This window comes from Osmerus mordax, chromosome 2 (assembly GCF_038355195.1).
Source record: "Osmerus mordax isolate fOsmMor3 chromosome 2, fOsmMor3.pri, whole genome shotgun sequence".
NCBI classification, from domain to species: Eukaryota; Metazoa; Chordata; class Actinopteri; order Osmeriformes; family Osmeridae; genus Osmerus; species Osmerus mordax.
In genome coordinates this window covers 2006772-2078560 of record NC_090051.1, presented here as the reverse complement: position 1 = coordinate 2078560, position 71789 = coordinate 2006772, and the positions used below count along the sequence as shown (strand labels likewise).

Here is a 71789-nt window from a genome sequence, read left to right as displayed (position 1 = left end):
TAGTACAGTGGCTGTATGCAAATGAGGGCGAGCAACACAATGGCTGTGTAGAGCGCGTGTGAAGGGGGGAGAGAGAGAGAGAGAGGGGTAGAGAGGGACAGGTAGGCCTTTGGGGTAACAATGGACGAGCAAGGGTAACTGACTTAGCAAGGGTTAAGTTAGCTAAATTGTAAAATACAAACAAACATCAACAATTTAATCACAACATGCCAATATATCACAAGTCAGAAATATTGCAAATCGTAGTTACTTTTGTCGGTTTGAAGAAAGAGTCAAAGGTTCGTTATGTCCAACGAATAGAAAGCGGAATCTCTCGTCAAAGTTCCGGGCGCTCAGTGAATGTGCCGATTGAGAGGAATAGGTTAGAGAGTGACCGGTTCACCTCAGTTTTAATCCTACGAACAAGCGAGGGTGATTGTACGTTTGGGGGTTTTATAATCCAAAGAACAAGGGGGGGGTCTCCGTGAAGGTGACCTCTTCCATTGGTCAGTTCCCCCCCACCTAGGCGTCGTCCTGATATCTGCCTAGGTGTGAAGTATCTGTACCTTTTGAGTTCTGTTATTTCAAACTGTCCATGGAATGCTTAAACTTCAGAATATAACAATACAACATTCATAAATGGTTTTGTTAGTATGGTACAATCATTTTGATATCAAGATTGGCTGACTTAACTATCCTTGAAGGGAAGTTATAATCAAACCTCAATTAAACAATGTTCTAAGTAAATGAGAAAAACACACATTATAACACATCAACTACTGTCATTGAAATAGTGTCCATGAGCCATGTAGTCCTTGAGAATATGTTTGTAAATCCACATAAGAAAGTTCTTCCTTATAAATCCTTTGTCTGATACTGTGGGCCGTGTGGCCTCTGTTTCTGACCCCATGCTGGGCCAGAAGCTTTGAAGCTTCTGCTCTGGGAAAAGGACAAAGGGGGAAGACCCTCTCCTTGTCGGGGGTAGGAGAAGGTGTGATGGTACTGTGCTTTGTCTGTGGACTGTGCTACAGTATCTCTCATCACATCCCTACTAAAACACAGGGTTAGAGATGCTGACTGTAGATACTAAAGTATCCCTCATCACATCCCTACTAAAACACAGGGTTAGAGATGCTGACTGTAGATACTAAAGTATCCCTCATCACATCCCTACTAAAACACAGGGTTAGAGCTGCTGACTGTAGATACTAAAGTATCCCTCATCACATCCCTACTAAAACACAGGGTTAGAGCTGCTGACTGTAGATACTAAAGTATCCCTCATCACATCCCTACTAAAACACAGGGTTAGAGATGCTGACTGCAGATACTAAAGTATCCCTCATCACATCCCTACTAAAACACAGGGTTAGAGATGCTGACTGTAGATACTAAAGTATCCCTCATGACATCACATATATATAGAATATAATTGTAAATGGAGGCTGTGACTGCGTCCCTGTTGTTATGGTTACTTATTTCATTCACTTTGTACAGGCTCATATATTATGTAGCCAGCGCAGTAATTTAGAACGGTGAACAGACAGTTTTGCTGCAACTACGTAAGTAGGTGTCCGTATATCACCGGATAATGGACACCCCTGCAGCCAATCAGAATCAAGTATTCACCCAGACCATGGTATAATTAATATTATTTCATTAACGTGGTGTTGTTCTTCTCTGTATGTATCTATAGTTTAACCACTAGACCACCATCAGACACATCAACACCTTTGACCTCCTTGTTGTGTTTGATCAGTGAGAGACAGGACCACAACCTACCAGTCCACTGTGCTGCTTTAATGTTGAACTTTACCTGATATTAACACAGAGACACAACCACAACACAACCACAACAAACTACCCTGAAACTAATGCAATTATGCAAGCCATACCATACTACCGTTCAGATCAGTGTAGCTCTAGTGAACATTTGACAACAATAACCTACCTACACACACACACACACTCACACACACACACACACACACACACACACACACACACACACACACACACACACAGACAGCATGAGAGTCAGTGTCCAGCCCTGCAGGTACCAGGCCTGGTATGAGCACAGACCGGGCGGGGCTCAGCCCTCTTAGACTGGTTGAGACCAGAAGGTCTTAAACTCCTGGGTTGAGGAGTGCTGCAGTGTCTAAAGCAGGCTGCTAGCAAACATGCAGCCCTGTGTGAGGTGGACCCTGATGTCATTCTTCAGTGTCTGGTTGAAACACAACACACTTGTTTACCTGGGGGTAACAGTGCTCCTATCTTTGATGAATGTATTAAAGGAATAGTGCCTTGTAGTGGTATAGAAGATGGTTTACTTGGTAGTGATGGTATCACTCTTATACAGTGTGTCTGTGTGTATGCATGAGTGGATACAGTTAAGTTTACCACTCATGCCTATGTATGATAATACTCCTTAGTAGATTATCAGCCCTTATACATGTGGTTCATGTGGTTAAGTAATGTCATCTCTTGTCCTCAGAGATCAACAGGAGAAGTCTGAGTCAGACCAGAGTCACCATGAGGACTTGTCCTCCATATTCACAGTGAGTTTTGTGTTAATACAAAGTACAAACAAGACAGAATCATTTGTATCATATTGTTCTACTGTGTAGATAGTTCCTGGTTTGTCTAATATCTTCCCTCTCTGCTTCAGGTGCTTGAGGAGACCGTCATCAGGTTTGTGAAGAAAGAGCTGAAGAGGATGAAGAGGATTCTGAGTTCAGATTTCCCAGAAGGCTTAGAGAGTCAGAGGGAGGACCAGGAAGTGGTGGACCATGGAGGGACGCACAGGCCTCTACAGGCTAGAGAACGGCAGTCTGACTGCCATTAGGTATCGGGATGAAATCCTGGAACCCATGGTCAGACCCTACGCTGGTGCAGGTCCTGGGTTCCTCCGGATGCACGACAATTCCCGGCCTCATGTGGCAAGAGTGTGCAGGCAGTACCTGGAGGATGAAGGAATCGATACAATTGAATGTCTCTCACGATCACCTGACCTAAACCCGATAGAACACCTCTGGGACATTATGTTTCGGTCCATCAGACGCCGCCAGGTTGCTCCTCAGACTTTACAGGAGCTCACTGATGCCCTTCGACAGATCTGGGAGGACATCCCACAAGACACCATCCGTCGTCTCATTAGGAGCATGCCGCGACGTTGTCAAGCATGCATACAAGCACGTGGGGGCCACACAAGATATTGAGAAGCATTTTGAGTTGAAGAAATTTAATTTTGGCAAAATGAACTAGCCTGTCACATCATTTTTTCACTTTGATTTTTGGGGTGTCTATAAAATTAAGCCCTCTTAAAGTATGAAAACGTATTTCCATCAAAAGATGTGTCATCCTTTCGTTCCTAAGACATTAAACTGTCCATATCAGTATAGATATCCAACATAATTTTTTTTCACATTGAGATCTGATGTGTTTTCAAAAGTGTTCCATAATTTTTTTGAGCAGTGTAAAATATATATATATATATATATATATATATATATATATATATATATCTGTCTGTATGTCTTTCTATGTCTTTCTGTATTTCAACATTTTATATATAAAATGTTGAAATGTTGAAATACAGAAAGACAGGCATGATGGTGTTGATGATTAACCGTTTGTTCCAACACCGTTATCCACGAACAGCATCCGAATATAGCAGTTCCTGTTCTCTCAGGGTGGAAGGCAGAGCCAACAGGCAGTTATGTTGCTCTTTTGTAGCAGAATATGGTTATCTAATGACCTAACAGAATTAAATAAATACTGATAAGCATTCTGTTATTTTAAAATATATACATTTATTGGGTAGCTAAGTTTTTTTTGCATACATTTGGTTAATTTCACTTCCATTTAATTCCCCTTTCATTTTTCAGAAGAACTTGCTGTTATTTCACTATGATAATATTGTCCAATAGCATGTCGTGTTTGCATGTTCTGTCATGTGATCTCCATCTCTGGATCAGTTAGCCGTGTTTCTAAAAAGAACGACGTTAACTAATGGCGTCGGAACCAGCGATGTATATCTGCTCAGAAAATTCAAAGATAAGAAAAATGTAGCTAACATCTGAAAGTTTAAGTCAACAAAACATGACTTTCCAGTCCAGAACAAAAGTATTTCAGAGTTTTTTTACTGTAATTTAGAAGAAGTTTACCTCAGGATAACCACAGGATATTCGCGGTGTATAAACCAGGACATTTTTGTAGCTAATAAAGAGCGACTGAGGTGGGATATTCTTCAATTGGAATCCAACTCAGTGGAACAAGTTCGCCAGGTAGGCTGATATTTCACCGTTTTATATGTAAAATTACATTTTAGTTGACTGAGGCAGGGTAGGGGGAACGGGAGGTAGTTACAAATATCTAGGAAGAGGCAGCAGGAGAGGGCTTTGCCGTTTAGTTGTTTATTAAGCATAAGACCTCATTGGCGTAATGCAGGAACGTTTGTATGCCGACTGCACGACTTTCAAACAGACGATATTGTTGTAAGATTTTAGCATTCAGTCGAACAACACCATTATATTATCCGTTTCCCAATATGGCTTTTATAGCATTCAATAAAGCGTGCCTGATGCTGCCAGTACACACTCTCCCTGTGCGTTGAACTTCAGAGTTTCCAATCTGTCAGACCAGCGCAGGTGACGACAATGTCCCTTGATTAGGGATAGCGGCCAGATTTTGTGGAATACAAAACACCTTTTTCAGTTTGAAGCTCAAGTTCCAATAAAAGGGCGAGTTCTCGCTTAATGTTTCTAGTTTTCCAATACGTCTATATCGTTGCCATTATACACAGGTAGTTTAGGAGTGATCTTATGCTGACACAATGTATCAGATTTTCCAGTCCTTATTTGCCGTTTAGTTGTTATTTATTATGCATAGTTGTAAAATGTAGATTGACATACCAGGTTTCCCAATGTCATTGGTGGTCTGTGCACTGTGGTCTGTTCTCTGGTCTGGTGAGAACTGTGTCCCTTCCCTCTACCTGTGCCCCTTCCTGTCACCTGTGTCCCTAAATATAGAACCCTGTGCCTCCAATGACTGCCACCCAGTGTCCAAAATATTCTGACAGTTCTATCTAACCAAAATAATATGACATGTCAATAAGAAACACAAATGGCTCCTACAGTTAGGAAAGTGGAAGATAGATGCTGTCTATTCTGCCGGAAAGCTAAAGGAGAACTACAGCTTAACTACAGTTTAAACAAGAACTCACACAGGGAGACTTATTAGTTGATTTGGTCACTACCTCCGTATACAGAGGAATGGCCATTTTTGTTTATTTTGTGTACGTCTATTAATTGTAAAGTGGTATGTTCACATCAACCAAGAGGCCAGTCGTGATGTGTCGTTTGTGAACGATTCCTTCATTTTGAACGAATCTTTAGAATGACTGGGGAGTAACGAGTCGTCTCAGTGAGTGATTCGTTCATCTTCTCGTGGCAGCGCATAGGGACTGTTGCATTGGCTCAGTAGAGGAAACAGAAAGGATTCGTTCACCTCATTCACGTTCACGTGACTGCTAGGTTTAGCATAGAAGACGTGAATGGTTCGAGTGATAATTACAGGTTTTGTTATTTTTGCTTTACTTACAGTTCAGTGCAGTAATTGTTTGCTGTGATAATTAAATACCAGTGTGATAATAAGTGACCATTTCAAATCATGCAAACTGTCATGATGTATTGTATTTAATGGGGGAATTTTTGTGGAAATATTATCTGGCACACAAATGTGCAATTCCTTTCCCTATAGCCTACTCTAATTTATCTTGGCTGGTTTGGATGCACTAATATTTCTTCCTTTGGAATATGAAAACTGTTTAAAATAGTGGAAATATTGAACAAGCAAACTTGCTTGTTCTTTATCCTCGATTCTCTATTATCATCCCAACATTCCCAATACAAAAACCATGTTGTACAAATATATAGAATTGTCTGTCACATGGCTCTTCTTTCATTGGCTCCCTTGCATAGATCCTGCACGCGTGCGTGCGTGTGTGCGTGCATATGTCTTAAAGTGGCCCTGCTTAGGCTAACTAAATGAAATGCTCAGATAAGATAAGGATCTTCCTGTTTACCTAAGCCTGGACCTTGCCTATAGTTCACCTGGGGGGTTGGCCTCTCTCTACACAAATGGAATGCTGAACACAGTGTAGCACAGTCCACAGACAAAGCACAGTACCATCACACCTTCTCCTACCCCCGACAAGGAGAGGGTCTTCCCCCTTTGTCCTTCTCCCAGAGGAGAAGCTTCAAAGCTTCTGGCCCAGCATGGGGTCAGAAACAGAGGCCACACGGCCTACAGTATCAGACAAAGGATTTATAAGGAAGAACTTTCTTATGTGGATTTACAAACATATTCTCAAGGACTACATGGCTCATGGACACTATTTCAATGACAGTAGTTGATGTGTTATAATGTGTGTTTTTCTCATTTACTTAGAACGTTGTTTAATTGAGGTTTGATTATAACTTCCCTTCAAGGATAGTTAAGTCAGCCAATCTTGATATCAAAACGATTGTACCATACTAACAAAACCATTTATGAATGTTGTATTGTTATATTCTGAAGTTTAAGCATTCCATGGACAGTTGAAATAACGGAACTCAAAAGGTACAGCTACTTCACACCTAGGCAGATCTCAGGACGACGCCCAGGTGGGGAGTAACTGACCAATGAAAGAGGTCACCTTCACAGGGACCCCCCCTTGTTCTTTGGAGTATAAAACCCCCAAACGTACAATCACCCCCGCTTGTTCGTAGGATTAAACTGAGGTGAACGCGTCACTCTCTAACCTATTCCTCTCAATCGGCACATTCACTGAGCGCCCGGAACTTTGACGAGAGATTCCGCTTTCTATTCGTTGGACATAACGAACCTTTGACTCTTTCTTCAAACCGACAAAAGTAACTACGATTTGCAATATTTCTTACTTGTGATATATTGGCATGTTGTGATTAAATTGTTGATGTTTGATTGTACTTTACAATTTAGCTAACTTAACCCTTGCTAAGTCAGTTACCCTTGCTCGTCCATTGTTACCCCAAAGGCCTACCTGTCCCTCTCTACCCCTCTCTCTCTCTCTCTCCCCCCTTCACACGCGCTCTACACAGCCATTGTGTTGCTCGCCCTCATTTGCATACAGCCACTGTACTACTCTGACTAACCCATAACTTACCTGGTATTTGTTCATTATAATTACATTCTCCTAAATAAATCATTGTGTATAATCCTCACGTATCACTCCCGTTATCTGATCTGCTCTACTTTCATAGAATTCACTACTTAAGATTAGATTGATTATTACGAAGGCTATTATTTCAATATTATTCAATAAGGTTTCCTCTATCCCTTTAACAATAAGAGGTGGTGCCCCCAAGAACTACATGCTTTATTATTAAATTAAGTATTGCTAATCTTAAACGAGCAAACCCCGCTACAACAGTATCATTCTTATACAGGATAAAGAGTTACATCTTCAACTTTTCTGATATTGGATTACGTGGGTCACTCTGTCTAATGAGGGGAGGTGCAGCTATGACAGTACCTGCCAAATGAACCCCTCTGTGCTGACTCACTCTGGAGGCCCAGATGGATTCTGTCACAATATTGATCCTCTTTCTACAGGCTGTCAGGCTGTCTGGTCACAGAGGAAGGCTGTGCTTCTCTGGCCTCAGCTCTGAGGTCCAACCCCTTCCACCTGAGGGAACTGGACCTGAGCTACAATCATCCAGGAGAAAAAGGATTGAAGCTGCTCTCTGCTAGACTGGAGGATCCACACTGCAGACTGGAGAAACTCAAGTAAGGAGATGTTTGTTTTTTATATACCTCTTAATGTAATGTCGCTTAACACTGAATATATCTAATTACGTTAATAGGCCTTGCATTTCTTGATGTTACAATCAAAACTGCATGTTTACTCTACAATCTACAATATGGTTGTAGCCACAATCATAATTGTATTTCCAGAAAGCGGGTTTAGTGAAAACTGAGTTTTTAAACCCTGAGATGAGGGAAACTCTGGGTTTTTAGCTCCAGAAAGAGAGGTCACTAAAACCAGACGTTGTAAAATGTAGCTCAGCTCAAACCTAGGTCTTAGTGTCGGTTTGAAGTGAATGTAGCTAGGGACTTCAACAAGAAAAGAAAATGGAATCAATTTGAGCGCAAAATAGTTTTTGAGCTTCATATAATATAAACATTATGTTGGACTCATATTGTTATATTTGCCGAATGTTTTTAACTACAAATATTATTATATTTACTCAGTTTTGGACACCTTTGTGCAGAGAATGATGATACTAAGGCCCAATCCCAATGTCCCCCCTAAACCCTAAGCCCTGAACCCTCAATCACTTACTTGACGTCACCTAGTAAGTGATTGAGTGCAAGAGGCTACAAGAGCTCAAAATGCTATAAATTGGAATGGTTCAGCACTTTGCGGCATTATAGGTAAAATAGTAATGTTGTTGGATCAAATCTGATGAAAGCATATTTGGAATTTATCATCAAAGGACAACCTACACACTAGGGCTGCACGATTATGGGCAAAATGATAAGCACGATTATTTTGATCAACATTGAGATCATGATTAATTATCATGATTATTTGTTGATTTTAACCAAAACAACTTTTTTTGTCACGTAGGCTAATTATACCATGCAGTTCGTCAGTGATGAAGTAAGCAAACAGCGCTTGATCGGCCATGACTGACGTCAACGCAGCAAACCAGGAAGCAGGAATGTCCGACTTTACGCAGCCGGCTCAGAGTTTGTAAAACCTGCTTTCTGGAATACACCTCTGATGATGAGAGAAACAACATGTTTACTTAGAAAGTCAGTTGCTAAGTCACTTATCAACAGGTGAAGTGTATTTTCATCATTCCTCTGCTTATCCCTGCAGTGTGGATCATGGTGGAGAGTGCTGGATCAAACCTGGCCTTAGGAAATGTGAGTATTGACTGCTACTTGGTTCTAGTACACAAGGTCATACAAGGGACAATACCATTAGTGACTTGGACACTGTCAAAAATGGACACACACACACTGTAAACACACACTTTTAGAAGCAGTAATTTAACACAATTACCCACATCAATACTGTGTGTACGTCTGTGTGTGCTATGTCCCCTTCCTTCTCCCCTCCTCCCTCTCCTCCCCTCTTCCTCTCCTCCCCTCTTCCCCTCCTCTGCTCTCCTCCCCTCTTCCCCTCCTCCCTCTTCCTCTCCTCCCCTCTTCCCCTCCTCTGCTCTCCTCTCCTCTTCCCCTCCTCCCTCTTCCTCCCCTCGTCCCCTCCTCTCCTCTTCCCCTCATCCCCCTCTTCCCCTCTTCCCTCTGCTCTCCTCCCCTCTTCCCCTTCTCCCTCTCCTCTCCTCTTCCCCTCCTCCCCTCTTCCTCTCCTCCCCTCTTCCCTTCTTCCCCTCCTCCCTCTCCTCCCCTCCTCCCTCTTCTCTCCTCTTCCTCTCCTCTCCTCTTCCCCTCTTCCTCTCCTCCCCTCTTCCCTTCTCCCCCTCCTCCCTCTCCTCCCCTCTTCCCCTCCTCCCTCTTCCCCTCTTCCTCTCCTCCCCTCTTCCCCTCCTCCCTCTTCTCTCCTCTTCCTCTCCTCCCCTTCTCCCTCTCCTCTCCTCCCCTTCTCCCTCTCCTCCCCTTCTCCCTCTCCTCTCCTCTTCCCCTCCTCCCTCTTCCCCTCCTCCCTCTTCCTCTCCTCCCCTCCTCCCCTCTTCCCTTCTTCCCCTCCTCCCTCCCCTCCCCTCTTCCCCTCCTCCCTCTTCTCTCCTCTTCCTCTCCTCTCCTCTTCCCCTCTTCCTCTCCTCCCCTCTTCCCTTCTCCCCCTCCTCCCTCTCCTCCCCTCCTCCCTCTTCCCTTCTTCCTCTCCTTCCCTCTGCTCTCCTTCCCTCTGCTCTCCTCCCCTCTTCCCCTCTTCCCTCTGCTCTCCCCTTCCCTTCTTCCCTCTCCTCCCCTGTTCCCCTCCCTCTCCTCCCTCTTCCTCTCCTCCCTCTTCCCCTCCTCCCCTCTTCCCTTCTTCCCCTCCTCCCTCTCTCTCCTCTTCCCCTCCTCCCTCTCTCTCCTCTTCCCCTCCTCCCTCCCCTCCCCTGTTCCCCTCCCTCTGCTCTCTTCTTCCCCTCCTCCCTCTTCCTCTCCTCCCTCTTCCCCTCCTCCCCTCTTCCCTTCTTCCCCTCCTCCCTCTCTCTCCTCTTCCCCTCCCCTGTTCCCCTCCCCTCCCTCTGCTCTCCTCTTCCCCTCCTCTCTCTCCGCCCCTCTTCCCCATCTCCCTCTCCCCTCCTCCCCTCTTCCCTTCTTTTCCTCCCTCTCTTCCCCTCCTCCCTCTGCTCTCCTCCCTCTCTTCCCCTCCTCTCCTCTTCCCTTCCTCCCTCTTCCCCCCCTCCCTCTTCCTCTCCTCTTCCTCTCCTCTTCCCCTCCTCCCTCTTCCTCTCCTCCCTTCCTCCCCTCTTCCCTTCTTCCCCTCCCTCTTCTTTCCTCTTCCCCTCTTCCTCTCCTCCCTTCCCTCTTCCCTTCTTCCCCTCCCTCTTCTCTCCTCTTCCCCTCCTCCCTCTCCTCCCCTCTTCCCCTCCTCCTTCCCCTCCTCTCCTCCCCTCTTCCCCTCCTCCCCTCTTCCCTTCTTCCCTCTGCTCTCCTCCCCTCTTCCCCTCCTCTCCTCCCCTCTTCCCTTCTTCCCTCTGCTCTCCTCCCCTCTTCCCCTCCTCTCCTCCCCTCTTCCCCTCCTCTGCTCTCCTCTCCTCTTCCCCTCTCCCTCTCCTCTTCCCCTCCTCCCTCTTCCCTCCTCCCCTCCTCTCCTCCCCTCTTCCCCTCCTCTGCTCTCCTCCCTCTCCTCCCCTCTTCCCCTCTTCCTCTCCTCCCCTCTTCCCCTCTCCTCTGCTCTCCTCTTCCCCTTCTTCCCCTCTTCCCTCTCCTCTGCTCTCCTCTTCCCCTCCTCCCTCTCCTCCCCTCTTCCTCTCCTCCCCTCTTCCCTTCTTCCTCTCCTCCCTCTCCTCCCCTCTTCCCCTCTCCTCTGCTCCCCTCCTCCCCTTCTCCCTCTCCTCTCTTCCCCTCCTCCCCTCTTCCACTCTTCCCTCTGCTCTCCTCCCCTCCTCTGCTCTCCTCTCCTCTTCCCCTCTCATCTGCTCTCCTCTTCCCCTCCTCCCTCTCCTCCCCTTTTCCCCTCTTCCCTCTGCTCTCCTCTTCCTCTCCTCCCTTCTTCCCCTTCTTCCTCTCCTCCCTTTTTCCCCTCCTCCCCTCTTCCCCTCCTCCCCTCTTCTCCTTCTTCCTCTCCTCCCCTCTTCCCCTTCTTCCTCTTCTCCCTTCTTCCTCTCCTCCCTCTTCCCTCTGCTCTCCTCCCCTCTTCCCCTTCTTCCCCTCCTCCCTCTCCTCTCTTCACTTCTCCCTCTCCTCCCCTGTTCCCCTCCTCCCTAGAAAGATGGAGTGATGGGGGCATATCAGGGGTAAGGAGATGAGGGATGATGGAAAGAGGGATTTGGAGGGAGAGAGTTAGCATGTGAGGGAGGGAGAACAGAATGAGAGAATGAAAGGAAGAGAGGGAGAGTGGAAGAGAGAGAGAGGGGGAGGGACAGAGAGCAGGGTAGAGAGAGAGAGAGTGAAGAGAGAGAGAGAGAATGAAAGGGGGAGTGAGGATGGGTAGAGAGAGAGAGAGAGTGAAGAGAGAGAGAGTGAGGATGGGTAGAGAGAGAGAGAGAATGAAAGGGGGAGTGAGGATGGGTAGAGAGAGAGAGAGAGAGAGAGGGAGGGCAGGAAGAGGGAGACATTCTAATGTGAAGGATGATGATCAGTAATATATTGTGTCTTGGTCTCCCCCATCAGATGCCTGTGAGCTCACACTGGACCCAAACACAGCACACAGAGAACTCTCTCTGTCTGAGGAGAACAGAAAGGTGACAAGGAGGAGAGAGGAGCAGCCGTATCCTGATCACCCAGAGAGATTTGAGAACTGGTCACAGGTGCTGTGTAGAGAGGGTCTGTCTGGGCGCTGTTACTGGGAGGTAGAGTGGAGTGGAAGAAGAGGGGTTTATATAGCAGTGACATATAAAGGAATCAGCAGGAGAGGAATGGGTGACTGTGTGCTTGGATACAATAACAAGTCCTGGAGTCTGGAGTGTGATGATAACAGTTACTCTGCCAGGCACAATAATAAGAGCACTGACATACCTGCCCCCCCCTCCAGCTCCCACAGAGTAGGAGTGTATCTGGACTGGCCGGCCGGCACTCTGTCCTTCTACACAGTCTCCTCTGACACACTGACCCACCTGCACACATTCCACAGCACATTCACTGAGCCCCTCTATCCTGGGTTCAGGGTTTGGCCTGACTCCTCAGTGTCCCTGTGTCAGGTAGAATAGCCCACACACACTCTCACACACTGTGCTCACATAGATGTCATTGAAGATTGAACTGTATACAGTTGTGATTGATATCCCAGAGTGTTTGTAAATATTGCTGTGTGTAGAATGTTTGTTTTGTTTTAACCTTTAGATGTAAATATTACTGATATGAAATATGATTAATATCTCTAAATATTACCGACGCTTCCACCAGAGTGAGTTATTTTTCCAAAACGGAAGCTAGCTAGCTTTAGTTAGCTTCCGTTACCTAGCAACCTAGCATAATACTCGTAGCAATGCTACTACCTGCTAGCGTTACTTGTTAGCCTCCTAACTGTACATTTTGAAGCCATACTACAGCGTTTGTCATGTCGTTTTTGTCTATCGGAAAATAGCGGGTTGGAATGTTCAGAATCACACGTGCGACGTTACTCTGTGGGGCTTTCGAACTATCGCACACGTGTGATGCTACTCCTTAACGGGTTCATTGTTGACAAACAACAATCCAAGTTTATGTACCCTTAGTATAGATAGTCCACATATTTTAATTTTAGGTATATGTTTATTGTATGCACCTTCCTGCCAAAGCAAATTCCTTGTCTGTGCAAACTCTCATGGCGAATAAATCCCATTCTGATTCTGATTCTGATCCTGTCTTTGATCTCAGTTCCACTGAATGTGATGAACTAAATAGTGTCTTAGTGACTAAATAAGGAGAAATAAAGATGTTTTATACAGGATGATAGAAGACATGCTGTGTGTTTGTTGGTGACCCAGTGGCCCTATAGACACACACACACACACAGACACACAGACACACACACATTTACACACACACACACACACACGTACACACACACACATGTACACACACACACACACACTGGAAACACTACATTTAGGACCAGTAATATGACAGTATTACCCACTTGAATATACACTGTGTGTGTGTCTAGTGTGATCCCCTCCCTCCCTACTCTCTCCCCCACCCTCCCTCCCTACTCTATCCCCCACCCTCCCTCCCTACTTTCTCCCCCCCACCCTCTCTCCCTACTCTCTCCCCCCACCCTCCCTCCCCACACTCCCTCCCTACTCTCTCCCCCCACCCTCCCTCCCTACTCTCTCCCCTCACCCTCCCTCCCTACTCTCTCCCCTCACCCTCCCTCCCTAACCTCCCTCCCTACACTCTCCCCCCTCCCTCCCTACTCTCTCCCCCTACCCTCCCTCCGTATTCTCTCTCTCCCTACTCTCTCCCCCCACCCTCCCTCTCTACTCTCTCCCCCACCCTCCCTCCCTACTTTCTTCCCCACCCTCCCACTCTCCCCACCCTCCCTCCCCACACTCCCTCCCTACTCTCTCCCTCCACCCTCCCTCCCCACTCTCTCTCCCTACTCTCTCCCCCCACCTTCCCTCTCTACTCTCTCCCCCCCACCCTCCCTCCCTACTCTCTGCCCCCCACCCTCCCTCCCTACTCTCTCTCTCCGTACTCTCTCCCCCCACCCTCCCTCCCTACTCTCTCCCCCCCACCCCCCCTCCCTACTCTCTCCCCCCACCCTCCCTCCCTACTCTCCCTCCCTACTCTCTCCCCTCACCTCCCTCCCTACTCTCCCACCCTCCCTCCCTACTCTCTCCCCCCACTCCTCATCTCCCTCCACTGGCTTCCCATCACGGCCCGTATCAGATTCAAGACTCTGGTACTGACCTTCCGAGCGGTGAACGGGACTGCTCCCGACTACATCAAGTCTCTCCTCCAGCCTTACACCCCCCCCCCCCGCCACCTACAGTCTTCTTCTGACAACCGTCTGGTGGTCCCACCGCTCAAGAGCACCCGCTTTGGAGAAAAGCGTCTGCTAAATGAATAAATGTAAATGTATTCTCTCACCCTCCCTCCCTACTCTCTCCCCCCCACCCTCCCTCCCTACTCTCCCCCCCCACCCTCCCTCCCTACTCTCTCCCCCCACCCTCCCTCCCTACTCTCCCCCCCCCACCCTCCCTCTCTACTCTCTCCCCCCAACCCTCCCTCTCTACTCTCTCTCTCCCCTCACCCTCCCTCCCTACTCTCTCCCCCCACCCACCCTCCCTCCCTACTCTCTCCCCCCACCCTCCCTCCCTACTCTCTCCCCCCCACCCTCCTCCCTACTCACCTCCCCCCCACCCTCCCTCCCTACTCTCTCCCCCCACCCTCCCTCCCTACTCTCCCTCCCTACTCTCTCCCCTCACCTCCCTCCCTACTCTCCCACCCTCCCTCCCTACTCTCTCCCCCCACCCTCCCTCCCTACTCTCTCCCCCCCACCCTCCCTCTCTACTCTCTCCCCCCCACCCTCCCTCCCTACTCTCTCCCCCCCACCCTCCCTCTCTACTCTCTCCCCCCCACCCTCCCTCCCTACTCTCTCTCTCCCCTCACCCTCCCTCCCCACTTTCTCCCCCCACCCACCCTCCCCCCACCCTCCCTCCCTACTCTCTCCCCCCACCCTCCCTCCCTACTCTCTCCCCCCCACCCTCCCTCCCTACTCTCTCCCCCCCACCCTCCCTCCCTACTTTCTCTCTCCCCCACACTCCCTCCCTACTCTCTCCCCCCCCACCCTCCCTCCCTACTCTCTCCCCCCCACCCTCCCTCCCTACTCTCTCCCCCCACCCTCCCTCCCTACCCTCCCTCCCCACCCTCCCTCCCTACTCTCTCCCCCCACCCTCCCTCCCTACTCTCCCTCCCTACTCTCTCCCCCCACCCTCCCTCCCTACTCTCCCCCCTCCCTCCCTACCCTCCCTCCCTACTCTCTCCCCCCACCCTCCCTCCCTACCCTCCCTCGCTACTCTCTCCCCCCACCCTCCCTCCCTACTCTCTCCCCCCACCCTCCCTCCCTACTCTCCCTCCCTACTCTCTCCCCCCACCCTCCCTCCCCACCCTCCCTCCCTACTCTCTCCCCCCACCCTCCCTCCCTACTCTCTCCCCCCCACCCTCCCTCCCTATTCTCACCCCACCCTCCCTCCCTACCCTCCCTCCCTACTCTCTCCCCCCCACCCTCCCTCCCTACTTTCTCTCTCCCCCACCCTCCCTCCCTACTCTCTCCCCCCCACCCTCCCTCCCTACTTTCTCTCTCCCCCACCCTCCCTCCCTACTGTCTCCCCCCCCACCCTCCCTCCCTACTCTCTCCCCCCCACCCTCCCTCCCTACTCTCTCCCCCCACCCTCCCTCCCTACCCTCCCTCCCCACCCTCCCTCCCTACTCTCTCCCCCCACCCTCCCTCCCTACTCTCCCTCCCTACTCTCTCCCCCCACCCTCCCTCCCTACTCTCCCCCCTCCCTCCCTACCCTCCCTCCCTACTCTCTCCCCCCACCCTCCCTCCCTACCCTCCCTCGCTACTCTCTCCCCCTACCCTCCCTCCCCACCCTCCCTCCCTATTCTCACCCCACCCTCCCTCCCTAATCTCCCTCCCTACTCTCTCCCCCCACCCACCCTCCCTCCCTACTCTCTCCCCCCACCCTCCCTCCCTACCCTCCCTCGCTATTCTCTCCCCCCCACCCTCAATCCCTACTCTCTCCCCCCACCCTCCCTCCCTACCCTCCCTCCCTACTCTCTCCCCCCACCCTCCCTCCCTACCCTCCCTCCCTACTCTCTCCCCCCACCCTCCCTCCCTACCCTCCCTCCCTACTCTCTCCCCCCACCCTCCCTCCCCACCCTCCCTCCCTACTCTCTCCCCCCACCCTCCCTCCCTACTCTCTCCCCCCACCCTCCCTCCCTACTCTCTCTCTCCCCCACCCTCCCTCCCTACTCTCTCCCCCCCACCCTCCCTCCCTACTCTCTCCCCCCCACCCTCCCTCCCTACTCTCTCCCCCACCCTCCCCCCCCCCCCGCCACCTACGGTATTCTTCTGACAACCGTCTGCTCTTATGGTTCTTCCTTCTGGCACTTATTTAGGTTTTTCACAATGTGTGCTTCTTGTTTGGCTCCCCGCAATGTTTGGGGCGTCTCAGTGTTATGATCAGTGACCTGTGCTCTTTTGTAAAGCTCTCTCTTGGAAGTCGCTTTGGAGAAAAGCGTCTGCTAAATGAATAAATGTAAATGTATTCTCTCACCCTCCCTCCCTACTCTCTCCCCCCCACCCTCCCTCCCTACTCTCTCCCCCCCACCCTCCCTCCCTACTCTCTCCCCCCACCCTCCCTCCCTACTCTCTCCCCCCCACTCTCCCTCTCTACTCTCTCCCCCCCACCCTCCCTCCTTACTCTCTCTCTCCCCTCACCCTCCCTCCCCACTCTCTCCCCCCACCCACCCACCCTCCCCCCACCCTCCCTCCCTACTCTCTCCCCCCCACCCTCCCTCCCTACTCTCTCCCCCCCCCCCCCCCCCGCCACCTACGGTCTTCGTCTGACAACCGTCTGCTCTTATGGTTCTTCCTTCTGGCACTTATTTAGGTTTTTCACAATGTGTGCTTCTTGTTTGGCTCCCCGCAATGTTTGGGGCGTCTCAGTGTTATGATCAGTGACCTGTGCTCTTTTGTAAAGCTCTCTCTTGGAAGTCGCTTTGGAGAAAAGCGTCTGCTAAATGAATAAATGTAAATGTATTCTCTCACCCTCCCTCCCTACTCTCTCCCCCCCCACCCTCCCTCCCTACTCTCCCCCCCCCACCCTCCCTCCCTACTCTCTCCCCCCACCCTCCCTCCCTACTCTCCCCCCCCCCACCCTCCCTCTCTACTCTCTCCCCCCAACCCTCCCTCTCTACTCTCTCTCTCCCCTCACCCTCCCTCCCCTACTCTCTCCCCCCACCCACCCTCCCTCCCCTACTCTCTCCCCCCCACCCTCCCTCCCTACTCTCTCCCCCCCACCCTCCCTCCCTACTCTCTCCCCCCCCACCCTCCCTCCCTACTCTCTCCCCCCACCCTCCTCCCTACTCTCCCTCCCTACTCTCTCCTCCCTCCCTCCCTACCCTCCCTCGCTACTCTCTCTCCCCACCCTCCCTCCCTACTCCTCCCTCCCTACTCTCTCCTCCCTCCCTTCCTAGCCTCCCTCGCTACTCTCTCACCCCACCCTCCTCCCTACTCTCCCCTCCCTACTCTCTCCCCCCACCCTCCCTCCCTACCCTCCCTCCCTACTCTCTCCCCCCACCCTCCTCCCTACCCTCCCTCTCGCTATTCTCTCCCCCCCCACCCTCAATCCCTACTCTCTCCCCCCCACCCTCCCTCCCTACCCTCCCTCCCTACTCTCTCCCCCCCACCCTCCCTACCCTCCCTCCCTACTCTCTCCCCCCACCCTCCCTCCCCTACCCTCCCTCCCTACTCTCTCCCCCCACCCTCCCTCCCTACTCTCTCCCCCCCACCCTCCCTCCCTACTCTCTCCCCCCACCCTCCCTCCCTACTCCTCTCTCTCCCCCACCCTCCCTCCCTACTCTCTCCCCCCCCACCCTCCCTCCCTACTCTCTCCCCCCTCCCTCCCTACTCTCTCCCCCCCACCCTCCCTCCCTACCCTCCCTCGCTACTCTCTCCCCCCCCACCCTCCCTCCCTACTCTCTCCCCCCACCCTCCCTCCCCACCCTCCCTCGCTACTCTCTCCCCCCCACCCTCCCTCCCTACTCTCTCCCCCCACCCTCCCTCCCTACTCTCCCTCCCTACTCTCTCCCCCCACCCTCCCTCCCCACCCTCCCTCCCTACTCTCTCCCCCCACCCTCCCTCCCTACTCTCTCCCACCCTCCCTCCCTACTCTCACCCCACCCTCCCTCCCTACTCTCTCCCCCCACCCTCCCTCCCTACCCTCCCTCCCTACTCTCTCCCCCCACCCTCCCTCCCTACCCTCCCTCCCTACTCTCTCCCCCCACCCTCCCTCCCCACCCTCCCTCGCTACTCTCTCCCCCCCACCCTCCCTCGCTACTCTCTCCCCCCCACCCTCCCTCGCTACTCTCTCCCCCCACCCTCCCTCCCTACTCTCCCTCCCTACTCTCTCCCCCCACCCTCCCTCCCTACCCTCCCTCCCTACTCTCTCCCCCCACCCTCCCTCCCTACTCTCACCCCACCCTCCCTCCCTACTCTCCCTCCCTACTCTCTCCCCCCACCCTCCCTCCCTACCCTCCCTCCCTACTCTCTCCCCCCACCCACCCTCCCTCCCTACCCTCCCTCCCTACTCTCTCCCCCCACCCTCCCTCCCCACCCTCCCTCTCTACTCTCTCCCCCCCACCCTCCCTCCCTACTCTCTCCCCCCCACCCTCCCTCCCTACTCTCCCTCCCTACTCTCTCCCCCCCACCCTCCCTCCCTACCCTCCCTCCCTACTCTCTCCCCCCCACCCTCCCCACCCTCCCTCCCTACTCTCTCCCCCCACCCTCCCTCCCTACCCTCCCTCCCTACTCTCTCCCCCCCACCCTCCCTCCCTACTCTCTACCCCACCCTCCCTCCCTACTCTCTCCCCCCACCCTCCCTACCCTCCCTCCCTACCCTCCCTCCCTACTCTGGGCGGGGTCACACACACACACATGAACCAGGGAGCTGGTTTAGTAACTTAACTAGGAGGTAGTTCGGTGACAATCATTGTTTTGCTGAAACCCATCTGTTTGTATCTGTCCATTTGTAGCATGAGAAGGCTCAAAGGACAAATTTAGGTGCCTGCATGAGTACCTGTCTTGTCTCCCCTCCCTGAGAGCCCTGCATATCCCAGACCTGCTCAACAAAGGAGCAGACCTGATGTCACGGGGACGAACCACCGTTGGGGGTGGATGGACGAGGCCTCTCCCTCAGTGGAAGGATGCTCTCCCAAGCCGGAGGCACGGTGAAGAGCCCACCTGGGATCGGAGGTCCTCTCATGGCTTGGCTACTGAGAGGGACCTGTTAGAACACAGAGGTCTGTCTGAGGCTGTCATCCAGACTGTACAGAGCACACGCATGTGATCCACTGTGAGGGGTCATGTGATCCACTGTGAGGGGTCATGTGATCCACTGTGAGGGGTCATGTGACACGCTGGCAAACTTTCTCTCGGTGGTGTGAAGGACAAAACGTTGACCCAGTCTCGTACCGGATCAAAACGTTCTTGTGCTTTTTACGATCACTGTTTGACAGGAGACTGCGGGTAGTGTCAGGGTATATGCAACAGCCGTCTCAGCTTGTCATGACGGTGTTGCCAGGACGACTGTTCAGCCTCCTGTTGGTTAAACGTTTCCTGTCTGGTACGTACAGGCTCAGACCCCCTCAGAGAGCGTCAGGGCCCCGGTGGGACCACGTGAATTCCAGCACATAACCATGACAACATGGATCTCATTCCAGTGCTGCTGAATCAGCAGAGAGCAGCTGTCTGGGGAATGTCAGAAGGTTAATAAAGTGAAATGGATTAAAGCGTCAGAGACAAGGGTCTAGTTATGGAAGCCTTTGTTTGAACCGATCACCAGCCTGCGCTTCGTTTATCTCACCAGCTTCCTCCTCGCTCTGACTCCGGCTAAGCCAGTGAGTGACTTGTGTGCCTTGTCCACACACGCAGACTGTCTGATCATCTCAGGTGACCAGACAAGCCCAGTGGTGTGACCTAACCCAGGCTGTGTGCCCAAGGTCACCAGTGGGATGTTCAGGGTACAGAGCTGCCAGCTGAGATCATTCTTCCCCCCTCCACACAGCGGGGAGAAAGAAAAACGTAGCTGTGTTTATGTCCAGTAGGCGCTCTCTCATGCTACTGTAAGGCTGGGTGTCCCCCTGCCCCCTCCTCTCTCATGCTACTGTAAGGCTGGGTGTCCCCCTGCCCCCTCCTCTCTCATGCCACTGTAAGGCTGGGTGTCCCCCTGCCCCCTCCTCTCTCATGCTACTGTAAGGCTGGGTGTCCCCCTGCCCCCTCCTCTCTCATGCTACTGTAAGGCTGGGTGTCCCCCTGCCCCCTCCTCTCTCATGCCACTGTAAGGCTGGGTGTCACCCTGCCCCCTCCTCTCTCATGCTACTGTAAGGCTGGGTGTCCCCCTGCCCCCTCCTCTCTCATGCCACTGTAAGGCTGGGTGTCCCCCTGCCCCCTCCTCTCTCATGCTACTGTAAGGCTGGGTGTCCCCCTGCCCCCTCCTCTCTCATGCCACTGTAAGGCTGGGTGTCCCCCTGCCCCCTCCTCTCTCATGCCACTGTAAGGCTGGGTGTCCCCCTGCCCCCTCCTCTCTCATGCTAACATCTGGAGTTGCTGGACAGAGTCTCTGCTTGATGGGTCTCACACCTCATTGTGTAACTTACTGTCGCATTGCTAAGTCATGTGTTGATAAGGGTCAAGATGTGGTCTGATTGGTTGTTCATGTGTATAAAGGGAATTGTGAAGCATTGTTCCATGGATTCTTCATCTCCTGAGACCTTCTCCTCAGCTCTGGCTTGTCCTACTCCTTCTCCTTCCTCACCTCTTGCTTTCTCTCTCTGATTTACAATAATCATGGTAGAGTAGGTAAGATTTAAAGCCTTCATTTTGTAACATGTTTGCCTTGTAATTGATTTCATTCATTTGCAATGTTATCAAATATCTATTTAATGTTAACCTTACTTCATTCTTGCTCTGATTTAACCCACAGTCAAATACCTAATTATATTGATATTGGCATTGTGGTATTGGCATGGACATTGGTTAATGTTAAAACACCGTTTAGTTTCCCATCTTCCATCAAACAGGGGAATTTGTTTTCGTTGTTTGGCCAATATTGTCCTGTGTTACTGATGTGATGTGGTGGATCAAGAGTTGGGATACTTTGTCTCCACAAAGCCTCTCTCACTGGCTCCACAATGCTCTCAGTATCATGGATGAGGGTGTGGGATGTCCTGTGTCTCCTGGCATTCAGGCTCATTCCACCAGAGGAGTGGAGGAGATCGGTAGCCATCCTCCGTGGTGAGGGAGTGGAGGAGATCTGTAAGACACTACGGCCCTCCCTTTCTAACCCTAACCCTGTCTGAGACTGCTGTTATTGTCCCCATATACATGTGACCTCCAGCACACAGCCATGACAACACTGCTCTCATTCCAGTGCTGCTGAATCAGCACACAGCAGTTATCTGGGGAGACAGGTGAGGGTCAGTCCAGGTACAGCAGGTCTATAGGAGCGTGGTGGTCAGTGACAGGTGAGGGTCAGTCCAGGTACAACAGAAGGTTAATAAAGTGAAATAGATTCAGCCCAAGAGAAAAGGGTGTAGATATTCCTGGTCATGAAGACTCTTGGTTGTAGCAGGACAGAGAGACCAGGAGAAACACAAGTGCAGAACTTTGATTCAGAACACAGGTTCAGATGTACCAAGGGCTAATCCAGAATCATGGTCAGGAACAGGTGAGGGTCAGTCCAGGTACAGCAGGTCTATAGGAGCGTGGTGGTCAGACAGGTGAGGGTCAGTCCAGGTACAGCAGGTCTATAGGAGCGTGGTGGTCAGTGACAGGTGAGGGTCAGTCCAGGTACAGCAGGTCTATAGGGGACAGGGGAGATAGGGGAGGGTTTATTCAGGAGAGCAGAACTTCTGGTTAAGTCAGGCAGCCAGTCCAGCCTCGGCCCTCCCCCTCTCTGACCCCCCCAGCCTGTGTCCCAGCCCACCGTCTGCTCCCCCTCTCTCTCCTGGTCCCCATCCCTCCCCCCCTCCGGCCAGAGCCAAGCTCCAGTACCACAGACTGCGCTCCCTGCCCCCCCCCCCCCCCCCCCATTACCTAGAGAGAGAGAGACAGAAAGATCCTTTCCTCCTCCCTGCCTTCTCACATGCACAACCTCCCCCCCTCCCCCTCTTTATCTGCTCCCCCCACCTCCTCTCCTTGTCTCTGTCCTCCTTACCTTCACTGAGCTCTCTCAGTGTGTCTATTGAAACGTTTTCATCCTCATCTCTCTCCCCATGTGTGCTCTCCCCCTGAAGAGAGCACATTCTCCCCCCCCCCTCTCCCTCCTCCACGTCTTTGCCTGCAGCAGTTTCTCTCTCTCTCTCTCTGTTTCTCCCTCTTTCTGGATCTCTCTCTCTCTTTATAGTATCCTAATAATAATATTTATAATGCACTTCACATTAGCTAAAATCTCAAAGTGCTACAGGTTAAAAACAAGAAAGGGCGAAAAAAATAAAGATAAAATCATGTCGACCAAAAAAGAAAATGGGACAGAATAGTGAGTCAATCAACCAACGGCTCTGTTAAAAAGGTGAGTTTTGAGGCCACGTTTAAAAGCATTCCACAGTCTGTGGTGTCCTCAGGTGATCAGGGAGAGCATTCCACAGACTGTGGAACACATACACACACACTCACACATACACACACATCTAACTCACTGTGAGTGATAAAGAGGGGTGTTGGTAGGGGGGTGTCTAACTCATGTAATATAAAATTACTTTTCTTCAAGATGTTTATTATATTCTTTGGCCTAGAACAGTTATTGTTTGCTGACCAAACATGTAACAAATGTGACTGTTTGACCCTGGTTGTTCTGCCCACACAGCAGGAATTCTTCAACTTCCTCTTTCTTGTCTTGAGCTCTGTCTCTAGTGTTGAACATCTGTATTAAGTTCTGCAGCCTGTTTCCTTTTTGCTTCCTTACATATTGTGGAGTTCCTCCTTTGATAGACATGAACTATTGAACTGATTATGTAAATGTTTTAGAACTACTGTTCAAAGGAGTGCTCATATAATGTCATGTCAGAGAGCCTTTCTATTCCAGACATCATTTTGGTACTGTTTTAGAACTGCTCCTCCTTCCTGTAAGAATAAACAGATAAAAACATTCTTCTGACCTCAGACTTTTAATGATAAGATTCCACCACACCAGTCTGATATCAGGGGGTCCAGGGCCTCCCCTCTGACTCCACGACTGCTGCCCACTGAGTACAAAAACAAGCTCAACTAAACAAAGCGCAGGCAGTCTTATTCTTCATGATGACACAAACTCAAATACATTCAACAAACAGTTCAGACGAGGGTGTTCGCTCCAAGGCTGTCGTAAGTCTCACCTGTAATGAGGCATGACAAACACTGACAACCCGAAAATATAGTATTTATCTTGTGAAGAAAAGATTACAAGTATATCATATTCTACTATAATATAAAACCTGTTTTTGTCCTTCTTACCCTGTGATCCTGGCAGCGTCATGTATTGGATCTGTGTTTTTTGGAGTTCTGACACACCAGTTGTGTCCAGTTGGTCTAATGCTAGGGCCCCTGAAGAGGTGACTAATACCAGAAGAAACACTTTGAGGACCTAAACACTTGCAAAGTCTTGACATTGTTTCAATGCGACAAGTGTCCTGTAGCACCACTAGGGGGCAGCACTAGGACATGGCTGCATTGTGAACCACTGATTAGTGCTTCCACACACAGTAATGGAAAACTCTCTCTATCCTCCCGCTCCTTTCTCTCTCCCTCTCTCTCCCTCTCTCTCCCTCTCTATCTCTCTCTCCCTCTCTCTCTCTCTCTCTCTCTCTCTCTCTCCCTCTCTATCTCTCTCCCTCTCTCTCGCCCTCTCTCTCTCTCACCCTCTCTCTCTCTCCCTCTCTCTCTCTCTCTCTCTCTCTCTCTCTCTCACTTCTCCTCTATCTCTTTCACTTTTTATCAACATTTTAAGTGCTTTATTGGCAAGTTAAGATATTATAGGTCAAATATTGATAACACAAGCATACTGTACAGTATACATACAGCAAACCTACATATATCATATTATTATTATATGAACCTATATACATACAAACACATACATACACACACCACAAAGGGGTGTACTGCATTCTCCTCCACTCACACTTACAAACATATATTTACACATACAGTACACTGATACAAATGAATTCACACATATACACAGTGTACATTCTCTATCTTTTTCTGTATCTCTCTCTCCTTCCCGTCAAGATTCAGGTTAAGAAAAAGGATCTCAAGTGCGAGTCACAACATGCCAGGATCAAATCCTCCCCCTCATCCCCTGTGTCCTTTACCTCCTCTCTCCTCCTCTACACCTCCCCCTCTCTCCTCCTCACCCCCTCTCCTTTACCTCCTCTCTCCTCCTCTACTCCTCCCCCTCTCTCCTCCTCACCCCCTGTCTCCTTTACTTCCTCTCTCCTCCACTACTCCTCCCCCTCTCTCCTCCTCACCCCCTGTCTCCTTTACCTCCTCTCTCCTCCTCTACACCTCCCCCTCTCTCCTCCTCACCCCCTCTCCTTTACCTCCTCTCTCCTCCTCTACTCCTCCCCCTCTCTCCTCCTCACCCCCTGTCTCCTTTACTTCCTCTCTCCTCCACTACTCCTCCCCCTCTCTCCTCCTCACCCCCTGTCTCCTTTACCTCCTCTCTCCTCCTCTACACCTCCCCCTCTCTCCTCCTCACCCCCTCTCCTTTACCTCCTCCTCTACTCCTCCCCCTCTCTCCTCCTCACCCCCTCTCCTTTACCTCCTCCTCTACTCCTCCCCCTCTCTCCTCCTCACCCCCTGTCTCCTTTACCTCCTCTCTCCTCCTCTACACCTCCCCCTCTCTCCTCCTCACCCCGTCTCCTTTACCTCCTTACTCCTCCTCTCCATCTCTCCTTCAAACCTCTGCTTTTCTCCCATCCAGTTTTGGCATGCATGCACCCTTACATAAGAAAGTTCCAGTAATAAGACTCCAAACTGGATCAACTGGTCCAAGCATAAGTGTGTGTGTGTGTGTGTGTCTGTGTGTGTGTATGTGTGTGTGAGTGTATGTATGTGGGTGTGACACATTCAAATATGTACTGTATGTTCATGAACAGTACCAATACCAACAGCAGTAAGAGCAGTCTTTAATGTTGGGATCAGATGAGTACAAGGCAGCACTACAGGTGATCAGACTGTCAGCATTACTGTCAGACACACACAGAACCAGATGGAGCACAGAGAGGAGGCTGATGGTGAAACCAGAGTTTTATAAAGGTCAGTAGAAGGTGTTTATTCATATGTTGGAGAGTGAAGGATTTACTGTCAGTCCAGAATAGGTTATGATTAAGTAAATTAGCATCTCTATTTGTGGTCGGATGTCTTATCCTTTCAAATACATGTGTTTGTTTAAAAGCATTGATCTTAGGCTTTACAGTATAGGATTATTTCACGTCCATTAAACATAATGTCTGTAAATGTGATCAGGGCAGAGAGAGGAGGGTTCTGGCAGGGCAGGTGATCAGAGACAGGGCAGAGAGAGGAGGATTCTGGCAGGGCAGGTGATCAGAGACAGGGCAGAGAGAGGAGGGTTCTGGCAGGGCAGGTGATCAGAGACAGGCCAGAGAGAGGAGGGTTCTGGCAGGGCAGGTGATCAGAGACAGGCCAGAGAGAGGAGGGTTCTGGCAGGGCAGGTGATCAGAGACAGGGCAGAGAGAGGAGGGTTCTGGCAGGGCAGGTGATCAGAGACAGGGCAGAGAGAGGAGGGTTCTGGCAGGGCAGGTGATGTAGGCTGCAGGTGAGGGAGGACAAACATCCAGAGTTACAGTACAGAACACAGTACAGTGATAATCATGTGACAGGGTGACAAGTCATGTTTCATGAATGATTAGGGGTGATTGTACATCAGACTGGCAGAGGTTTTTAAATAATTTGTTTAGATCACGTCGTATTTACCCATCATTCTTATAAGTCATGAGACTCACAACTCCACCCAACACCCATCAATTCTACTGGGAGCGTCAAGTGAAAGTGCATTTCCTCATCCATGACATGGTTTCTACAGAGTCCTGTAGCAGCACAGGACTGGAATGTAGAAAGGGGTAAAACCAGATAGATGAGAATCAAACTAAACTCTACAGTGGAGATAGAGAGGGGGAAGGGTGATGATTGACAGGAAAATGACATTTTCTTGAAGAATTATTGATAAATACAAAATGTTATTATGATTAAGGTGGAAATGAAAATATCAATTAGATTGAACTAGCTAGCACTGTCAGTATAGGGTTAAGTTTAGCTTAGAAACAGTTTTTGTTGCAGAGGGCCTAACAGGTAAGTTTTTTAGTCTATAGCACTGGCAGCGGATTTCAAATCCCAAACTAACCAGTTACCCAGTACTTTGTCATGGGTTGCTGCCTGGGCTAAACTACAGGTGTTTCCTCATTCATTACATAGTTTACACAGAACACGGAGGTTGGCAACACAGAAGATGTAATTTAGTTATCACTGTTACTAAGTTTACTGTCAGAGAGGAGAGAGGGTAGGAATTAAAAACAACATTTCCTCATTCATGAAATTGTTTCAATGTATGGGGTGTGGTAAGAGAAAGAGAGAGAGGAGAGAGAGAGAGAGAGAGAGAGAGAGAGAGAGAGAGAGAGAGAGAGAGAGAGAGAGAGAGAGGAGAGAGAGAGGAGAGAGAGGAAAGAGAGAGAGGAGAGAGGAGAGAGAGAGAGGAGAGAGAGAGGAGAGAGAGAGGAGAGAGAGGAGAGAGAGAGAGAGAGAGAGGAGGGAGAGAGAGGAGAGAGAGAGAGAGAGAGAGAGAGAGAGAGAGGAGAGAGAGAGGAGAGAGAGAAGAGAGAGAGGGAGTGTAAGAAAGAGAAATGGATAGAAAAGGGTGGTGGTCCTTATGAGCCCCCCTGTTCTGTCTGAAAGGAACAGAGAGAGAGAATGACCTGTCTGTATGGTTCAGTCAGGATCATGTCTTAGGAGGCCTAGGATGCTTGACTGATATAAATAACCTGAGTGACAAACCAGCACCTTGGAAGTGTAGATTTGATCAATGCTGGGTTGATGAAGTTGTATTAAACCAGGAAAACATGATTGAAAGCATCAGTGATATTAGTTACATGATTTAGGACAGTCAGGACCCAGGTTCTAGTGGACATACAGTTCTCCTTCTTTAGGTACATTCTTGGTCCTGCCGCTCTCAGCAGTTTCCTAGTGGTGGAACTCTACAATACAGTTACCCAGACATGTATTAAGCCTAGTCCTAAATAAAAATAAAAATTCAGAAGTGTAGATTTCCATTAAGACATGTGTAGGATAGGACTAGGCACAATCCATGTCTGGGAAACTGTGTTTTATCATAATTCCTAGTTATGTTAAAATAATCAAATCCCAATTCCAAGTGAGAAAAACACCATTACTGTATAACTTTAGTCGATGCCTTGTTGAAACGGCACAGCAGAGTGTCTCGCTGTGTTCCTAACTTAATAATTGTTCTATGTCGTCTTTGACGTAAGCAAATAAATGGGGTGCTTTTGCGTTTGTTTTGCAAATTGGTCTTTAGCAAAAATTCCTCTGTGAAAAAAGTATTTATATTGTGCCAGGTTACAGAACATAAAAAAGTATTGGAGAAGATAATTTTGGATATTAACATGAATTTCATGGAATAGAATAACCAGAAGGAGCCGTGTACCACCAAGATCCATCAGGGCCTTCAGGCTGAGGAGTTGCTTGGGCATTAGACTAAAGCTGCTGAACACCTTTGCCCTCAGCATGTCTTTCACGGTGCCTGTGATAGTGTCTACATTCCTGTGTGTTAGTGTGTTTTAATATGTACAGTTAAGCAATGTTTTCTTTTCCCTCCCTAGGAAGACTGCTCTTGAGTCTGACCACGCCCCTCACCCTTCCCAGCCTGCTCCTGTAGGTCAGCCCCCCTCCCTTGGAGTGGGCGTGGCCACAGGGTGGTCGTTGTAGCAATGAGCTTTGTAAGGCGTAGCAAAGGTGTGGTTCTGGTGGAGTTTGAGTATCAGTACACAGACAGCAATGGCAGCATCGTCTCCTTCAAACCTGATGAACATTACCTCCTCCTGAAGAAGACCAGCGCTAGAATGTGGCTCGTCTGCAAGGATGACAGTTCCGAGTCCTTCTACATCCCTGCCAGGTGTGTCAGGGAACTTCCCAGCAGGCTCCCACTGGACCATGCTGACCCCCCCAGACCAGAGACCACCAGAGTCCCTGAGACAAGACGACAACACAAGACACCACAGGTGGGTTTCAGTGTGGGGAACAGGGTCGTACTGAATGTAGAACAACATGGGGGGACAGTGAAATACCAGAAACACTCTTTCACAGAGATTTAGAAGCATCATTAGTTTATAAATGTGGTGTTACAGCAGTGGACATTGAACTGTTTTAAAGGATGAGACACTGTCCTGAAACCTGCTGTACAGATCCTCCCTGAAACAACACAGGGAGCATGTGTACAAGGACAGTGGGTAACACCTGGCACAGTGTCAACATGTGACACAACACAGGGAGCATGTGTACAAGGACAGTGGGTAACACCTGACACAGTGTCAACATGTGACACAACACAGGGAGCATGTGTACAAGGACAGTGGGTAACACCTGACACAGTGTCAACATGTGACACAACACAGGGAGCATGTGTACAAGGACAGTGGGTCACACCTGACACAGTGTCAACATGTGACACAACACAGGGAGCATGTGTACAAGGACAGTGGGTCACACCTGGCACAGTGTCAACATGTGACACAACACAGGGAGCATGTGTACAAGGACAGTGGGTCACACCTTACACAGTGTCAACATGTTACTGAGGTTTAATCCATGTCACTTAATATGCACTTGTGTTTGCTTTTAAAATGCATTGTTGGTAAATTCTATAATATTGAAAATTGTGTTTGAGTGTTTTGATTTCATGACTAGACTGCATCATCTAATGTAGATAGCCTCTGATGATAAAGATAAATAATTTTCTGAACTTTTGACACCAATCCTCAGTCTGGCAGCATTATTACAACTTGATCCTGTGACAACTAGCCCCTGTCTCTCTATGACTCTTCTCCATCTCAGAGCTCAGCAGTGATATTATGACATCATCATTAGTCAGAATAAATGAGAGACTGAAGGTCTGTCTCTGTTGTGTTCTCTAATGACACCAGGTAAGACAGCATTCATCTAGTCTGGATCAAAGCCCACACTATATCAGACTCTCTAATGACACCAGGTAAGACAGCATTCATCTAGTCTGGATCAAAGCCCACACTATATCAGACTCTAATGACACCAAGTAAGACAGCATTCATCTAGTCTGGATCAAAGCCCACACTATATCAGACTCTAATGACACCAAGTAAGACAGCATTCATCTAGTCTGGATCAAAGCCCACACTATATCAGACTCTAATGACACCAAGTAAGACAGCATTCATCTAGTCTGGATCAAAGCCCACACTATATCAGACTCTAATGACACCAAGTAAGACAGCATTCATCTAGTCTGGATCAAAGCCCACACTATATCAGACTCTCTAATGACACCAGGTAAGACAGCATTCATCTAGTCTGGATCAAAGCCCACCTTATATCAGGCATGTTTATGAGTGCTGATGGACCTTCACTCCTCTTCCACTTGAGTTTGGTGCTACTGCTTGCTGTGTATCTGCCAGCATGTTCTTTGTCTCTCTGTCAGGATGTTCTGTAGCAGCACAGTGTACTTCACCCGTTTCTCTACTAGAGTACCAGGAATACAATACGCATCACGATATTTTGAACAACATTTTAAATGAAACTGAAATTCAACTAACAGATTTATTTCCAAAACATTAAACATTTTCAATCATTTTCTTTGTTGTACATACGTAAGGGATAATGTATAGAACGCTGGTCATTATCGGGAAAATAAGCCCTGACAGGGCGAACAGCACCCGACGGGAAGCGGTGGAACACCTGGTTGACCTACGTCTGGTGTGTAGGTCCTCCCTCCACCCTGGGGGGTCATGGGGGAACTGATCACTTCCTGCCCTCCTCTCCAAGGCTGTATTCATACCAGGTGTGTCTCTGACTGCTCTATAGCAGCTCCCCCAGCTCTCTAATCACATGACCAACAGGCTGCTGGAGAGCCTTCATTTGTGTCCAGTTGGTCTAATGCTAGGGCCCCTGAAGAGGTGACTAATACCAGAAGAAACACATCGAGGATCTAAACACTTGCAAAGTCTTGACATTGTTTCAATGAGACAAGTGTCCTGTAGCACCACTAGAGGGCAGCACTAGGACATGGCTGCATTGTGAACCACTGATTAGTGCTTCCACACACAGTAATGGAAAACACTCTCTATCCCTCCCTCCCGCTCCTTTCTCTCTCTCTCTCCCTCTCTCTCTCTCTCTCTATCTCTCTCTCTGTCTCTCTCGCTCTCCCTCTCTTTCTCTCTCTCTCTGTCTCTCTCTCTCCCTCTCTATCTCTCTCTCTGTCTCTCTGTCTCCCTCTCTATCTCTCTCTGTCTCTCTCTCTCCCTCTCTTTCTCTCTCTCTCTGTCTCTCTATCTCTCTCTCTGTCTCTCTCTCTCTCCCTCTCTTTCTCTCTCTCTCTCTCTGTCTCTCCACTCACACTTACATACAGTATATTTACACATACAGTACACTGATACAAACACGTTCACACATATACACAGTGTACATTCTCTATCTTTTTCTCTATCTCTCTCTCCTTCCTGTCAAGACTCAGGTTAAGAAAAATGATCTCAAGTGCGAGTCACAACATGCCTTAACCAGGATCAAATCCTCCCCCTCACCCCCTGTCTCATTTACTTCCTCTCTCCTCCTCTACACCTCCCCCTCTCTCCTCCTCACCCCCTGTCTCCTTTAACTCCTCTCTCCTCCTCTACACCTCCCCCTCTCTCCTCCTCACCCCCTGTCTCCTTTACCTCCTCTCTCCTCCTCTACTCCTCCCCCTCTCTCCTCCTCACCCCCTGTCTCCTTTACCTCCTCTCTCCTCCTCTACTCCTCCCCCTCTCTCCTCCTCACCCCCTGTCTCCTTTACCTCCTCTCTACTCCTCTACACCTCCCCCTCTCTCCTTCAAATCTCTGCCATTCTCCCATCCTGTTTTGGCATGCATGCACCCTTACATAAGAAAGTTCCAGTAATAAGACTCCAAACAGGATCAACTGGTCCAAGCATAAGTGTGTGTGTGTGTGTGTGTGTGTGTGTGTATGTATGTGGGTGTGACACATTCAAATATGTACTGTATGTTCATGAACAGTACCAATACCAACAGCAGTAAGAGCAGTCTTTAATGTTGGGATCAGATGAGTACAAGGCAGCACTACAGGTGATCAGACTGTCAGCATTACTGTCAGGCACACACAGAACCAGATGGAGCACAGAGAGGAGGCTGATGGGGAAACCAGTTTTATAAAGGTCAGTAGAAGGTGTTTATTCATATGTTGGAGAGTGAAGGATTTACTGTCAGTCCAGGATAGGTTATGCTGGAGTAAATTAGCATCTCTATTCCTGGTCGGATGTCTTATCCTTTCAAATACTGGACATGTGTTTGTTTAACAGAATAGATCCTCGGCTACAATATAACATGATTTCATGTCTGTTAAACATGTCTATTGTGTCTGTAAATGTTACCATAGGCTATTGTGTGTTGGCAACAATGTCAGTCAGTGGTTAAGGACCTCCCACCTGTGCTGATCAACAGGAAGAGGATGTGCTGTGTTATCAGTTATCAGTGTCGAGGGAGGAGACAGGCTAGGAGATTTGACAACAACACTATGTGTCATTAAGGGTTTAAAGAATATATATTTATATATCATATTTAGACTACTTTGATCCTCTATAGACTGGGGAGCTAGTGCCAACAGCTTTTGATTGTGGGTCAAAGAGATGGCTAGCCCATGACAACCTATGAAGACATAAACCTTCATTCAATACACCATCTAGTGTAAACCTATTCCACTGTGTTGCTCTGTGCATTGGTTAATGTTTCATTTGCACTGGGTGACAAGTTATGTTTCTGGAATGATTAGGGGGGATTGTACATCAGACTGGCAGAGGTTTTTAAAATAATTTGTTTAGATCACGTCGTATTTACCCATCATTCTTATAAGTCCTGAGACCCACAACTCCTCCCAACACCCATCATTCCTACTGGGAGCATCAAGTGAAAGTGCATTTCCTCATCCATGACAGTTTCTACAGAGCCCTGTAGCAGGAATGTAGAACTGGGTAAAACCAGATAGATGAGAATCAGACTAAACTCTACAGTGGAGAGAGAGGGGGAAGGGTGCTGAGTGACAGGGAAATGACATTTTCTTGAAGAAATATTGATAAATACAAAATGTTATGATTAATGTGGCAATGAAAATATAAATTTCTATATTTCATTTTGATCACCTCCAGACAGTAGATTGAACTTGCGAGCACTGTCGGTGTACGGTTAAGTTTAGCTTAGAAACAGGTTTTGTTGCAGAGGGCCTGACAGGTAAGGTTTAGTTTATAGCACTGGCAGCGTCTGGTTAAGTTTAGCTTAGTGTGTTTTTGTTGCTCCATGATACTTTTCTTTGTACACTGCTGAATGATTCATTGGCGTGAAGTGTCATGATTATATTTATAAGGGACAGGTCTTGTTTCTGGACATAATAGGTGTCAGAGAGAGAATGACCTGTCTATATGGTTCAGTCAGGATCATGTCTTAGCAGGTCCAGGATGCTTGACTGATATAAATGACCTGAGTGACAAACCAGCACCTTGGGAAGTGGAGATTTGATCAATGCAGGTTAATGAAGGAAAGCATGTTTACAACTCCTCTCCTATATACACAGACTGCATCATGTAGACCTCTCCTATATACACAGACTGCATCATGTAGACCTCTCCTATATACACAGACTGCATCATGTAGACCTCTCCTATATACACAGACTGCATCATGTAGACCTCTCCTATATACACAGACTGCATCTTGTAGACCTCTCCTATATACACAGACTGCATCATGTAGACCTCTCCTATATACACAGACTGCATCATGTAGACCTCTCCTATATACACAGACTGCATCATGTAGACCTCCTATATACACAGACTGCATCATGTAGACCTCTCCTATATACACAGGCTGCATCTTGTAGACCTCTCCTATATACACAGACTGCATCATGTAGACCTCTCCTATATACACAGACTGCATCATGTAGACCTCTCCTATATACACAGACTGCATCATGTAGACCTCTCCTATATACACAGACTGCATCATGTAGACCTCCTATATACACAGACTGCATCATGTAGACCTCTCCTATATACACAGACTGCATCATGTAGACCTCTCCTATATACACAGACTGCATCTTGTAGACCTCTCCTATATACACAGGCTGCATCTTGTAGACCTCTCCTATATACACAGACTGTATCTTGTAGACCTCTCCTATATACACAGACTGCATCATGTAGACCTCTCCTATATACACAGACTGCATCATGTAGACCTCTCCTATATACACAGACTGCATCTTGTAGACCTCTCCTATATACACAGACTGCATCATGTAGACCTCTCCTATATACACAGACTGCATCATGTAGACCTCTCCTATATACACAGACTGCATCTTGTAGAACTCTCCTATATACACAGACTGCATCATGTAGACCTCTCCTATATACACAGACTGCATCATGTAGACCTCTCCTATATACACAGACTGCATCATGTAGACCTCTCCTATATACACAGACTGCATCATGTAGACCTCTCCTATATACACAGACTGCATCATGTAGACCTCTCCTATATACACAGACTGCATCATGTAGACCTCTCCTATATACACAGACTGCATCATGTAGACCTCTCCTATATACACAGACTGCATCATGTAGACCTCTCCTATATACACAGACTGCATCATGTAGACCTCTCCTATATACACAGACTGCATCTTGTAGACCTCTCCTATATACACAGACTGCATCATGTAGACCTCTCCTATATACACAGACTGCATCATGTAGACCTCTCCTATATACACAGACTGCATCTTGTAGAACTCTCCTATATACACAGACTGCATCTTATAGACCTATATACACAGACTGCATCTTGTAGACCTCTCCTATATACACAGACTGCATCATGTAGACCTCTCCTATATACACAGACTGCATCATGTAGACCTCCTATATACACAGACTGCATCTTGTAGACTGCACCCCCTCAGTCTCACCATGTGTCCATCTCTGGGTTAACTTTGCCTCAAATGTTCTCAGTTCTCTGTTACCTCAACCGGTCAGGTTAGCTCTGTCTTCTGTTACAGGGAGGGACATGTTCACAACAACCGCATTTCCTCATTCCTGGCTTGGTTTCTACAGAACAGAGGCTGACAGACTGAGACATGAGCAGGAATGATGAGTACAGTTGAGGAGTGACTGCCTGGTTCTCAGAAAGAAGAGATTCATATAAAAGTTATAAACATTTAGACAATGCATCATTAACATTAGACTATTTTTGTAAAACATAAAATATTTGTACATGAAGCCAGTCTAAATTGTTATGGTGTGCGTTGGGGTACAACGAAATGCAGGAGAGGTAGCCAGTCAGAGCGTCAAAACCATGGTTTATTCTTGAACTCGGAAACAGACAAGATACTTACAGGGCAAGGACCAGACCAACTCTGGACACAAAACTGGAACCTAAATACACAGAACCAAACAAGACACAGGTGGACACGATAAGACTAACGAGAACTGAAACCACTCAACGAGACACAGGTGAAGACCATGACAGACAAAGGGAAAGACTAGGGCAGGGCAAAACCGAAAACAAGGGGGCACGGCTGTGGCCGTGACATAAATAAAACTAGTGCCATCTTCCAAGTTGGAGGCCTTCTCCTTCTTTATCTCTCTGCCTCCCCCCTCTCTCTCTCTCTCTGTCTCTCTCTCTACCTCCCTCACAGTCTTGTCCTCTTCTTCCGCCCCTCCCTCCGTCTTTCTCCCCCTCTCCCCCCCCCCCTCTCTCTCTCTCTCTCTCTCTCTCTCTCTCTCTCTCTCTCTCTCTCTGCAGAACCTATTCCTCCATCTCCTCCCTCTCTTGTTCTGTGTACAGTTCCCTTATAGTTAGGTTCCACATCCTTCATTGTTCAGGCAGCAAGACACTCAATGATTATCAAAGATTATGCCCAATTCCCTTCAGATTAATATCACCAGTTCCATTGTTTATTTGCTCTGATTCTATCAAGGAACTTGAAGAGGATTAGATAGATCGGTAAAATGATTAACGAGCCATGCTGTTGTTGGTCATTTATAAATGTATTCTAAATACTGTAATTACACTGACATTGTTGTAATCCTGTAAACTCTATAAACATAGATAATCATACAGACACATGTCATACGTTACTGATCCATCAAGGTTTTCTAAGAGGAAGTGAGGTAGTGCTCAGTACAGCTGATGGTGCAGTATGATGGAGTGGAGCTTGTTGTAAGAGGAAGTGAGGTAGTGCTCAGTACAGCTGATGGTGCAGTATGATGGAGTGGAGCTTGTTGTAAGAGGAAGTGAGGTAGTGCTCAGTACAGCTGATGGTGCAGTATGATGGAGTGGAGCTTGTTGTCTTCTGTTGTCTTATGTCAGTATGAGGTAAATGACTGAGGTACTGAATACATTTTAACTGGGTTGTTTACATCATAGTGGTGTGTTCTTAATGAGGGTATCAAGCAGGGGTGATTCTAGGATCAGACCTTTAGGGGTGCTCAGCCCCCAATGAGAATGTGACATGAATACAGTGCCTTGCAAAAGTGCTAAACCCCCTTGCTAATATAAATCCCTAATTTCACTGGATAACAAGAAATACATTTATGTATTATTATGCAAAATATTGAATGAATGAAAAAACTAAGGATGTCCCTTTCTTCATGAACTACCAGAATCAAATGATAATAAACAATATTTTTTAAATGTTTTTATTATTATTTTTAGGGGTGCTGAGATGAAATTTAGGGGTGCTTGAGCACCCCTAAAAAGGGTCTAAAATCGCCACTGGTATCAAGTTAGTTTTCCTTCCTCTCTTGAGGTAAAAGTCTGACAGGGTTGGATTATATCTGTTATTTGTTTACAGGTCTACAGGTCTGGCTTTAAAATCCTTCTAATCTGACCCTGAGGAGAGAAGTTCTGACTTTGAGAGGGAGGAGGGGGCACTGCCTCTAAAATGAGTATCTCTGGAGAGAGAGAGGAAGGGGGCCCTGCCTCTAAAATGAGTCTCTCTGGGAAGAGAGAGGAGGGGTGCCCTGCCTCTAAAATGAGTCTCGTTGAATGTTGTTGAATATGGTGTTTTCTTGGATGATGTGGCTTTGAATTTCTCGTAATCTGATTTGATTATTTTCCATAACCAAGTTTACAATGGCAGCATCCTGTACCCCGGTGAACATTTGGCCACTTCCTCCACCATGGTTGCATCTCTCAGTCCTTTAGAAAAACAAAAAAACTATAATATAGGGCTTGGACAATGCAGCCTAAATATATTTCTCCACAGTAGAGTAAATTGTACAGGAAACTTGTACAGTTAGTGTATGACATCAGCCATGGGGTGTACTTCATAGTGTGAAAGAAATGTTGGTTACATACCTGTGCTCCAGTCTAGATGGTTACATACCTGTACTCCAGTCTAGATGGTCACATACCTGTACTCCAGTCTAGATGGTTACATACCTGTACTCCAGTCTAGATGGTTACATACCTGTACTCCAGTCTAGATGGTTACATACCTGTACTCCAGTCTAGATGGTTACATACCTGTACTCCAGTCTAGATGGTTACATACCTGTACTCCAGTCTAGATGGTTACATACCTGTACTCCAGTCTAGATGGTTACATACCTGTACTCCAGTCTAGATGGTCACATACCTGTACTCCAGTCTAGATGGTTACATACCTGTACTCCAGTCTAGATTGTTACATACCTGTACTCCAGTCTAGATGGTTACATACCTGTGCTCCAGTCTAGATGGTTACATGCCTGTGCTCCAGTCTAGATGGTTACATACCTGTGCTCCAGTCTAGATGGTCACATACCTGTGCTCCAGTCTAGATGGTCACATACCTGTACTCCAGTCTAGATGGTCACATACCTGTACTCCAGTCTAGATGGTCACATACCTGTGCTCCAGTCTAGATGGTTACATACCTGTACTCCAGTCTAGATGGTCACATACCTGTGCTCCAGTCTAGATGGTTACATACCTGTGCTCCAGTCTAGATGGTTACATACCTGTACTCCAGTCTAGATGGTCACATACCTGTACTCCAGTCTAGATGGTTACATACCTGTACTCCAGTCTAGATGGTTACATACCTGTACTCCAGTCTAGATGGTTACATACCTGTACTCCAGTCTAGATGGTTACATACCTGTACTCCAGTCTAGATGGTTACATACCTGTACTCCAGTCTAGATGGTCACATACCTGTACTCCAGTCTAGATGGTTACATACCTGTGCTCCAGTCTAGATGGTTACATACCTGTACTCCAGTCTAGATGGTTACATACCTGTACTCCAGTCTAGATGGTTACATACCTGTACTCCAGTCTAGATGGTCACATACCTGTACTCCAGTCTAGATGGTTACATACCTGTGCTCCAGTCTAGATGGTCACATACCTGTACTCCAGTCTAGATGGTTACATACCTGTACTCCAGTCTAGATGGTTACATACCTGTACTCCAGTCTAGATGGTTACATACCTGTACTCCAGTCTAGATGGTCACATACCTGTACTCCAGTCTAGATGGTCACATACCTGTACTCCAGTCTAGATGGTTACATACCTGTACTCCAGTCTAGATGGTTACATACCTGTACTCCAGTCTAGATGGTTACATACCTGTACTCCAGTCTAGATGGTTACATACCTGTACTCCAGTCTAGATGGTTACATACCTGTACTCCAGTCTAGATGGTCACATACCTGTACTCCAGTCTAGATGGTTACATACCTGTGCTCCAGTCTAGATGGTTACATACCTGTACTCCAGTCTAGATGGTTACATACCTGTACTCCAGTCTAGATGGTTACATACCTGTACTCCAGTCTAGATGGTTACATACCTGTACTCCAGTCTAGATGGTTACATACCTGTACTCCAGTCTAGATGGTTACATACCTGTACTCCAGTCTAGATGGTTACATACCTGTACTCCAGTCTAGATGGTCACATACCTGTACTCCAGTCTAGATGGTCACATACCTGTACTCCAGTCTAGATGGTCATATACCTGTACTCCAGTCTAGATTGTTACATACCTGTACTCCAGTCTAGATGGTTACATACCTGTACTCCAGTCTAGATGGTCACATACCTGTACTCCAGTCTAGATGGTTACATACCTGTACTCCAGTCTAGATGGTCACATACCTGTACTCCAGTCTAGATGGTTACATACCTGTGCTCCAGTCTAGATGGCCACATACCTGTACTCCAGTCTAGATGGTCACATACCTGTACTCCAGTCTAGATGGTTACATACCTGTACTCCAGTCTAGATGGTTACATACCTGTACTCCAGTCTAGATGTCCGGATGACAGAGGCAACAGTAAAACGGCCCCCTCTCATTCTCCCTCCCCCTCTCATTCTCCCTCCCCCTCTCATTCTCCCTCCCCCTCTCATTCTCCCTCCCCCTCTCATTCTCCCTCCCCCTCTCATTCTTGCTCCCCCTCTCATTCTCCCCCTCCCTCTTCCTGCAACGTCTTCCATTGTTGTTGTAAAAAAAAAAGTGCTCATCTGTGGTCTTTTCATAGTGTTTACTTCCTGAATGAAGTGGTAACAATTGACCATTGATTTAAAAAGTGCCATTTTGAATTGCAAAATGTGTGTAAAGCAGAAAATGTGTTTAGACTTTTGGAGACTTGAAAAGAGTTTTTGGGAGGGGGGTGTCTAACTCACTGTGTGTGATAAAGAGGGGTGTGTCAGTTTAAATAATTGTGCTGTGCATGTCATTTTAGTGTGTTAGCAGTTGGAAAAAAACTGGAAGTAACTGTTCTAGATCTAAAGCAAAGCTGCTTGAGAACACACTGAATCATCAGTTTAGGTGTCAGAGACAGAACAGAACACCATGATATTAATAATCATATTCTACTGAAATGTGAACATTAGCGCCATACATTACATATAGATTCATCTAATTGTAGCTTCTTAGCCATATGTTGTGGATTCATTAAAATCAACTATATACATTATATAATGAAATAGATCATTACATTTCTTATGTGTGGTGTTTCTCCTGCGTGTTTGTCTCTTTTCAGCTCCTGCTCTTAGGATCAAGTTTCAGCTCCTCCTGTTTCCTATTGGCTGATATAAGGAGGTGGGTGAGGCCTGAAATGAAAGAGGAGGGTTAGGTGAAAGTGAAAGTCAAAATATCTTTTACAGGATCCATTTTGTGACTAAAAGAATGTGTAAAACAGATTCTCAAACTGAAAAGAAGATTTTAAAGTAAGTCATTTTACAATATTCTTTCCCAGTATCAATGTACACATACAGTAAAAGAGAAGGGGAGGTTTCAGAGTTATGGCATCTTAGTACCACAGTTTTCTAACAGGAAATGAAACGGCCTTTCGCTCAGTCTAATGGCCAACATGCAACAAGTTATAACTAACTCACTATGGTCTAATAATATCAAGATCACTTTTATTGTTTCATATAATTAACCAGCCATGGTGTTGATGGTCGTTTAGAAACGAATTATAAATCTTCCAATTACATTTTTTTCTTCACATATACTAAAAACTAACGTACATCCACAGAGACATGTGACAGGTCCGTTAAGGTTTTTCTAAGAGGAAGTGAGTTAGTGCTCAGTACTTGTTGTCTTATCTTATGTCAGTATCAGACTGAGATACTGAAGTAGTTTTAACAAAGCTGTTTTTGTCACATTGGTGTGTTATCAATGTTTATCAATGAACAGTTTTTGTTTTGTATGTGTTTTAATTGAGTTGTTTACATCATAGAGGGGTGTTATGAATCAGGGTAAAAAGTAAGTTATCCTATCCTTCTTCTCTTGAGGTAGCAGTTTAATAAGGTTGGATTCTAACTTGTTTGTTTACAGGTCTGGCTTCAAAATACTTCTACTAATCAGACCCTGAAGAGGAACGTTCTGTATTTTAGAGAGTGGAGGGAGAGAAGAGGGTGGTATTGCCTCTAAAATGAGTCTCTCAGGGGAGAGAGAGGAGGGGGGCACTGCCTCTAAAATGGGTCACCCTGGGGAGAGAGAGGAGGGGGTCCCTGCCTCTAAAATGAGTCTCTCTGGGGAACATGACATGGACACCAAAGCTAAGAGGTAAGATGAGAATCCATACCTGTTCATGACTGTTCTCCATCTCAGAGCTCAGCAGTGATATTATGACATCATCATTAGTCAGAATAAATGAGACTGAAGGTCTGTCTCTGTTGTGTTGAAGCCCAATCCAGCAGAGACCAGCCTCACCTGCACCCAGCTGTGTGTCCATGAAGAGTGACAAGTCTATGAATCATCCTATCATGTTCAGTGATGGAGGAGGGCCTTCTAATGAGGAAGGGTATGTACTGACCTCTGCTGGTTAAACTAAAACAGGGTTAGAGCTGCTGACTGTAGATACTAAAGTATCCCTCATCACATCCCTACTAAAACACAGGGTTAGAGCTGCTGACTGCCAGCCTGGCTGACATACAGACCATGTGGTAAAGGTTCACAGTGAGAGATACAGAGTAACAACAGGTCTGGAAACCTGCCTGTCTGACTCATTCAAGTTGACCAGCAATATTCAAGCCTGGTTCTAAACCCTTCTGATGAATGACTACAGTAACACACGTTGGACAGTATGATATATATCTGTGGTGTCTACTTTAGTGATTTATGTTTGTAAGACACTTTGTTGTGTTTGTTGACAGGATGAGACAGCAGAGACCAGCCTCACCTGTACCCAGCTGTGTGTCCATGAAGAGTGACAGGTCTATGGAACCACCTTTAAAGTTCAGTGATGGAGGAGGACCTTCTAATGAGGAAGGGTATGTACTGACCTCTGCTGGTGTTCAATGTTATGTGATGAAGGTGACATGATGTGAAGAAGCCGTCTGCACTGGGACTCAATATTCCTATATTATAATATATTTGTCTTATAGTTTATATGTGATTATAGTGATAGTGTTTGAATTAGGGGTTGGAATTGAACGTGTTAATTACGATTAATTAATTACAAAGAAATTAATGCATTCCAAACAACTCGGAACGTTTTTCAATGCACGATTTCCTGGTACACTGGCACGTCTACAAGGCGGATTAAAGGATGGAGGATGAAAGCGCTTTGCTAGGACTTACTTTAAATTTCATCTAATTAATTAGATTAATTTTAATTGTAATCAAGTCCCACCCCTAGTTTACATGTATTTGGGGTTAGAGCTGCTGACTGTAGATACTAAAGTATCCCTCATCACATCCCTACTAAAACACAGGGTTAGAGCTGCTGACTGTAGATACTAAAGTATCCCTCATCACATCCCTACTAAAACACAGGGTTAGAGCTGCTGACTGTAGATACTAAAGTATCCCTCATCACATCCCTACTAAAACACAGGGTTAGAGATGCTGACTGCCAGCCTGGCTGACATACAGACCATGTGGTAAAGGTTCACAGTGAGAGATACAGAGTAACAACAGGTCTGGAAACCTGCCTTTCTGACTCTCATCCATGTTGAACAGCAACATTTAAGCCTGGATCTGACCCTATGAATGACTACAGCAACACATGTTGGACAGTATGATATACAGTATCTGTGGTGTCTACTTTAGTGATTTGTTTGTAAGACACTTTGTTGTGTTTGTTGACAGGATCAGACAGCAGAGACCAGACTCACCTCGACCCAGCTGTGTGTCCATGAAGAGTGACAGGTCTATGAATCGACCTATCATGTTCAGTGATGGAGGAGGGCCTTCTAATGAGGAAGGGTATGTACTGACCTCTGCTGGTTAACCTAAAACAGGGTTAGAGCTGCTGACTGTAGATACTAAAGTATCCCTCATCACATCCCTACTAAAACACAGGGTTAGAGATAATGACTGTAGATACTAAAGTATCCCTCATCACATCCCTACTAAAACACAATGTTAGAGCTGCTGACTGTAGATACTAAAGTATCCCTCATCACATCCCTACTAAAACACAGGGTTAGAGATGCTGACTGTAGATACTAAAGTATCCCTCATCACATCCCTACTAAAACACAGGGTTAGAGATGCTGACTGTAGATACTAAAGTATCCCTCATCACATCCCTACTAAAACACAGGGTTAGAGATGCTGACCGTAGATACTAAAGTATCCCTCATCACATCCCTACTAAAACACAGGGTTAGAGCTGCTGACTGTAGATACTAAAGTATCCCTCATCACATCCATACTAAAACACAGGGTTAGAGATGCTGGCTGTACATACTAAAGTATCCCTCATCACATCCCTACTAAAACACAGGGTTAGAGATGCTGACTGTAGATACTAAAGTATCCCTCATCACATCCCTACTAAAACACAGGGTTAGAGATGCTGACTGTAGATACTAAAGTATCTCTCATCACATCCCTACTAAAACACAGGGTTAGAGCTGCTGACTGTAGATACTAAAGTATCCCTCATCACATCCCTACTAAAACACAGGGTTAGAGCTGCTGACTGTAGATACTAAAGTATCCCTCATCACATCCCTACTAAAACACATGGTTAGAGCTGCTGACTGTAGATACTAAAGTATCCCTCATCACATCCCTACTAAAACACAGGGTTAGAGATGCTGACTGTAGATACTAAAGTATCCCTCATCACATCCCTACTAAAACACAGGGTTAGAGCTGCTGACTGTAGATACTAAAGTATCCCTCATCACATCCCTACTAAAACACAGGGTTAGAGATGCTGACTGTAGATACTAAAGTATCCCTCATCACATCCCTACTAAAACACAGGGTTAGAGCTGCTGACTGTAGATACTAAAGTATCCCTCATCACATCCCTACTAAAACACAGGGTTAGAGCCGCTGACTGTAAATACTAAAGTATCCCTCATCACATCCCTACTAAAACACAGGGTTAGAGCTGCTGACTGCCAGCCTGGCTGACATACAGACCATGTGGTAAAGGTTCACAGTGAGAGATACAGAGTAACAACAGGTCTGGAAACCTGCCTGTCTGACTCATTCAAGTTGACCAGAAATATTCAAGCCTGGTTCTAAACCCTACTGATGAATGACTACAGTAACACATGTTGGACAGTATGATATATCTGTGGTGTACGGTGTTCATTTTAGGACATCCTCAGATCTCTGACTCAAGTGTCAGACTCAAACGAAAAGGCGTCAGGTCTCAGACCAAAAGTCTTCAGACTCAGGCGAAACGGCTTCAGTCTCAGAAAAACCTCTGTCAGTCTCAGACAAAACGCCGTCAAACCAAACGCCGTCAGAAAAACGCCTTTCAGTCTCAGACTAAACTTTGTTAGAAAAAAAGTTGTCAGAGCTAGATGAGGGAGCTGTTTTTTTATTTTATAAAAATTTTTTATATATGATTTATTTGTAGAAATTTCAAAACAAGACTCAATGTACAATAGTCTTCACAAATAAGAAGTGAGAGGATAACATATCAGACAGCCAAATGGTGAGGATACACATTACAGCCCCCCACCCCTCACCTCCCCTTCCCAAAACAAATATACAACAAAAGCAAGTTGATACACAAACAGAAAAGAAAATTATAAAAGCAAACAAAACACAACAACAACAACTGGCTGTTAAATGCTTGCAGTGGCAGATATCATGTTGATTTCATGTTGAACCGCAACATTTAAGCCTGGATCTGACCCTGCTGATGATTGACTACAGCAACACATGTTGGACAGTATGATATATCTGTGGTGTCTACTTTAGTGATTTATGTTTGTAAAACACTTTGTTGTGTTTGTTGACAGGATGAGACAGCAGAGACCAGCCTCACCTGTACCCAGCTGTGTGTCCATGAAGAGTGACAAGTCTATGCATCGACCTATCATGTTCAGTGATGGAGGAGGACTTTCTAATGAGGAAGGGTATGTACTGACCTCTGCTGGTTAAACTAAAACAAGGTTAAAGCTGCTGACTGTACGTACTAAAGTATCCCTCATCACATCCCTACTAAAACACAGGGTTAGAGCTGCTGACTGTAGATTCTAAAGTATCCCTCATCACATCCCTACTAAAACACAGGGTTAGAGATGCTGACTGTAGATACTAAAGTATCCCTCATCACATCCCTACTAAAACACAGGGTTAGAGCTGCTGACTGTAGATACTAAAGTATCCCTCATCACATCCCTACTAAAACACAGGGTTAGAGATACTGACTGCCAGCCTGGCTGACATACAGACCATGTGGTAAAGGTTCACAGTGAGAGATACAGAGTAACAACAGGTCTGGAAACCTGCCTGTCTGACTCTCATTTAAGTTGAACAGCAACATTAAAGCCTGGATCTGACCCTACTGATGAATGACTACAGCAACACATGTTGGACAGTATGATATATCTGTGGTGTCTACTTTAGTGATTTATGTTTGTAAGACACTTTGTTGTGTTTGTTGACAGGATGAGACAGCAGAGACCAGCCTCACCTGTACCCAGCTGTGTGTCCATGAAGAGTGACAAGTCTATGGATCGACCTATCATGTTCAGTGATGGAGGAGGACCTTCTAATGAGGAAGGGTATGTACTGACCTCTGCTGGTTAAACTAAAACAGGGTTAGAGCTGCTGACTGTAGATACTAAAGTATCCCTCATCACATCCCTACTAAAACACAGGGTTAGAGATGCTGACTGTAGATACTAAAGTATCCCTCATCACATCCCTACTAAAACACAGGGTTAGAGCTGCTGACTGTAGATACTAAAGTATCCCTCATCACATCCATACTAAAACACAGGGTTAGAGATGCTGGCTGTACATACTAAAGTATACCTCATCACATCCCTACTAAAACACAGGGTTAGAGCTGCTGACTGTAGATACTAAAGTATCCCTCATCACATCCCTACTAAAACACAGGGTTAGAGCTTCTGACTGTAGATACTAAAGTATCTCTCATCACATCCCTACTAAAACACAGGGTTAGAGCTGCTGACTGTAGATACTAAAGTATCCCTCATCACATCCATACTAAAACACAGGGTTAGAGATGCTGACTGTAGATACTAAAGTATCCCTCATCACATCCCTACTAAAACACAGGGTTAGAGATGCTGACTGTAGATACTAAAGTATCCCTCATCACATCCCTACTAAAACACAGGGTTAGAGCTGCTGACTGTAGATACTAAAGTATCCCTCATCACATCCCTACTAAAACACAGGGTTAGAGATGCTGACTGTAGATACTAAAGTATCCCTCATCACATCCCTACTAAAACACAGGGTTAGAGCTGCTGACTGTAGATACTAAAGTGTCCCTCATCACATCCCTACTAAAACACAGGGTTAGAGCTGCTGACTGTAGATACTAAAGTATCCCTCATCACATCCCTACTAAAACACATGGTTTAAAAAAAAACAGTACAGTAGGCCTTGATTCTAATGAGAGCAAGTTACACAATGGTTGTGTAGAGCGCGTGGGGAGGGGGAAGGGAGAGAGAGAGAGAGAGAGAGAGAGAGAGAGAGAGAGAGAGATAGGCCTCTAGAGCAACAGTGGACGTGTATGGTAACTGAACCTAACGAAATCAGGTAAATAATTTGTAAACTAAAATCAAACATCAACAAATTAAATCACAACATGCCAATATGTCACAAGTAAGAAGTATTGCAAATCGCAGTTACTTTTGTCGGTTTGAAGAAAGGTAAATTCAATGGTTTCGTTATGTCCAAACGAATAGAAAACGGAATCTCTCGTTAAAGTTCCGGGCGCTCAGTGAATTTGCAGGTTGAGAGGAACAGGTTAGAAATGACACTTCAGTTTAACTCCTACGAACAAGCGGGGGTGATTGTACGTTGGGGGGTTTTATACTCCCAAAGGAAAGAGGGGGGTATCCTTGTACAGGTGAATTCCTGATTGGTCAGTTAATCCCCACCTGGGCGTCAGCCTGATATTCGCGTATAGGTGAAGTGTTGAGTTCGATATTTCGAAATGTCCATGGATTGCTTATACTTCAAAATATAACAATACAACATTCATAAATGGTTTTGCTAGTGTGATACAATTATTTTGGATCTAAAATGGACTGACGTAACTCTACCTGAAGGGAAGTTATAATCAAACATCAATTAAACCGTTCTAAGTAAATGAGAAAAGCACACATTATAACACATCAACTACTGTCATTGAAATAGTGTCCATGAGCCATGTAATCCTTGAGAATATGTTTGTAAATCCAGAAAAGTTAGTTCTTCCTTAGAAATCCTTTGTCTTATACTGAGGCTGTGTGGTCTCTGTTTCTGACCCCATGCTGGGCCAGAAGCTTTGAAGCCTCTGCGGGTGAGATAAGGAAAAGGGGGAAGACCCTTTCCTTGTCGGGGTAGGAGAAAGGTGTGGATGGTACCGTGCTTTGTCTGTTGGCTCTGCTACAAACTAATATATTACTTTTGAGTAACTTCCCCCAACACTGCACACCACACACACAGTGTCCAGCCCTGCAGGTACCAGGCCTGGTATGAGCACAGACCGGGCGGGGCTCAGCCCTCTTAGACTGGTTGAGACCAGAAGGTCTTCAACTCCTGGGTGGAGGAGTGCTGCAGTGTCTAAAGCAGGCTGCTAGCAAACATGCAGCCCTGTGTGAGGTGGACCCTGATGTCATTCTTCAGTGTCTAGTTTAAACACAACACACTTGTTTACCTGGGGGTGACAGTGCTCCTATCTTTGATGAATGTATTAAAGGAATGGTGCCTTGTAGTGGTATAGAAGATGGTTTACTTGGTAGTGATGGTATCACTCTTATACAGTGTGTCTGTGTGTATGCATGAGTGGATACAGTCAAGTTTACCACTCATGCTTATGTATGATAATACTCCTTAGTAGATTATCAGCCCTTATACATGTGGTTCATGTGGTTAAGTAATGTCATCTCTTGTCCTCAGAGATCAACAGGAGAAGTCTGAGTCAGACCAGTGTCACCACGAGGACTTGTCCTCCATATTCACAGTGAGTTTTGTGTTAATACAAAGTACAAACAAGACAGAATCATTTGTATCATATTGTTCTACTGTGTAGATAGTTCCTGGTTCATCTGATATCTTCCCTCTATGTTTCAGGTGCTTGAGGAGACTGTCATCAGGTTTGTGAAGAAAGAGCTGAAGAGGATGAAGAGGATTCTGAGTTCAGATTTCCCAGAAGGCTTAGAGAGTCAGAGGGAGGACCAGGAAGTGGTGGACCCTGAATATCAGAAGCAGGAGAGCAGTGCCAGAGAGGGAGCTCTGAAGATCACACTGCACGTCCTGAGGAACATGAACCACAAGGAGCTGGCTGACACTCTGGAGAAAAGTAAGAGACTCCATATTTAGTCTTAGTTGACCGATTGATGGTTTATGATGAAGGTTAGATATACAAAGAAAGTTATGAGACTCAGAGTAACCCGATGTTGTGTAGATCTTCCTATGACCTTGTACTATGTGTGAGTATCCTAAACTGTTTAATTATTGTGCACCTCATAAATGATCATAGATTTGAAATATGTTTTGAATTGAATGTAGAGGACACATTGTCAGTTCATAATCTGTGAATCATAAAAACTTCGTTCAACAAAAAACACACACTTAACATGTGTTGTTTTTTGTTTAGATGAGCGTGCTGAGATTTGTCAACAGAAACTCAAATCTGAACTAAAGAAGAAGTTTGAAACTGTGTTCGAGGGCATAGCTAAACAAGGAAACCCAACTCTTCTCAATAAGATCTACACAGATCTCTACATCACAGAGGGTGAGAGTGGAGAGATCAATAAAGAACATGAGGTGAGACAGATTGAGACAGCATCCAGGAAATCAGCAAGAACAGAAACAGCCATCACATGCAACAACATCTTTAAACCCTCAGCTGGACGAGACACACATATCAGAATTGTTCTGACAAAAGGAGTTGCTGGCATTGGAAAAACTGTCTCTGTGCAGAAGTTCATCACAGACTGGGCTGAGGGACTAGCCAATCAGGGAATCCAGTTCATCTTTCCTCTTCCGTTTCGAGAGCTGAATTTGTTGGATGGAGAAGAGTTCAGTCTGAAGGAACTTGTCCATCACTTCTTCTCGGAAACCAGAGAATCAGGAATCTCCAACTACGACAAGTACAACGTTCTGTTTGTCTTTGACGGTCTGGATGAGTGTCGACTGCCCTTAGCCTTCAAAAAGAACAAGAGCTGGTGTGATGTCACAAAGTCCACCTCAGTGGATGTGCTGCTGACCAACCTGATCAGAGGAAAGCTTCTTCCCTCTGCTCTCATCTGGATCACCACTCGACCTGCAGCAGCCAATCAGATCCCTTCTGAGTGTGTTGACCTGGTGACAGAGGTACGAGGGTTCAATGACCCACAGAAGGATGAGTACATCATGAAGAGATGCAGTGATGAGATCCTGGCCAGGAGAATCATCTCACACATCAAGACATCAAGGATCCTCTACATCATGTGCCACATACCAGTCTTCTCTTGGATTACCGTTACAGTCCTTGAACACATGCTGAGAACAGAGAAGAAAGAGAAGATGCCGAAGACCCTGACTGAGATGTACACAGCCTTCCTGGTGTTACAGACCATACAGAAGAAGGTGAAGTATGCTGGGAAAACTGAGACCGATCCACACTGGGATGAAGACAGCATTCAGAGTATTCTGTCACTGGGAAAACTGGCCTTCCACCAGCTGGAGAAAGGCAACCTGATTTTCTATGAGAAAGACCTGACAGAGTGTGGAATTGATGTCCGTGATGCCTCAGTGCACTCAGGAGTGTTCACACAGATCTTCAGACAGGATGGTAAAGTCTTCCAGGAGAAGGTGTTCTGCTTTGTCCATCTGAGCTTTCAGGAGTATCTGGCTGCTATGTTTGTGTTTCTCTCATTCATCAACAACGATGAGAATCTGATGTCTCAGTCCACCTCAGACACATCTGCCATCCACCTCTACAAGAGTGCGGTGGACAAGGCCTTGCAGAGTAAGAATGGACAACTGGACCTTTTCCTCCGCTTCCTCCTGGGCCTCTCAATGGAGTCCAACCAGACTGACTTACAAGGCCTACTGACTCAGAAAAGTCACAAGACAGAGAGCCATGAGGAAACAGTCAAGTACATCAAGGAGAAGATCAGAGAGGATCCCTCTCCAGAGAGAAGCATGAATCTGTTCCACTGTCTGAATGAACTGAATGACCATTCTCTGGTGGAGGAGATCCAACACTATCTGAGCTCAGGAAGTCTCTCCAGTGAGAAGAAGCTCTCATCTACACAGTGGTCAGCTCTGGTCTTTGTGTTGCTGACTTCAGAAGAGAAGATGGACGTGTTTGACCTGAAGATATACTCCAGATCAGAGGAAGGTCTTCTGGGGCTGCTGCCAGTGGTCAAAGACTCAAAAACTGCTCTGTATGTATAAGGCATTAGATTTTTTTAATTATAATATTACAACAGCACATATTGTGATAGTGTTTGATTATAATATGTTCCTACGATACAAAACATGACTCTGATGATGTCTCATGTTCTCCTCATGTTATTAGGCTGAATGACTGTAACCTCTCAGAACGGTGCTGTGAAGCGCTGGCCTCAGCTCTCCCCTCCTCAGATCTGACAGAGCTGGACTTGAGTAACAATAACCTGGGGGATTCAGGCATGAAGCTGCTCTCTGCTGGACTGGGGAATCCACTCTGCAAGCTGGAGACACTGAGGTCTGTATTCATGTTCAACATGACACAACTATAGTTATAATCTCACACCACGCAATGAATCACACACTGGTCATAAGTTTGTGGTCTATTAAAGGGGTTATACAAGGGGTCCGGCCAATGAAAAAGTCAGGGCAGTCAAGGGTCGTAATCCACAAGGAGTCATTCAGGTACAGGGCAGCAGGCAGACTCGAAGTCAGGGCAGGCAGGATGTAAGGACCAGGGGAACTAAGAGGCAGAAAAGACTAAAGGAGGTAGAGAAAAACATGCTGGTACTGTAGGCTTGACAAACGAGAAGAACTGAACCCAAACAGAAAACAGGATAAATGAGGGTAGGAAGGAAGATGGGAGACACCTGGAGGGGGTGGAGACAAACATGAGATGAGTGAAACAGATCAGGGTGAGACAGGAATCTATTTAAGACATACTACTTCATTATATTATTGTAGATTGACATGGCATTGTGTTTTGTATCTGTCTGCTAGTGTACTGTTGTCCCTGTGCTTGACACCACTATCCCTGCATCAAGGGTTGTGTGTCAGAAATAGCCAGAAACGTATACTGCTTGGTATACTGACAGACCTGCTATTGGATGTAATATGTAATACTTTCTTGGTGTATTGTACTACTATGACGATTTTGTGAGGAACAGAAGGGTAAAATTTAAGAGGCCACTGCAAATGTTACCCTTCTGTTCCTCCCTCAAAATGGTCCTTCTCCACATTTTAAAAAGGAAAGAAAAAGGTGCACTGCATGTACAATTTCTGACAATAGTTTTGTACGATTCCATTTGAGATAAAAGTAAAGTCAGCCAACCTGAACAGACAGTCCTCTGACTAATCAAACCTTCTTGGTGTTTGAGAGTAAAATGACAGACTGATTCTTTATTTCTACCTCCAGAGGGTAGTAGTGTTTATAATTCTTCTTATAATCATAATAGAAATACCTCAGGATGACCACATGATGTCTCAGTATACGACAAGAGATAGAATATTCCACAGGTACAATCCAGCCCCGTGACATCAGCTTCTCAGACAGGTTAATATTTCACATTGGTTACTGACTACCGTGTCATTGTGTTCAAATAAATGTTATTTGTATAGCCCTTTCTACAAGCAATGTCACAGAGGGCCCATAGAACTGCACCTAAACCAACCTAAACCCTCAAGGAAGACAAGGAAAAACTTAGGACAACTCATAGTTAAAACATTTAAGAAAGCCTGGGAGGAGCAATTCAGTGAGAGTTCCACTTCTCCAGAGGTGGTCGGTGACAAAGAGAGGTGCAGAACATAAGCAAAGCATAATCATGCATCAAGAGTAGAGATGGAAATAAAATGTGCAAATGGATGTTGAACACAGATAATCAGAGTTCCAACTCAGTGCTCTTGATGTAACCCTAATAAACACCTAGACAGTGCCAGCCTCCCTGATTGAAACATGAAGTCTGTTCCAGAGGAGAGAAGCTCTATATGAGAACACCTTGATAAGAGGCGGCCACAGATAAGATTCTAGGTGTGGGGCCAAAAACATCTTGACTTCTAGCTCAGGCCTCTGCCTGCCTCCAGGTGGCCTTCTCCTTCACTCCTCAGCCTCTGTCACCCAGATCTCACACTCAGGCTCAATATCTTCTATCGTTTAGTGGTAATAATACTAAGCTCAACTATAATAAGTCAACAGCTTAACATATGGTTCCCAGTAATATAAAATAATACTAAAAGGGGTGAACATTTTCAAAATTTCATTTTCAATCAGATAAATCCATAATCATACCCATCGTCATTGTTTCAACAGTATGGTGTCAATTTCCACGTCAGTCCCTATGGTTGGCGCCTCTTCCACTGCATGAAGGGTTTCGGATTAGGAGTAGCAAGAAGTGTGCTTGGTGTATAATACTACTCTGTAACTGGCTATTTTTACTTCAGAGGATGGTCCATTTATGGTCCATTTATGGTCCATTTATTCTTTCAGCAGACACTTTTATCCAAAGGGACTTCCAAGAGAGAGCTTTACAAAAAGTGCATAGGTCAATGATCATAAACAACGAGATAGCCCCAAACATTGCGGGTAGCCAAAACATGAAGCATACATTGTGAAAAAGCTAATAAGTGCCAAAGGGAAGAAACATAAGAGCATGTACAATTAATCAACATGATCCTCTAAAGTGCTAGAGTGTATCTGGTGGAAAGCAAGCAACAATAATATAATTCACAGCGAGTACAAATAGTTAAATCAGTTACAACTAACCAACAGGAGTGACCAACAAGTCCCTCAATAATTGTCATTGTGTTCCTGGAGGAAATAAGCTAACATCTGATCCAACAAATCTTTAAGTGCGTCTTTAGCCTTTTCTTGAAGGTGGGGAGACAGTCAGTGTCTCTGATGGAGGTGAGGAGGTGATTCCCCCATTGGGAGGCCAGACAGGAGAAGAGCTTGGGTTGGGAGCGGGTGCTCTTGAGAGGTGGGGCCACCAGACGGTTGTCAGAAGAAGACCGTAGGTGGCGGGTAGGGGTGTAAGGCTGGAGGAGAGACTGGATGTAGGCAGGCGCAGTCCCGTTCACCGCTCGGAAGGTCAGTACCAGGGTCTTGAATCTGATGCGGGCCGTGATGGGTAGCCAGTGGAGGGAGATGAAGAGCGGGGTGACATGGGAGCGTCTGGGTAGGTTGATGGTAGCATTCCATCTGAGATGCAGGGATAGTATACTGGCCCACGATTTCTGTCGGTATTGCACCTTGCGTATGCGTACATTTAAAGGCCAGGGAGACGTGCACAAAGTACGCACCAAACGAACGCAGGATACGTGCTGCAGCCATTCAGCATGTGTACACGTACATAGCGGAAAGTATATTTCGGCCTTAAGTGTCAGGTGCAACGCTGCTCTTTAGGAAGTTGAACACACATGTATTGGTCATTTGCACAGATCACTAAAGATAATATTGGCCATTATATTCCTTGAGGTTGGTTTTGCTACATGTAACATAGCAGTAAAGCAAAAAGAGAACAGACTGCAGACAAGAATGTAACAACTTTAAACTACACTGCTCAAAATAATTAAAGGAACCGTTTTTTATCAGGGTATGGCATGAATTAACTCTGATAATGATCTGGTCAGTTAAGTAGCAGAGGGGTACTTTCCGCTGCATTGGTGTTGATGTAATTAACAACAGGTACACTAGAGGGGCAACAATGAGCCAACCCCAAAACAGGACTGGTTTTGCATGTGGAGGCCATTTCAAGTTTTTCCCTCTTGATCTCTTTGAGTGGGAGCATGAGGCGATTTCTTAACCCTACAGAAGTTGCACATATTGTCCAACTCCGTGCCGTTGCAAGGAGATTTGATGTGTCTCCCAGCACAATCTCCAGTACATGGAGGACATTCCAGGACACAGGCAGTTACTCTAGGAGAGCTGGACAGGGCCGTAGAAGGTCATCGACCCATCAGCAGGGCCGATATCTGCTGCTTTGTGCAAGGAGGAACAGGTTGAGCACTGCCCGAGCCATACAGAATGACCTCCAGCAAGCCACTGGTGTGAATGTCTCTGCCCAAACAATCAGAAACAGACTTCATGAGGGTGTCCTCAGGGCGCAACGTCCTACAGTGTGCCCTGTGCTCACTGCCCAGCACCGTGGAGCTCGATTGGCATTTGCTATAGAACACCAGAACTGGCATGTCCGCCCCTGGCGCCCTGTGCTTTTCACAGATGAGAGCAGGTTCACCCTGAGCACCTGTGATAGACGTGAAAGGGTCTGGAGAAGCCAAGGAGAACACTGTACTGCCTGCAACATCATTCAGCATGACCGGTTTGGTGGTGGGTCACTGATGGTCTGGGGAGGCATGTCCATGGAGGGACGCACAGGCCTCTACAGGCTAGAGAACGGCAGTCTGACTGCCATTAGGTATCGGGATGAAATCCTGGAACCCATGGTCAGACCCTACGCTGGTGCAGTAGGTCCTGGGTTCCTCCGGATGCACGACAATTCCCGGCCTCATGTGGCAAGAGTGTGCAGGCAGTACCTGGAGGATGAAGGAATCGATACAATTGAATGGCTCTCACGATCACCTGACCTAAACCCGATAGAACACCTCTGGGACATTATGTTTCGGTCCATCAGACGCCGCCAGGTTGCTCCTCAGACTTTACAGGAGCTCACTGATGCCCTTCGACAGATCTGGGAGGACATCCCACAAGACACCATCCGTCGTCTCATTAGGAGCATGCCGCGACGTTGTCAAGCATGCATACAAGCACGTGGGGGCCACACAAGATATTGAGATCTGATGTGTTTTCAAAAGTGTTCCATAATTTTTTTGAGCAGTGTAGAAATATATATATATATTTCAACATTTTATATCTTGCTATATACATTTTATATCTTGCTATATATATATATAGCAAGATATAAAATGTTGAAATACAGAAAGACATAGGCATGATGGTGTTGATGATTAACCGTTTGTTCCAACACCGTTATCCACGAACAGCATCCGAATATAGCAGTTCCTCTTCTCTCAGGACGGAAGGCAGAGCCAACAGGCAGTTATGTTGCTCTTTTGTAGCAGAATATGGTTATCTAATGACCTAACAGAATTAAATAAATACTGATAAGCATTCTGTTATTTTAAAATATATACATTTATTGGGTAGCTAAGTTTTTTTTTGCATACATTTGGTTAATTTCACTTCCATTTAATTCCCCTTTCATTTTTCAGAAGAACTTGCTGTTATTTCACTATGATAATATTGTCCAATAGCATGACGTGGCATGTTCTGTCATGTGATCTCCATCTCTGGATCAGTTAGCCGTGTTTCTAAAAAGAACGACGTTAACTAATGGCGTCGGAACCAGCGATGTATATCTGCTCAGAAAATTCAAAGATAAGAAAAATGTAGCTAACATCTGAAAGTTTAAGTCAACAAAACATGACTTTCCAGTCCAGAACAAAAGTATTTCAGAGTTTTTTTACTGTAATTTTGAAGAAGTTTACCTCAGGATAACCACAGGATATTCGCGGTGTATAAACCAGGACATTTTGTAGCTAATAAAGAGCGACTGAGGTGGGATATTCTTCAATTGGAATCCAACTCAGTGGAACAAGTTCGCCAGGTAGGCTGATATTTCACCGTTTTATATGTAAAATGACATTTTAGTTGACTGAGGCAGGGTAGGGGGAACGGGAGGTAGTTACAAATATCTAGGAAGAGGCAGCAGGAGAGGGCTTTGCCGTTTAGTTGTTTATTAAGCATAAGACCTCATTGGCGTAATGCAGGAACGTTTGTATGCCGACTGCACGACTTTCAAACAGACGATATTGTTGTAAGATTTTAGCATTCAGTCGAACAACACCATTATATTATCCGTTTCCCAATATGGCTTTTATAGCATTCAATAAAGCGTGCTTGATGCTGCCAGTACACACTCTCCCTGTGCGTTGAACTTCAGAGTTTCCAATCTGTCAGACCAGCGCAGGTGACGACAATGTCCCTTGATTAGGGATAGCGGCCAGATTTTGTGGAATACAAAACACCTTTTTCAGTTTGAAGCTCAAGTTCCAATAAAAGGGCGAGTTCTCGCTTAATGTTTCTAGTTTTCCAATACGTCTATATCGTTGCCATTATACACAGGTAGTTTAGGAGTGATCTTATGCTGACACAATGTATCAGATTTTCCAGTCCTTATTTGCCGTTTAGTTGTTATTTATTATGCATAGTTGTAAAATGTAGATTGACATACCAGGTTTCCCAATGTCATTGGTGGTCTGTGCACTGTGGTCTGTTCTCTGGTCTGGTGAGAACTGTGTCCCTTCCCTCTACCTGTGCCCCTTCCTGTCACCTGTGTCCCTAAATATAGAACCCTGTGCCTCCAATGACTGCCACCCAGTGTCCAAAATATTCTGACAGTTCTATCTAACCAAAATAATATGACATGTCAATAAGAAACACAAATGGCTCCTACAGTTAGGAAAGTGGAAGATAGATGCTGTCTATTGTGCCGGAAAGCTAAAGGAGAACTACAGCTTAACTACAGTTTAAACAAGAACTCACACAGGGAGACTTATTAGTTGATTTGGTCACTACCTCCGTATACAGAGGAATGGCCATTTTTATTTATTTTTGTGTACGTCTATTAATTGTAAAGTGGTATGTTCACATCAACCAAGAGGCCAGTCGTGATGTGTCGTTTGTGAACGATTCCTTCATTTTGAACGAATCTTTAGAATGACTGGGGAGTAACGAGTCGTCTCAGTGAGTGATTCGTTCATCTTCTCGTGGCAGCGCATAGGGACTGTTGCATTGGCTCAGTAGAGGGAACAGAAAGGATTCGTTCACCTCATTCACGTTCACGTGACTGCTAGGTTTAGCATAGAAGACGTGAATGGTTCGAGTGATAATTACAGGTTTTGTTATTTTTGCTTTACTTAAAGTTCAGTGCAGTAATTGTTTGCTGTGATAATTAAATACCAGTGTGATAATAAGTGACCATTTCAAATCATGCAAACTGTCATGATGTATTGTATTTAATGGGGGAATTTTTGTGGAAATATTATCTGGCACACAAATGTGCAATTCCTTTCCCTATAGCCTACTTTAATTTATCTTGGCTGGTTTAGATGCACTAATATTTCTTCCTTTGGAATATGATAACTGTTTAAAATTGTGGAAATATTGAACAAGCAAACTTGCTTGTTCTTTATCCTCGATTCTCTATGATCATCCCAACATTCCCAATACAAAAACCATGTTGTACAAATATATAGAATTGTCTGTCACATGGCTCTTCTTTCATTGGCTCCCTTGCATAGATCCTGCACACGTGCGTGCGTGCGTGTGTGCGTGCATATGTCTTAAAGTGGCCCTGCTTAGGCTAACTAAATGAAATGCTCAGATAAGATAAGGATCTTGCTGTTTACCTAAGCCTGGACCTTGCCTATAGTTCACCTGGGGGGTTGGCCTCTCTCTACACAAATGGAATGCTGAACACAGTATCATTCTTATACAGGATAAAGAGTTAAATTTTCAACTTTTCTGATATTGGATTACGTGGGTCACTCTGTCTAATGAGGGGAGGTGCAGCTATGACAGTACCTGCCAAATGAACCCCTCTGTGCTGACTCACTCTGGAGGCCCAGATGGATTCTGTCACAATATTGATCCTCTTTCTACAGGCTGTCAGGCTGTCTGGTCACAGAGGAAGGCTGTGCTTCTCTGGCCTCAGCTCTGAGGTCCAACCCCTTCCACCTGAGGGAACTGGACCTGAGCTACAATCATCCAGGAGAAAAGGGATTGAAGCTGCTCTCTGCTAGACTGGAGGATCCACACTGCAGACTGGAGAAACTCAAGTAAGGAGATGTTTTTTTTTTATATATACCTCTTAATGTAATGTCGCTTAACACTGAATATATCTAATTACGTTAATAGGCCTTGCATTTCTTGATGTTACAATTAAAACTGCATGTTTACTCTACAATCTACAATATGGTTGTAGCCACAATCATAATTGTATTTCCAGAAAGCGGGTTTAGTGAAAACTGAGTTTTTAAACCCTGAGATGAGGGAAACTCTGGGTTTTTAGCTCCAGAAAGAGAGGTCACTAAAACCAGACATTGTAAAATGTAGCTCAGCTCAAACCTAGGTCCTAGTGTCGGTTTGAAGTGAATGTAGCTAGGGACTTCAACAAGAAAAGAAAATGGAATCAATTTGAGCGCAAAATAGTTTTTGAGCTTCATATAATATAAACATTATGTTGGACTCATATTGTTATATTTGCCGAATGTTTTTAACCACAAATATTATTATATTTACTCAGTTTTGGACACCTTTGTGCAGAGAATGATGATACTAAGGCCCAATCCCAATGTCCCCCCTAAACCCTAAGCCCTGAACCCTCACACACTTACTTGACGTCACCTAGTAAGTGATTGAGTGCAAGAGGCTACAAGACCTCAAAATGCTATAAATTGGAATGGTTCAGCACTTTGCGGCATTATAGGTAAAATAGTAATGTTGTTGGATCAAATCTGATGAAAGCATATTTGGAATTTATCATCAAAGGACAACCTACACACTAGGGCTGCACGATTATGGCCAAAATGATAAGCACGATTATTTTGATCAACATTGAGATCACGATTAATTATCATGATTATTTGTTGATTTTAACCAAAACAACTTTTTTTGTCACGTAGGCTAATTATACCATGCAGTTCGTCAGTGATGAAGTAAGCAAACAGCGCTTGATCGGCCATGACTGACGTCAACGCAGCAAACCAGGAAGCAGGAATGTCCGACTTTACGCAGCCGTTTATAACTCTTCCCCGACTGCAAGCAGCAACTCTCGCTGGTCGTTTCATGCAGCCGATGTCGAACGCACCTATGGTTTACGGAGCGCTAGATTGGCTTTGCCAAAAGAATGCCGCATTTTAAATATCGCTCCATCACGCGAATTTGATCGTGGGAAGCCAAAATCGTGATCGTGATTAACATTTTATTAATTGTGCTGCCCTACTACACCCAGTTCTGGCTATATTAACCGTCAGTGAGCTTTGTGTTTAAACTTACTGATGTTAACTGTTATTTCTAACTTCTATTTCTGTTTACGTCAGGGTTGGTTGCTCCTTCCATGCTTGTTTGTTTACTGTTCTTCGTCTTTCTTGTCTTATGAGGAGGGTTAGCCAGGATCTTTTTCTCTCTTCCAGGCTTCCCCCGGTAACCCTCGTGTTTCACGTCACTACGCTGTGAATTGTGGGCAAAATGCAGACTTACGGGTGCATAAAATGTGTTCGAAAGAGCCCTCACGAACTTGACAATTTGACAGTGGGACAGCCCTAAGCCCTCACAGACTTAGTGAGAATGTGCCTCAAAGTCTGTGAGTCTGTGAGGGTGGACATTGGGATTGGGCCTAACCGTTCGTAAACTCCAGATTGATTGTCCTGTTGTCTCCGAGGGAAAAAGCTGTTTGACCCGTGCATTGATTCAGAGCGTGCACGGAGAGAGGGGCTTATTCACAGACGTGTCTGTTGTAGTGAGAGAGAGAGAACGCGAGCGGGGCAAGAAGGGGCTGAGCGAATCAGTATGCTGCGTGCAGCTCTACTATTAAATATTTTTTTGTGATGTTAAACAGTAAAAGCAAAAACACCATTTTATAAATTTGTGGTGGTAAATCTCTAATTGTGGTGGGCCGTTACAAATAAATTAATGTATGGGAAACACTGAAAACTGGGTGTGTTACCACGGTAACTGACTGTGAACCTCACCTGCTTGCTGGCAGCTTTTCTGTAACAAACCATGAGTTTCTCCCTCTCCCCTCCCTCATACTGAGCCTGAAGCTACTGTCAGACATGGGGGGTCCTTTCCTCATCAACCTGATTGTTGTTGAAGCCATATAACACATACGGATGACATGAAATTCTACAGTTTTCCATGCAGAGCTAACCTGGCATTTCCTGAACATCTCACTGTTAATCTGTGCTGTGGAGGTTGATGGACCCTCCTTCTCGTAATCTTGTCATTAAAAAGGAGAAGAATGTGCCAGTTGTTTTGCGCACATAGGATTGTTCCATTTCTTCTTCACTTGTAGTAAGACGTTAGCCTGGTCCTAACCAGACTCTCGTACATTTCATTTGTACAGAGAGTCTGGGCTCGCTCCCTTGACAAGCGTTAACTTCCTTGAAGGCGAGTACTCTGTTGAAGTTTAAAACTATTGGATCTGCCCAGAGCCACTCTGGATCTGCCATAACCAATCGCTAGCGTTCGCCTTAGCCAACTCCTTCACCACGAACGGAGCGAGCTGGAAAATCAAACGAACCCCGTGGGGAGCAAAGATTGTTCTTGCTCCGGCTTTAACTTCTGGATATTCGGCAGCGTTGCCACAACGGACCGAATGGCTTCGCTCGCATCTTTCTCCGGCGCCATTACTGAACTACAACTCAAACTAGCGCACAACATCAACGTCATCGTTCTCAGCCACTCCCTCTGTTTGCTGATTGGACGGTAAAAAGTTGACTTGAGACATCAACTAATATACGGAAAGCCCAGACGGAGTACAGAAGCAAAATGAAAATTGAGCGGAAGTACGTAGGAGGGCAGAGCCAGGCTAGTAAGACGTGGTTAAATGTGAAATTAATATACTGCTTTGAAATGTACTGAATGAACAATTGCCTCTTTTGCTGTTGAAGTTGTTTTTCTGCTTTCTGAAAATGTCTTCATACTCGCCTGCACGCATGAGAATTTCTAATTCTCTGGATGAGAGTGTCTGCTAAATGACTAAATGTAATTCCAGTGAATTAGAAATGAACTAACTCAGATCAGCTGTTCTGGAAGCGATAACTCTGAGCTTCCCATCTCAGGGTTCATCAAGTCAGAGTTCAGGGTTAGGCTCAGAGTTTGTAAAACCTGCTTTCTGGAATACACCTCTGATGATAAGAGAGAAACAACATGTTTACTTAGAAAGTCAGTTGCTAAGTCACTTATCAACAGGTGAAGTGTATTTTCATCATTCCTCTGCTTATCCCTGCAGTGTGGATCATGGTGGAGAGTGCTGGATCAAACCTGGCCTTTTGAAGGCCTGGAGATGTGAGTATTGACTGCTACTTGGTTCTAGTACACAAGGTCATACAAGGGACAATACCATTAGTGACTTGGACACTGTCAAAAATGGACACACACACACACACTGTAAACACACACTTTTAGAAGCAGTAATTACACACAATTACCCACATCAATACTGTGTGTACGTCTGTGTGTGCTATGTCCCCTTCCTTCTCCCCTCCTCCCTCTCCTCCCCTCTTCCTCTCCTCCCCTCTTCCCCTCCTCTGCTCTCCTCCCCTCTTCCCCTCCTCCCTCTTCCTCTCCTCCCCTCTTCCCCTCCTCTGCTCTCCTCCCCTCTTCCTCTCCTCCCCTCTTCCCCTCCTCTGCTCTCCTCCCCTCTTCCCCTCCTCCCTCTTCCTCTCCTCCCCTCTTCCCCTCCTCTGCTCTCCTCCCCTCTTCCCCTTCTCCCTCTCCTCTCCTCTTCCCCTCCTCCCCTCTTCCTCTCCTCCCCTCTTCCCTTCTTCCCCTCCTCCCTCTCCTCCCCTCTTCCCCTCCTCCCTCTTCTCTCCTCTTCCTCTCCTCTCCTCTTCCCCTCTTCCTCTCCTCCCCTCTTCCCTTCTCCCCCTCTTCCCTTCTCCCCCTCCTCCCTCTCCTCCCCTCTTCCCCTCCTCCCTCTTCCCCTCTTCCTCTCCTCCCCTCTTCCCCTCCTCCCTCTTCTCTCCTCTTCCTCTCCTCCCCTTCTCCCTCTCCTCTCCTCCCCTTCTCCCTCTCCTCCCCTTCTCCCTCTCCTCTCCTCTTCCCCTCCTCCCTCTTCCCCTCCTCCCTCTTCCTCTCCTCCCCTCTTCCCCTCCTCCCCTCTTCCCTTCTTCCCCTCCTCCCTCTCCTCCCCTCTTCCCCTCCTCCCTCTTCCCTCCTCTTCCTCTCCTCTCCTCTTCCCCTCTTCCTCTCCTCCCCTCTTCCCTTCTCCCCCTCCTCCCTCTCCTCCCCTCTTCCCCTCCTCCCTCTTCCCTTCTTCCTCTCCTCCCCTCTTCCCCTCCTCCCTCTTCTCTCCTCTTCCTCTCCTCCCCTCCTCCCCTTCTCCCTCTCCTCTCCTCCCCTTCTCCCTCTCCTCTCCTCTTCCCCTTCCCCTCCTCCCTCTTCCTCTCCTCCCCTCTTCCCCTCTTCCCTTCTTCCCCTCCTCCCTCTCCTCTCCTCTTCCCCTCCTCCCTCTTCCTCTCCTCCGCTCTTCCCCTCCTCTGCTCTCCTCTCCTCTTCCCCTCCTCCCTCTTCCGCTCCTCCCCTCTTCCCTTCTTCTCCTCCCTCTTCTCCCCTCTTCCCCTCTTCCCTCTACTCTCCTCCCCTCTTCCCCTCCTCTGCTCTCCTCTCCTCTTCCCCTCCTCCCCTCTTCCCTCTGCTCTCCTCCCCTCTTCCCTTCTTCCCTCTCCTCCCTTCTTCCTCTCCTTCCCTCTGCTCTCCTTCCCTCTGCTCTCCTCCCCTCTTCCCCTCTTCCCTCTGCTCTCCCCTTCCCTTCTTCCCTCTCCTCCCCTGTTCCCCTCCCTCTCCTCCCTCTTCCTCTCCTCCCTCTTCCCCTCCTCCCCTCTTCCCTTCTTCCCCTCCTCCCTCTCTCTCCTCTTCCCCTCCTCCCTCTCTCTCCTCTTCCCCTCCTCCCTCCCCTCCCCTGTTCCCCTCCCCTCCCTCTGCTCTCTTCTTCCCCTCCTCCCTCTTCCTCTCCTCCCTCTGCTCTCCTCCCTCTCTTCCCCTCCTCTCCTCTTCCCTTCCTCCCTCTTCCCCCCCTCCCTCTTCCTCTCCTCTTCCTCTCCTCTTCCCCTCCTCCCTCTTCCTCTCCTCCCCTCTTCCCTTCTTCCCCTCCTCCCTCTTCTTTCCTCTTCCCCTCTTCCTCTCCTCCCTTCCCTCTTCCCTTCTTCCCCTCCCTCTTCTCTCCTCTTCCCCTCCTCCCTCTCCTCCCCTCTTCCCCTCCTCCTTCCCCTCCTCCCTCTCCTCCCCTCTTCCCCTCCTCCCCTCTTCCCTTCTTCCCCTCCTCCCTCTCCTCCCCTCTTCCCCTCTCCTCTGCTCCCCTCCTCCCCTCCTCCCTCTCCTCCCCTTCTCCCTCTCCTCTCTTCCCCTCCTCCCCTCTTCCCCTCTCCTCTGCTCCCCTCCTCCCCTCTTCCCTCTCCTCCCCTCTTCCCCTTCTTCCTCTCCTCCCTTCTTCCCCTCCTCCCCTCTTCCCCTTCTTCCTCTCCTCCCTTTTTCCCCTCCTCCCCTCTTCCCCTCCTCCCCTCTTCTCCTTCTTCCTCTCCTCCCTTCCTCCCCTCTTCCCCTCTTCCCCTTCTTCCTCTTCTCCTTCTTCCTCTCCTCCCTCTTCCCTCTGCTCTCCTCCCCTCTTCCCCTTCTTCCCCTCCTCCCTCTCTTCACTTCTCCCTCTCCTCTCCTCCCCTGTTCCCCTCCTCCCTAGAAAGATGGAGTGATGGGGGCATATCAGGGGTAAGGAGATGAGGGATGATGGAAAGAGAGATTTGGAGGGAGAGAGGTAGCATGTGAGGGAGGGAGAACAGAATGAGAGAATGAAAGGAAGAGAGGGAGAGTGGAAGAGAGAGAGAGGGGGAGGGACAGAGAGCAGGGTAGAGAGAGAGAGAGTGAAGAGAGAGAGAGAGAGTGAGGATGGGTAGAGAGAGAGAGAGAGTGAAGAGAGAGAGAGAGAGAGTGAGGATGGGTAGAGAGAGAGAGAGAGAATGAAAGGGGGAGTGAGGATGGGTAGAGAGAGAGAGAGAGTGAAGAGAGAGAGAGAGAGAGTGAGGATGGGTAGAGAGAGAGAGAGAGAGAGTGAAGAGAGAGAGAGAGAGAGAGAGAGAGTGAGGATGGGTAGAGAGAGAGAGAGAGAATGAAAGGGGGAGTGAGGATGGGTAGAGAGAGAGAGAGAGTGAAGAGAGAGAGAGAGAGTGAGGATGGGTAGAGAGAGAGAGAGAATGAAAGGGGGAGTGAGGATGGGTAGAGAGAGAGAGAGAGAGAGAGAGAGAGAGAGAGAGAGAGAGAGAGAGAGAGAGAGAGAGAGAGAAAGGGGGAGGGCAGGAAGAGGGAGACATTCTAATGTGAATGATGATGATCAGTAATATATTGTGTCTTGGTCTCCCCCATCAGATGCCTGTGAGCTCACACTGGACCCAAACACAGCAAACAGAGAACTCTCTCTGTCTGAGGAGAACAGAAAGGTGACATGGAGAGAGGAGCAGCCGTATCCTGATCACCCAGAGAGATTTGAGAACTGGCCACAGGTGCTGTGTAGAGAGGGTCTGTCTGGGCGCTGTTACTGGGAGGCAGAGTGGAGTGGAGAGGTTTATATAGCAGTGACATATAAAGGAATCAGCAGGGGAGGATGGGGTGATGACTGTGTGCTTGGATGGAATAACAAGTCCTGGAGTCTGAGGTGTGTTGATAACAGTTACTCTGCCTGTCACAATAATAACAGCACTGCCATACCTGCCCCCCCCTCCAGCTCCCACAGAGTAGGAGTGTATCTGGACTGGCCGGCCGGCACTCTGTCCTTCTACACAGTCTCCTCTGACACACTGACCCACCTGCACACATTCCACAGCACATTCACTGAGCCCCTCTATCCTGGGTTCAGGGTTTATGACTCCTCAGTGTCCCTGTGTCAGGTAGAATAGCCCACACACACTCTCACACACTGTGCTCACATAGATGTCATTGAAGATTGAACTGTATACAGTTGTGATTGATATCCCAGAGTGTTTGTAAATATTGCTGTGTGTAGAATGTTTGTTTTGTTTTAACCTTTAGATGTAAATATTACTGATATTAAATATGATTAATATCTCTAAATATTACCGACGCTTCCACCAGAGTGAGTTATTTTTCCAAAACGGAAGCTAGCTAGCTTTAGTTAGCTTCCGTTACCTAGCAACCTAGCATAATACTCGTAGCAATGCTACTACTTGCTAGCGTTACTTGTTAGCCTCCTAACTGTACATTTTGAAGCCATACTACAGCGTTTGTCATGTCGTTTTTGTCTATCGGAAAATAGTGGGTTGGAATGTTCAGAATCACACGTGCGACGTTACTCTGTGGGGCTTTCGAACTATCGCACACGTGTGATGCTACTCCTTAACGGGTTCATTGTTGACAAACAACAATCCAAGTTTATGTACCCTTAGTATAGATAGTCCACATATTTACATTTTAGGTATATGTTTATTGTATGCACCTTCCTGCCAAAGCAAATTCCTTGTCTGTGCAAACTCTCATGGCGAATAAATCCCATTCTGATTCTGATTCTGATCCTGTCTTTGATCTCAGTTCCACTGAATGTGATGAACTAAATAGTGTCTTAGTGACTAAATAAGGAGAAATAAAGATGTTTTATACAGGATGATAGAAGAAATGCTGTGTGTTTGTTGGTGACCCAGTGGCCCTATAGACACACACACACACACACAGACACACAGACACACACACATTTACACACACACACACACACACACACACGTACACACACACACATGTACACACACACACACACACTGGAAACACTACATTTAGGACCAGTAATATGACAGTATTACCCACTTGAATATACACTGTGTGTGTGTCTAGTGTGATCCCCTCCCTCCCTACTCTCTCCTTCCACCCTCCCTCCCTACTCTCTCCCCCCCACCCTCCCTCCCTACTCTCTCCCCCCACCCTCCCTCCCTACTCTCTCTCCCCCCACCCTCCCTCCCTACTCTCTCCCCCCACCCTCCCTCCCTACTCTCTCCCCTCACCCTCCCTCCCTACTCTCTCCCCTCACCCTCCCTCCCTAACCTCCCTCCCTACTCTCTCCCCCCTCCCTCCCTACTCTCTCCCCCTACCCTCCCTCCGTACTCTCTCTCTCCCTACTCTCTCCCCCCACCCTCCCTCTCTACTCTCTCCCCCCACCCTCCCTCCCTACTCTCTCCCCCACCCTCCCTCCCTACTTTCTTCCCCACCCTCCCACTCTCCCCACCCTCCCTCCCCACACTCCCTCCCTACTCTCTCCCTCCACCCTCCCTCCCCACTCTCTCTCTCCCTACTCTCTCCCCCCACCTTCCCTCTCTACTCTCTCCCCCCCACCCTCCCTCCCTACTCTCTGCCCCCCACCCTCCCTCCCTACTCTCTCTCTCCGTACTCTCTCCCCCCACCCTCCCTCCCTACTCTCTCCCCCACCCTCCCTCCCTACTCTCTTCCCCCACTCCTCATCTCCCTCCACTGGCTTCCCATCACGGCCCGTATCAGATTCAAGACTCTGGTACTGACCTTCCGAGCGGTGAACGGGACTGCTCCCGACTACATCAAGTCTCTCCTCCAGCCTTACACCCCCCCCGCCACCTACGGTCTACTTCTGACAACCGTCTGGTGGTCCCACCGCTAAAAACCCAACCCAAGCTCTTCTCCTGTCTGGCCCCCCAATGGTGGAATCACCTCCTCACCTCCATCAGAGACACTGACTGTCTCTCCACCTTCAAGAAAAGGCTCAAGACGCACTTGTTCCGGGAGTACAACGGTACTTAGGGATGATTTGCTGGACCTGATTTTAGTTTCCTCCAGGATCACAATGACTCTTACTTAGAGACTTGTTGCTCTTGTTGGTTAACTGTAACTGATTTAAAATGATCGTACTCGCTGTGAAATATATTTTTACTGTTGCTTGTTTTTTCTACAGGTACACTCTTGCACTTTTTTGAGGTTCATGTTGTTTAATTGTAACTTACTCAACGACAAGCTCTTATGGTTCTTCCTTCTGGCACTTATTTAGGTTTTTCACAATGTGTGCTTCTTGTTTGGCTCCCCGCAATGTTTGGGGCGTCTCAGTGTTATGATCAGTGACCTGTGCTCTTTTGTAAAGCTCTCTCTTGGAAGTCGCTTTGGAGAAAAGTGTCTGCTAAATGAATAAATGTAAATGTACTCTCTCACCCTCCCTCCCTACTCTCTCCCCCACCCTCCCTCCCTACTCTCTCCCCCCACCCTCCCTCCCTACTCTCTCCCCCCCACCCTCCCTCCCTACTCTCTCCCCCCCACCCTCCCTCTCTACTCTCTCCCCCCCACCCTCCCTCTCTACTCTCTCCCCCCCACCCTCCCTCCCTACTCTCTCCCCCCCACCCTCCCTCCCTACTCTCTCCCCCCCACCCTCCCTCTCTACTCTCTCCCCCCCACCCTCCCTCCCTACTCTCTCCCCCCCACCCTCCCTCCCTTCTCTCTCCCCCCCACCCTCCCTCCCTACTCTCTCCCCCCCACCCTCCCTCTCTACTCTCTCCCCCCCACCCTCCCTCCCTACTCTCTCTCTCCCCCACCCTCCCTCCATACTCTCCCCCACCCTCCCTCCCTACTCTCTCCCCCCCACCCTCCCTCCCTACTCTCTCCCCCCACCCTCCCTCCCTACCCTCCCTCCCTACCTCCTCTCCCCCCCACCCTCCCTCCCTACTCTCTCCCCCCACCCTCCCTCCCTACTCTCTCTCTCCCCCACCCTCCCTCCCTACTCTCTCCCCCCCACCCTCCCTCCCTACTCTCTCCCCCCCCACCCTCCCTCCCTACTCTCACCCCACCCTCCCTACTCTCCCTCCCTACTCTCTCCCCCCACCCTCCCTCCCTACCCTCCCTCCCTACTCTCTCCCCCCACCCTCCCTCCCTACCCTCCCTCGCTATTCTCTCCCCCCCACCCTCCCTCCCTACTCTCACCCCACCCTCCCTCCCTACTCTCCCTCCCTACTCTCCCTCCCTACTCTCTCCCCCCACCCTCCCTCCCCACCCTCCCTCTCTACTCTCTCCCCCCCACCCTCCCTCCCTACTCTCTCCCCCCCACCCTCCCTCCCTTCTCTCTCCCCCCCACCCTCCCTCCCTACTCTCTCCCCCCCACCCTCCCTCCCTACTCTCTCTCTCCCCCACCCTCCCTCCCTACTTTCTCTCTCCCCCACCCTCCCTCCCTACTCTCTCCCCCCACCCTCCCTCCCTACTCTCTCCCCCCACCCTCCCTCCCTACTCTCCCTCCCTACTCTCTCCCCCCACCCTCCCTCCCTACTCTCTCTCTCCCCCACCCTCCCTCCCTACTTTCTCTCTCCCCCACCCTCCCTCCCTACTCTCTCCCCCCACCCTCCCTCCCTACTCTCTCACCCCACCCTCCCTCCCTACTCTCCCTCCCTACTCTCTCCCCCCACCCTCCCTCCCTACTCTCTCCCCCCTCCCTCCCTACCCTCCCTCCCTACTCTCTCCCCCCACCCTCCCTCCCTACCCTCCCTCGCTACTCTCTCCCCCCACCCTCCCTCCCTACTCTCTCCCCCCACCCTCCCTCCCTACTCTCCCTCCCTACCCTCCCTCCCTACTCTCTCCCCCCACCCTCCCTCCCTACTCTCTCCCCCACCCTCCCTCCCTACTCTCTCCCCCACCCTCCCTCCCTACTCTCTCCCCCCCACCCTCCCTCCCTACTTTCTCCCCCCCACCCTCCCTCCCTACTTTCTCTCTCCCCCACCCTCCCTCCCTACTCTCTCCCCCCCCACCCTCCCTCCCTACTCTCTCCCCCCACCCTCCCTCCCTACTCTCTCCCCCCCACCCTCCCTCCCTACTCTCTCCCCCCCACCCTCCCTCCCTACTTTCTCTCTCTCCCACCCTCCCTCCCTACTCTCTCCCCCCCCACCCTCCCTCCCTACTCTCTCCCCCCACCCTCCCTCCCTACTCTCTCCCCCCCACCCTCCCTCCCTACTCTCACCCCACCCTCCCTCCCTACTCTCCCTCCCTACTCTCTCCCCCCACCCTCCCTCCCTACCCTCCCTCCCTACTCTCTCCCCCCACCCTCCCTCCCTACCCTCCCTCGCTATTCTCTCCCCCCCACCCTCCCTCCCTCCCTACTCTCACCCCACCCTCCCTCCCTACTCTCTCCCCCCACCCTCCCTCCCTACCCTCCCTCCCTACTCTCTCCCCCCACCCTCCCTCCCTACCCTCCCTCCCTACTCTCTCCCCCCACCCTCCCTCCCCACCCTCCCTCCCTACTCTCTCCCCCCACCCTCCCTCCCTACTCTCTCCCCCCACCCTCCCTCCCTACTCTCTCTCTCCCCCACCCTCCCTCCCTACTTTCTCTCTCCCCCACCCTCCCTCCCTACTCTCTCCCCCCACCCTCCCTCCCTACTCTCTCCCCCCACCCTCCCTCCCTACTCTCCCTCCCTACTCTCTCCCCCCTCCCTCCCTACCCTCCCTCCCTACTCTCTCCCCCCACCCTCCCTCCCTACCCTCCCTCGCTACTCTCTCCCCCCACCCTCCCTCCCTACTCTCTCCCCCCACCCTCCCTCCCTACTCTCCCTCCCTACTCTCTCCCCCCACCCTCCCTCCCCACCCTCCCTCCCTACTCTCCCTCCCTACTCTCTCCCCCCACCCTCCCTCCCTACTCTCTCCCCCCACCCTCCCTCCCTACCCTCCCTCCCTACTCTCTCCCCCCACCCTCCCTCCCTACTCCCTCCCTACTCTCTCCCCCCACCCTCCCTCCCTACTCTCTCCCCCCACTCTCCCTCCCTACTCTCCCTCCCTACTCTCTCCCCCCACCCTCCCTCCCTACTCCCTCCCTACTCTCTCCCCCCACCCTCCCTCCCTACTCTCTCCCCCCACCCTCCCTCCCTACTCTCCCTCCCTACTCTCTCCCCCCACCCTCCCTCCCTACTCTCTCCCCCCACTCTCCCTCCCCACCCTCCCTCCCTACTCTCTCCCCCCACCCTCCCTCCCTACTCTCCCTCCCTACTCTCTCCCCCCACCCTCCCTCCCTACCCTCCCTTGCTACTCTCTCCCCCCCACCCTCCCTCCCTACTCTCTCCCCCTACGCTCCCTCCCTACTCTCTGATATGAGAGGACCCTGGACTTAGTGGTGGACGCCTCAGACACACATCCCATCTACCTGCACCTGGGCTCAATCTACCTGGAGGAGGCCAGGGGGAGATGGGCGGGGTCACACACACACATGAACCAGGGAGATGGTTTAGTAACTTAACTAGGACGTAGTTCGGTGACAATCATTGTTTTGCTGAAACCCATCTGTTTGTATCTGTCCATTTGTAGTATTGTTGTGGAAAAATATCATATTGTTGTAATTATGAAGATGGTTAATGATTATGGACTTAAAGATATTTGTAATCACTCTTTGGTATATGCCATATTATTGGAAACCATATTATTACAAGTTATATTATAGGAAACCAGATGCAAAGCTGTTTGCTGAATAGTGTTATTCCTAAACAATAGTAGGAGACATGAAGCCCAAAAATAAGGTTTAAATAATTAAAGGAAGAGTGGGGTTGAGGAGCATGTGTATGCTTTCATAAAGGACCAGGATGCACAGCTATGACTTATGAGACATATTTGTGGCCTTTCGCCCAGAAACCTAATGCAGCTGGCTATTCAAGGTCAGAAAGAGCCTAATTGGAAGAAGTGTCTATGTAGGAAAGTACCTGTTTTGAATCCCCTGAGACAAGGGATCCGCTTTGTAAGATTACCTAATGTCTACGAAACCAACACATATCGTACCATATTAACATACAATGGGGAGAAGACTATATAAGTTAAATTGTCCGGAGAGAACTTCAGTCTGATCCCGGGATCAGGCTCACGTTCTATTGGGAATCTTTGTTACCTGAGAACCAATAAAACACTTTGCATCAACCCTGCTGAGTTCCAGTGCCGTTTTTAAATTTTGAGAATTGACTGAAGATGTACAGAACTTTTGTTTCATCAAATTGGCGAGCTACAACCAGGAGAAGTTTGAGAGATCCACCACGGGCCTGTGGGAGGAGAGCACCTTGGAACACACCTTGGCCAAACAAATTTATAAGGTAAGCAGAGTTTTTTTTATATACATCTGCTTAAATTCTGTGTGTTTCCGAGGTGTGAGCCCACCCTGCAGGCCAGGTAAACTGGTGCAATCTCTTCTTCAAAAGAACCTATTTCTTTTATTTAAAGTAATAAAACTATCAGAGCACTGAAACCCAGGTTTGTTGCAAATATACTGTATGTTGTATGTATTTTGTATGTCTTGCACTGCTATGTCACGTTCAACTATAATCTGCTGGTTCCTTGTCTGTCTAACCTTTGCTATGGGCTTGATTTGGCTTGCACTGACGGCGCAGCGCTTGCGTTAGTGTATATATAGTTTGCTTTTGGTTTGATATGTGGTATAGATGGTCTCCTGAGACAGTTTATCAAAGGAAGACATCTGATATCGGGTGTGTCGTGTGTTTGAATGTGTGAGACATATGTGATATAGTGGGTTTCCTGAGACAGTTTATCAAAGGAAGACATCTGATATCGGGTGTGTCGTGTGTTTGAATGTGTGAGACATATGTGATATAGTGGGTTTCCTGAGACAGTTTATCAAAGGAAGACATCTAATATCGGGTGTGTCGTGTGTTTGAATGTGTGAAATTATACATGGTATAGATGGTCTCCTGAGACAGTTTATCAAAGGAAGACATGGTATAGATGGTCTCCTGAGACAGTTAAATCAAAGGAAGACATCTGATATTGCGCGTGTCGTGGAGTATTCGACAGGCAGCAAAGGGCAGGTTGATGCCCTTCCAGAGCGAGTTTAGCTCTATAAGCCGGCAGATTCTCTTGGTTGAAAGAGAGTTATTGCGCGTGTCGTGGGGTCCTCGACAGGCAGCAAAGGGCAGGTTGATGCCCTTCCAGAGCGAGTTTAGCTCTATAAGCCGGCAGATTCTCTTGGTTGAAAGAGAGTTATTGCGCGTGTCGTGGGGTCCTCGACAGGCAGCAAAGGGCAGGTTGATGCCCTTCCAGAGCGAGTTTAGCTCTATAAGCCGGCAGATTCTCTTGGTTGAAAGAGAGTTATTGCGCGTGTCGTGGGGTCCTCGACAGGCAGCAAAGGGCAGGTTGATGCCCTTCCAGAGCGAGTTTAGCTCTATAAGCCGGCAGATTCTCTTGGTTGAAAGAGAGTTATTGCGCGTGTCGTGGGGTCCTCGACAGGCAGCAAAGGGCAGGTTGATGCCCTTCCAGAGCGAGTTTAGCTCTATAAGCCGGCAGATTCTCTTGGTTGAAAGAGAGTTATTGCGCGTGTCGTGGGGTCCTCGACAGGCAGCAAAGGGCAGGTTGATGCCCTTCCAGAGCGAGTTTAGCTCTATAAGCCGGCAGATTCTCTTGGTTGAAAGAGAGTTAAAGTACTTTGTCAAATAAGATAACATTTGCGCGCGTCGCTGGAATAGCGATAGATAACATCATTGGCCAGAACTTAATGCTTGTGAATAGGCTTTTGTATCAGAATGAGTAGATATTAGACATATAAAGGACTGTAATTTACTGTAAATAGAGAAAAACACACACAGCGAAGTCTGCACATGCACCAGGAACATTAACATTAAATGTGGTAGAGTAAGGAAAGACAAGAGGCTTCAAATTGTCTGCTGGGCTGGGCGATAGCCAGACCTGCGTATTGCTCCTGGAACTCCGCGCCTTCACCTAAAACGTGATAGACGTGGCCGGCAGAGACAAGCGC

At 47.7% G+C, this 71789-nt stretch overlaps 2 protein-coding genes across 4 annotated transcripts in view; both read left to right on the top strand.

The window, feature by feature from the left end:
* The window catches only part of LOC136959556 (uncharacterized), a 17177-nt gene extending 4312 nt beyond the window's left edge, over window positions 1-12865 (top strand). The window contains exons 4-10 of the mRNA XM_067253933.1: window positions 2474-2537; window positions 2648-2808; window positions 3038-3150; window positions 4217-4265; window positions 7615-7788; window positions 8888-8934; window positions 11800-12865. Of these exons, the coding sequence (XP_067110034.1) occupies window positions 2474-2537; window positions 2648-2808; window positions 3038-3150; window positions 4217-4265; window positions 7615-7788; window positions 8888-8934; window positions 11800-12335 (1144 nt within the window). The 3' untranslated portion in view covers window positions 12336-12865. The remainder of the gene's footprint in view (window positions 1-2473; window positions 2538-2647; window positions 2809-3037; window positions 3151-4216; window positions 4266-7614; window positions 7789-8887; window positions 8935-11799) is intronic.
* A 31016-nt stretch (window positions 12866-43881) lies between these two features.
* Window positions 43882-64660, top strand: LOC136933243 (protein NLRC3-like). Of its 3 annotated transcripts, none has more exons than XM_067228576.1 (7): window positions 43882-43991; window positions 44526-44642; window positions 47002-47065; window positions 47176-47404; window positions 47702-49478; window positions 49613-49780; window positions 56941-57118. In XM_067228576.1, the coding sequence occupies exons 1-7, from the start codon at window positions 43921-43923 to the stop codon at window positions 57116-57118; spliced, it is 2604 nt and encodes an 867-aa protein (XP_067084677.1). In that variant the 5' UTR covers window positions 43882-43920. The 3 variants fall into 3 exon arrangements, with proteins under 3 accessions (XP_067084677.1, XP_067084663.1, XP_067084669.1); XM_067228562.1 differs by lacking the exons at window positions 43882-43991; window positions 44526-44642 and adding exons at window positions 60291-60346; window positions 63419-64660 and having other exon boundaries at window positions 47042-47065; window positions 56941-57114; XM_067228568.1 differs by lacking the exons at window positions 43882-43991; window positions 44526-44642 and adding an exon at window positions 57961-58266 and having other exon boundaries at window positions 47042-47065; window positions 56941-57114.
* The last annotated feature ends 7129 nt before the right edge of the window (window positions 64661-71789 follow it).

Coding starts and splice junctions, on each gene's coding strand:
- LOC136933243 (XM_067228562.1), top strand. CDS start 47,224: ATGAAGAGGATTCTGAGTTCAGATTTCCCAGAAGGCTTAGAGAGTCAG. Junction 47,405..47,701: donor GGCTGACACTCTGGAGAAAA/GTAAGAGACTCC, acceptor TTTTTTGTTTAG/ATGAGCGTGCTGAGATTTGT. Junction 49,781..56,940: donor TGCAAGCTGGAGACACTGAG/GTCTGTATTCAT, acceptor CTCTTTCTACAG/GCTGTCAGGCTGTCTGGTCA.